General features: G+C 34.5%; 1 protein-coding gene across 1 annotated transcript; it reads right to left on the minus strand.

Annotated features, from left to right (window-relative positions):
- Positions 1 to 3,309: 3,309 nt before the first annotated feature.
- Positions 3,310 to 28,999, minus strand: Wdr75 (WD repeat domain 75). Its single transcript, XM_027925024.2, has 21 exons — positions 28,841 to 28,999; positions 26,835 to 26,964; positions 24,575 to 24,640; positions 23,617 to 23,707; positions 20,768 to 20,892; positions 19,309 to 19,379; positions 17,980 to 18,099; positions 17,455 to 17,543; positions 15,063 to 15,221; positions 14,139 to 14,198; positions 13,933 to 14,048; positions 12,378 to 12,553; positions 11,129 to 11,286; positions 10,480 to 10,660; positions 9,581 to 9,675; positions 8,702 to 8,797; positions 7,902 to 8,071; positions 7,332 to 7,391; positions 4,420 to 4,566; positions 3,966 to 4,057; positions 3,310 to 3,541 (listed from the first exon to the last, which is right to left on the minus strand). The coding sequence occupies exons 1-21, from the start codon at positions 28,924 to 28,926 to the stop codon at positions 3,337 to 3,339; spliced, it is 2,493 nt and encodes an 830-aa protein (XP_027780825.2). The 5' UTR covers positions 28,927 to 28,999; the 3' UTR covers positions 3,310 to 3,336.
- Positions 29,000 to 72,089: the final 43,090 nt, after the last annotated feature.

Genomic DNA, 72,089 nt, shown 5'->3' on the forward strand with positions numbered 1-72,089 from the left:
AGTGGACACAATAGTGTGACGGGTTCATGCCTAGATAGAAAAATGAGATGAACAATGAGGAAGGATAGAAGTAGTCCTTATGAATTCATCTACTACAATGGAACCAGTTTCCTATGGTAAAAAAACTGAGAGAAACAGATCTGCTGAGCATAAATCCAGGTTTTAAGGAATGAGCAGCCATTTCTTCCTTACTGTATAGTTTTCTTTGGGAAAAAAAAATGGATACCGTTTTTAAATATTGGAGGAGGAATTAAGATAATCCCAACAAGGATGTCATGTTTTAATGGAAGAAAAGATAATTAAATTTATACTTATAAAATGATTTTTCAGGTTATACAGTAATTACTATTTAAGAAAGACATGTCCCAAGTTTAGTTGAAGTAATTTGATTTTTAAGTATAAAATAAAAAATTTATTTATTTTATATATATACATTTTATGTATAATATATATTATTGGCATATTTTATATTTCTAACTTTATAAAAGTTATTTATACATAACTGCAAAAATAAGTATTTCTTGGAGATATCATGTCCGTGTCTGAATATGGCAAAATAATAATCCACCACACTGGGAGGGGAAAAAGAACTGACAAGACCAAAACAATCTTTGTTGTAGTTAAAAGTTCCAAGCTAATATGATCAAGTCTCTAGATTCGTGCTATCCAAAATTGTAGCCACTCGCCACATGTGGCTATTGAGCATGGGAAGTGTGACTACTGGAAGTGGAGATGTGCTGTAAGTGTAAAACACACACAAGTTTTGAAGACATCATGTGGAAAAAAGTGTGAAATATCACAAGAAATATTTTAAAAATTGATTATATGTTGAAATAATGTTTTATATCCAGGGTTTAAAAAAGTATATCATTAGCATTACTTTCCTCTGATTATTTTAAAATTTTATTGTAACTATTAGAAGGGAAATTGCATGGTAAAGGAAGGAGACCCTCATTGTTATACAAAATTACATATAAAAGGAAGTGAGGGGAAAGGGGGAAAAACAAGAGAGAGAAATGAATTACATTAGATGGGGTGGAGAGAGAAGATGGGAGGAGAGGGGAGGGGAGGAGAGGGGGGATAGTAGAGGATAGGAAGGGCAGCAGAATACAACAGACACTAGTATGGCAATATGTAAAAAAGTGGATGTGGAACCGATGTGAATCTGCAATATGTATACGGGGTAAAAATGGGAGTTCATAATCTGCTTGAATCAAATGCATGAAATATGGTATGTCAAAAAAAGGAAAAATTAGTTATACATAGGACTTGCATTATTTGGTATTAGATAGCAGAAATACAATCCAGTATTTTAGATACAACCAAAAATATGAAGAGGACAGAGGATAATATTAAAAGTCATTAAAACAATCTGCAAAATCAGTGAGAAACTTTCATGGCAAATGAGATTTCTTCAACACAATGAGCACAGATAGTGGGGGTGGGGAAGAGAGACAAAGAAGATATAGATTGAGACTTATGAGACCTCTGCTGCTGGGATGGCAGAATGAGATCCATGGACCTCTTTTTCAGAACCATAATTGGTAAAAACTATTTCAAAAACTCAACCATTTAAAGTCTCTAGAAATTGTCCTAAGGGCAAATAAACAATCAAATAAACAAACATTCCTTGAAGAAAATCTAATGTCTTGGTGGAATAGCAAATCTGTCACTCAAGCCATAAGCTGCTTCCTTCTCCCCAATCCAACATGGCATGACAGAAACTTCTCATTCTTTTCCTCTCAGCTCCCAGCCTTTCTTTTTGCCACCAGGTCCATGTTGCAAAGGTTAACCTAGAGCCTCTACCTGAGAACCCCTGGGGCCTCATTGCCTTGCCCAGTCTCCTCATAAGGCTTAAATTCTATGTCAGACGACACATGGATCAAAGGCTTCTGCCTCAGTTTAGTTTGGGAAGTAGGAGTGTCCTTCAGAGATGTGGGCTTTTGTGCCCAGTGGCTAAGATCTTACCCAGGGCAAAAAACAGTCCATAAGAGAAAATTGACATTATTTGAAATGTAGTGGAGAAGTTCAAGTCTAAGGGTGTTTTTGATAACAATGAAGATTTTTATGGTAAGCAATTAAAAGCCTGGCAGCTCCATGAGAACAAGCTCAACCACAAACTCAATAGTTTACCAGGAAGAACCAGGGGAAAATAAACAGCTAGAGTCCTACTGGGATTAGGATAAACCTCAAAGACTAGCCTCAAAAACTAACCCTGCATTTTCAGGGCAATATAAATACCCTGCATAATATTATAATGATAGACAAATGCCATTTGTCCAAAGCCATAGAATATAAAATACAAAGAATGAATTCATAAGTTATGGACTTTGAGAGATAAAGTAAGGGGAAAAGAATATCTATGAATGAAGTACTCATATTTCTATGACACTAATGGATGTTAATTCACAAGCCAGTCAAAAAAAAAAAAGACTATATCGCATGATTCCACTTGTATATAACATGTTCAGAATAGGTAAATTCATAAAGATAGAAAAATTGTCATATAGGGAGTAGAGTAAGGAAGCTTGAGGAAAAAGGGAGTTTTGGGATGATGAAACTGTTCTAAAATTTTAATGGTGGTGCACAATTTTGTGAATTTACTTAAAACCACCAAATTGTCCACTTTAAATACATGAATGATGTGGTTTGTGATACATCTCAATGTAGCTGTTATTTTTAGAAAAGGAAATATGGACCTTACTTGAATAATGATTAAAACATACTTAATCCATTTAGGCTGCTATAACAAAATACCATAGACTGGGTGGCTTATAAACAAATTTATTTCATAGTTCTGGGGGCTAGAAAGAATGATAAAAGGGCGTCAGATTTGCTGTCTGGTGAGGGCCTGCTTTCCTGTTGTTAGATGGTTTTCTTGTTGTATCCCCACATAGTACAAGGTGCAAGAGAGCATTCTAGATTATTTTATAAGAACCCTAACCCTATCCATGAAGCTCCATCCTCATGAACTAATTAACCCCCAAAGGCCAACACCAGCAGAGTGTAGATTCCATTCTAACATGAATTTTGGAGGGTCACAAACATTTCGTCTATAGCATATGCCAAAATGCCGTTTGCAGCAATTTTGTAAATATTCATTGAGATGTACTTTTATAATTTGAATACCTTACTGTTTTTATGTTTACTTTTTAAATATGTTATGAATATGATGTGATGGAATATACCTAGCAACTTTAAAGCATGATGCAAATTAAAGGTTCATATTACCAGTTTTTTTTAAAAATGCAAAGCCTGTAAATATTTAATATTTTATTTTAAGAAGAGAGACAACATTAAAAAATACAAAACACTCCCCACCCCCCACCCCCAGGCCTAAAGAGCAGCTATCCAGCTGTAGTCCACTTTCCTTAATTTCCTCAGTTCTTTCTCTTCAGATTTTGACAACTGATGTATAATGTCTTCTTCCAAACCTGGGTCATTTGTAACCTGGGCCTTTTCTGTAAAATCATTTTCTTCATCTGAATCATCACTTTCTTTTTCTTCTTCCATATCTACATCATCAGGAATTTCTTCAGCACTTGTGTAGTAACAGAATAAGATGTAAACACCATTAAAAACTTCTAAGTAATAACACCTTGTTTATTTAAGACACCTACATAGAAATATAATCATACAGACACAGGGAATGAAAAATCATGCTACTGAGTGCACTTTAAAAATTATGGGTTATTGGAAAAAGAATAGGTGAACTTATAAAATGTATGATTTAAAATTACATATTGAATCCTTAGGTACTTAAATAAAATAGAACATCTTTTTTTGAATTATTTTCAATTTATTTTACTTGACTTAATAATCCTATGTTCTTATCTACATTTTTAAAGTTAAAATAAAAAGAAAATACAGTGGAAGAATATTATAATAAGGAATAATAATAAGGAATAATATTCTGTTTCCCAAAACAGAATAGAGAATAACAAACGTTTTAAGAATGACTTTACCTTTTGGTCTCTTTAGATAATAATAATGAATTTATAAACATGGAACACAGGAAAGAAGCAGATGGCAGTACATGAGCTGGAGTGTGAAGAAGCTGGAATAAAAAAACAGAAAAACAGGGTTTCATTTAAGAATATCATCCTTTGGCACAGTTTGCTCCTTTACAGTCCTTAGTACCCTTTGTTGTAAATGCCAAGAGTCAAAAACAAAATGTCTCTTCCCACAAAAAAGCCAAACCAAAGAAGAAAGCATTTTCACTTTCCAATATTTAAAGCAAACCTCATCTCCTTCACCCCAGGTGCAGGCCAAAATAATCCCAACTCCTAGGGTTACGTTATTTAGTGTATTAACTGTATAGCATAAAGGTGATTATTCAAAAGTGATTTGTAAATGCCAATTTAAGGTGCTTTAATACATTTTATCGATTTCACATGGTTTGCTCAACTAATTTCTTACCTCATTAACTGCAGGTATGTTCTCGGTTAAGGGAAGTTGTACCAATTCATTCTCCAGTGTTTCATTTAATTTTTCATCCTGTTGTTGCCTGTGCTTTCCCAATATGAAATAAAATGGGGTTGTAGGAAGACTTTCTTCTGTTAATAGCTGTAAGGATATAAGAAAAAGGGAAGTTACCTGCATAAAAAGGGGGAATTCCGTTGACTGTAGAATCACAAAATGTCTGGGATGGAAGGAACTTTAGAAATTATTTAGTATGTCTCATAGGTAAAGCAACAGGCCTAGTACCCCACTAGGAAAAGCTAACAATGGATACATAGATGTATGAACCAAATAGGCATTTATCACTGTTTCTCTGCCTAATCCTACAAAAAGGACAATATAAGAGTTTCAAAGGGTAGAAACTCAAAGACAGAGAATGGGGGAAGAGTCCTGGATAGTAACATGTTGGAAGGATGAAGCAGGTTGAAGGACAATAAATTAATAGAGCTGAGAAAGCAGAATTTTAAGCTGGCTATGGGAAAAGTGAAGAAACATCCCAATTCACAGTACAGAGTCAAAGAATTGGTACAACAGAATCTATAAGTAGTAATGAAAGTAGGGCTAAATAAACAAGAGGGGTTGGTGAAAAGTTTATGCAGAAGTCCTTAGATTCCCATCTCCTTCAAAGCCCCAGCAGAAGCCAAAAAAAAAAAAAAAGAAAATAAAAATTATGTCCTTAGACTTCGGGGGGGGGGGGGGGCGAAGGGGGGGGGGCAGGCGCAGGTGGTATCCTTGTCATAGCTGGAGGCAGTTTTCCTCCATACAGGGGAGTTCTCAGAACACTAGCAAACAGGTTTAAATTCTTTAGACAAGATCATAAGAAGAATTTTTATTTGTATAATTTGACTAGTGTAAGAGAAGAAAACTAAAAAATAATGACTCAGATTTTCTCAACAAGACAGTTCCACACTGGCAGAGAATTTTCAAACAGATGTTTGTGCCCACATTTAAAAATAAGAGCAGACAGTAAAAAATGAACAGACTGAAGAAAACCTGTAAAATAAAAGATAGCTATCCAAATAATTGAATAAAAAATCTGATGAAACAGACCATGCAAGAAGGATAAAAAGATTTGATGATAAAAGATGAAGAAATTGCCCAGAAAATGGAAACAAAGCAGGCAAAAATAAAATAAAATAATAGCACTATTCTAGAAGACTCAGCACTAAATAATAGAAGTCCCATAAAAAGAACAGAAAAATGAGTGGTGGTAAGTGGGGAATAATTAATTCCTACTTAGGTTTATATTCAAAACCCTAAGCAGTTCTACATTTCATTCAGAGGTAAAGCAAAGTCTTTTCAATAAGATCTACAATGAATCGAAATGCATTCTGCTGTTATATATACCTAATTAGAACAAATATACAAATTAAAAAAAAAATCTACCTTGATTTTCCTATTTATTTTTTTTAATATTTATTTTTTAGGTGTAGATGGACACAACACAATACCTTTATTTTTAATGTGGCGCTGAGGATCGAACCCGGGCCCCACCTGTGCTAGGCGAGCGCTCTACCGCTGAGCCACAATCCCAGCCCCATTGATTTCCCTATTTATTGCAAACTACCCCTCACTTACCCTCTTACATATTCTTCATTCTACTACAATTCTTATTATCTTCTAAAGTATTATATATTTTAGTTACTTAATGCTTGTTGTTTAGTTCTTTATGTTCCTGTAGACTATAGACAAGTCTCTAAACTTGGGGGTGTTTATGTTCACTAATGTACCCCAGGGGTCTAGAATAGTTTCTGGCATATGGGAGATGATCAACAAAGTTCTTAAATAAATTCAGTGAAATTTCTATGAAAACAAACAAGCCAAGGATAAAGGATCAAAGAATAATAATGGTATTAGACTTGTAGTAACACCAGAAGCTATAAAATAATGAAATAATGCCTTCAAAGTGCTGAAAGAGATTTTTAACATCTCTCTACTCAACCAACCAACCAAATAGGAAATAATAAAGCAGAAAGAGAGTGACCAAAGAAAGAGGAAAACTGTGGGAGCTGATAAAGTAGAGCTAAAATGAATCCCTAGAATGATGCTCAATGTGTATACTAAGGCGACTACTGGGTAGCAGATCTATACAGCAATCAGTCCAGACTGAAGAAAGTCAGAAGAATTTTGCAGATACTTCTTTATGATTTCAAAGAACATCTAGTGGGTCTGAAAATATTAAAAGAAGACATAAATAACTTGGAGAGAGTCTGGGGTTGAATTACATAAAAATTAGGGGGCAGGTAAGGGAAATGTGTTTTGTGTATATTCAGGGAATGATGCGAAAAAGCTTAAGATTTCAGGTTCAGTAGCTTTAATAGATCAGAGTTTATAACACTAAATCTGCAAAATCCAGAATTAGCGACATAAACATGCTTTTTAGAGATATAAAGTTAAATGAAAATTTCATCTAAAAGAGTTGGAGGTGATTATCTTAGTGGAAAAAGGCAGTGGTATAGAGAAGTTTTTTTGTAAGAAGTTTGTAGTATTATAGTTGTCCCTCAGTATCCATGCGGAATTTGTTCCAGAACCCTCTGAATCCAAGAATGCTCAAGTCCCCCATATAATATGGCATAGTATTTAAATATAACCTATATACATTTTCCCATATATTTTGGCATTTTTTTCATGAATATTTTTGATGCAGAATTGGTGGAATCCATAGATTCCCATGGATATAGAGGGCCAATCATATTTGACTTTTTAAATCACAATCCTATCTTACTGACATTTTAAATCAAACCAACATCAATTCACAAATGTATGTTTTAAAGTTTCATTTAAAACATTTTTTCTCAGACTGAGTTCTAAAAGATAACTAGCTTTGTAGGCAGGCAATGCAGTCCGCACCTTGAATGGCTAAAACATACCTGTTTGCTTGTTGGTGTGAGTTTTTCTTCTGGAGACTTTGTACTGAATGTCAATAAGCTCTGCAAAGAGAGATCAATGAATGATACAAAATTAATTTGTAGAATGCAAATCTAAATAAGGTGATACTAAGTGTTAAAAAATGAAGCTAGTCTTTCAAGATTATATATCTACCCACAGAGAAGATTTAAATTTATTTAATAACCTTGTGAAAGTTATAAGATTGTGTTCTTGTAGGACAGATTTAAGAACTGGCAACAAATAAAAATGAACCATGCTAATAAAAACAATTGAAAGTATTTTTGTTGTCTTCTGCTGGTTTTCTTTTGTGTGTGTGTGTGTGTGTCACAGAGTTAATGGAGAAAATATTTAAGGAGCCTCAAAGTTCAGGGGTATGTGGGTAAAGTGGTACTAAACATTAACAGGTTATTTCTTTTGGGGAAATAATCCTTTAATGAAACGATTCCATCTAGAAATAAACTCACATCAACAGTCACGGGCTGACAATTACTCTCTAAAATGATAGGTACAAAGTGGTCACCTTTTTTGGGGTGGGGAGGGTGGTCATTTACCTGTGACTTTGTTAGAAAGTAAAACTGGGATCTGTTCAGCCACTGGTGAGCTTCTGAGCTGAACAACTCAGGGACATCTCTTGGAACAAACACTCCCCACTGGACTTCCTCTCTGGAGATATTTTTTTGAATATACAATGGCCTTGGCTCATTAGGTTTAAATACAAACACTAGAGGAAAAATAAAAAAAAATAGACAATGACATTTTGCATGCAAAAGATAGCTCTAACTTCAGACCCCACTAATTCTGGGACTCACCCCACTGAGTAAATGGTCCAGCTCATGATTGTCTTAGATTTTGATTCAATAAATATCTACTAAATGCCTACTATGTACCAAGTAGGTTGGTAATGAGGACTATGAACCAGAAAAAGAGAAAAAAGGTACCCCTGTTCCAGAAAACTGGGACTACTGCAGAGGATAGATACAAAAATTTTATTGAACTATTTTGTCTGAAGTACAAAAAAGGCATATGTAGAAATGGTTTCAAAAACATAGAGGACAGTTAAAACTTGTTAGGGGAGTTGGAAATGCACCAAAGGAGTGAGGCCTCTGTTGGATTTTTGAAAACTGAGTGCGAATTGGCTGTGGAAAAACAAGGGATATAATGGAGCTCTCCTACAACTAACTCTGAATTTATATTTGGTGTTGGAAGAAAGGAGGGGTTGGGTCTCAGGCAAAATGGCTTCAAATGAATGTCTGATTTGAAGGCAAGTTTATTTCAAATTATATTCAAGACACTAAAAAGAAAATTTAGGTACTGCATTTCCTGTAATTATCAAAGCATAGTTTGTACTTACAGTCTGAACCCTCTGAAGATTGAGAGACTGCAGCAAAATTCTCTGAATAAGGATCAGGTTCCATAACTCTAATATTTAATTTTGCACTCCATTCCACTGAGGGGGGAAAAAAGTGATTCACTTCTAAGAACAGATTTACCAAATTTATTTGAAGCACGTATTCTTAATCTCTATCAGGACAATCAATTCTACCAGGGAGAAGTATTTTATGCTTCTGTCAATGGAGACACATTGAAATTATCTGGGAAGGGGTGCACTGAAGTGAGGAACAGGAAGCAGAAAAATGAAACAGAACTTCAGCATTTCTTCCATATACTATGTGTTATAAAATAAAGTTATTCTTTCATTGATTCTTATGTCTAGTGCTTTTGCTGCTGCTAAATGTGGGTAAAATGTTACCCAGAGTTACCACAGAGACTATCACACACATTGATTATGAAGCAACTACCATATCTTCCATATTCTCAAACAAGTAAATACCAGTAAATTCACATTTCATAGTTGTTAGGATTTTGCCAGACTACATTAAAATTTTATCCTGTCAGGGATACTACAAATTAATATGCATTCAAATTAGTAGAAATATTCCTGAAAACATTAAGGGGATAAAGAATGTAGAAGACAACAAAAGTCTCATACCTTGAAGACAGTAGAAAAAAGTGAAGATAATGGAAGCTAATTTACTGATAATTAGGTGGTTTGTAAGTAATCTATTACAAGCCTACCACTCCAAATTTGGTACTATATGTCATGCAAAAAATTCTATAATGTCTAGGTAGAAATAGAAAGAGATGATTCCTCATTTTTAAAATGTCAAAGTTTAACGACAACTTTCTCTACATGTTTTTCCAAGTCACTTTAGAGTAAAAAATATCTTACATGTACAACTGAGCAGATTCCAACAGTAAAGAATGCCATCTTCAGTCCCACCAAGAAGATACTTTGAACACGTCAATTTTCCAAAGCAAAGGTGCCTAAGTTAAAACCATAAGGAAGTTAACATTTAGTTACAAAAGACTGTAGGATTTCAAGCACTGTATTAGTTTAATGCAATGTAGATGTTTAAGAAGATGCCTATACTATAGTAATACTGAAGAAAAAGAGGCTAGGGAGTATAAAAGGTTTGCTTTAGGATAAGAGGTTTGATGATCAATTCTCTAAAATGCGCATAGCACAACAACCAATCCAACAAAGAAAATGTATATAAAATACACAAAGTCACTTAACAGAAACTCTATTTTATGCTCTTTACCAAGAGGGAAACTTGTAATTTGAATTCTGAAGAAAAGTTTTACAAAGTAAATTCAGAATCAGACATGTTGGGAATTAGAAACAATTTTATTAGCTATTTGCAATTCTGCCCTCAGGTTGAAGGAGGACAGAATTGAATGACACTGTTATTTTCTTCTATTCTTTTCAGAAAACAATGAGTATACAACATTTTTATGGGAATACACAGAAGTGAGCATGGTTTAAATCCACTGAGGCTTTAAATGTAGCTTCTATTATTACACAGCACATCGATGGAAATGTTTGGTACAAAGAAAACAATCTGCATGCCAGGAATTAAATATTAATCCTGATTTCAGAATTATTGGCATTTAGCTCATACTCATAGTCAGAATTTTTAACTTTCCAACATTTTAGTTAGCTGTTTGCCCCTCTAAACTACAGGCCACCTATACAGAAAGTCTAAAGTTTAAAGTTACTAAGGTTTAAAGATTTGCTTAAATAAATTTTTTAAAAAAGTACTTCATACTTCCCAGTGATTTACCTACCTTATCTTCCCAGCTCGTTGGCAAAACGTACATTTAAGTTCCCATGTTTCTGAGTCCCATATGGTAACTATTTCCTCAAAACTAACTGCTAGTAAAGAGCCATCTTCGGAAAAACAACAGTTGGTTGCTTGATACTTGTGATAGCTACCAACAAAGTCACAGGTCCAGCCAACAGCTTTCTCTTTGGAAAACAGAAACCATAATGTTCAACAATGGCATCAGTGCTATATAGGGACATTAAAGGACATTAAGGATTAAGAAACAAAGACAAAACAAACAAGTCTGTTCCTCACAACTTCTTTCAGTTATAATTGCTGCAAAATATTGATTAATTTGAAATCTATGCCCCGTTCTAGAGACTTTGAACTCCCTCTAGTGGAGCAGAGAAAGGACTAATAGCAAAAGCCCTTTGTACTATAACTCTCACAACTAAACAGCACACTATTAATTAAAAACAACACTTAAAAAGTATAGATTTTTAGAAAAACTTATGTAAAAATCTCTTTAAATCTACTAAAAATTAAGCAATCTTACATAATTTTTATTTGAAAAAATAGAAAAACATTCTTCTGAAATGGATATGTTATGAGGCAAAAGTACCAATTCTTAAAATTGTATACTCTTTGAATACACTCTTTAGTTGACTTACTGTATATATCAGAATCATCTGTTAATATCCACACTTTGAAGTAACCATCTTTGCTAGCTGTAACCAAGGTGGGGATTTCAGATTTTTCTGCATTACAGAAGCAGAGAGCTGTGATGTGGTCATCATGTGGCATGCTAATCTTTGTGTTAAGAACAAACCTGAAGGAAAAAAACCCACAAATTTATTCTCTCATCAGAACAATACGATATACTGTCGTGAGTCTGAGAATGCCTTACATATTGTACATTTTACAATAGCATCTTTAAAAATGTAATTGGTAGATTACCACGTTGAATTAGAATTGAGTGCTCTTATTCAGGACATAGAGATCAAACAAACACCAGTGTCCTTGTGTGACTTTTGATTGTAAAATAAGGGGTTCCTCAATCATAGTCCAAAGTCTACTGCACGAACCGTAGAAAAACTGCATAAAAACTAGATGTCTATTTACTTTTAAAAAAAGGTTAAAAAAATGTGTGAAAGACCCCACTTGTAACAAGAAAACATTCAAACTGCCTTCGTCATTATTTACTATTTTTAGTCACCCAAACTACCTCTTGAAGTTTCCTCCAGCTTAAGAGGGCAATAACTTAAATGAAATATATGATAGGATTGTGTGTTCTAAAAAACATCAAGGAGACATACTGTCATGACTTTTAAAAAAAGCACAGTTACAAGAGGAATGACTAGAAACAATCACTTAGTTTTGGACCTATTTCTTCACCTGTAAATGTGGACAACAGGCCCATCTATAATGTTCTTTTAAAAATTAACAAGACAACAGGTATAAAAACAATAAACCCAATTTTTGGCAAACAGCAAGGAGCTGATAATTGGTTGTTAAAGCCAGTGGGCTTCTTATCTAACCACAGCACACATGATACCCTACAGCTCCACCTACACTCTCTTTTCCCATGGAAGGTGGCATGATGTTAAGGAAGAGCAAGCGAACTTTTGGATTTTAATTCTGGATTTGTCTAGAACTTGGTATTATGTCCTCAGGGCTGTCATTTTTTTCATGTTTCTTCATTTATGCAATGAGATGACATTATGACTAGGCAGACATCAATGCTTTCTCAGAACAGAAAGTTTAATTAAGGGATTATTAGAAGAATAACATCTCCCTGGAATCTCTAAATGTAAATCTTATCAAAATGAAACATCTTGAGGTCTGATAATTACAACCACAAAGTAAGAACTCAAAAATTTTATATTCTGAATGAACAGGAAGCTCTATAGGCAATATTACCCTTGTGTTTTTTTATTATACATCCACAGTTTCATTTGCAATTCAAGCTCAGTTTCCTTTTCTTGCCGTTGTTCCACTGTTGCAAGCCAGTTACCATGGCAGCCAAATGCAGCCTTTGTTAGTTCAATTTGGATCAGACCATCATCATTGATATATTCTTGCTGTATAATATCTAACTGAAGGGTTAAAAAGAATCCAAAATGTTTATTAATACATAAATGTTAAAGAATGCAAGGCATAATTAACTACATCTAAGATAAATTCCACAATCTAACGTTAATAGATTTTTAGATAATGGAAATAATGAACCAAATGTTACCATGGACAGTAAAATTGCCATTAAAAAGGGGAACATACTGTACAGTACCAATTTGGTAGTGATTTTCTTCAATGACCTTAATAAATTGGTGATGACTAAAACCCATTATATGATTCAACAGAACCTTTAACCTATAGTAGTGCTTTTGTCTAAGAACACATAGCTTTACATAAAATTCTAGGCTAAATTTTATATCATTAGAAATATAAGAACAGAAATAACATAATCTTTACGAAAGATAAATAATAACAGCTTAAGTAGGCCAGCATTTATTTACAATTTAAAAAAAATCCTATTTCCTTGCCTATATACTAAGTAAATAAAGTGGCTACTATAGGTTGAATATTCTTTATCTAAATTGCTTGGGACCAGTAGTGTTTTGAACCTCAGATTTATTTTAGACTTTGGAATCTCTGAATATGCATAATGATATATCTTGGGGATGGGACCCAAGTCTAAACATGAAATTTATTTATATTTCATATATATCTTATTATATACACATTCTGAAGGTACTTTTATACAATATTTTTAGTCACATGCATTGTGATGCAACCTATCACAGAGGTCAGATATGGAATTTTCCAATTGTGGTGTCATGTCAGTATTCAAAAAGCTTCAGATTTTGGAGCAGGGTGGATTTCAGCTTAAGAAGGTTCAACCTGTATTAAGTGTACTAAGTGTCCACTATTTCCAGGCATTGTATTAGATGTGAGGTTATTAACAGGCTTGGGGTTAAAGGACCTGGAGAGAAAGAAACAAAGTGACAGAAATCTATAAGTAGCATTGTAGAGGACAATGAAATGATGGGATTATGTTGATTGGGATTATAAAAAGTGTTCCTCTTTGGTCTACACTGAAAATTATCTTCAATATGTGAATGACATTGTTTCTCCATAAAGCAGATACAGATTTGTACTGTCAATCCACATGTTCTCATTTCCTTATCTTTGTGACTCAAAGGCACAGGTGTGTGGGTCAGCTAACTGCAGTGCATTCTGAAACAACATAAAATAGAAAAAGAGAGCGTGTGTAAGAGTGCCAACTGGCTTCCATGTAACCTGCAAATGTGGCCTTATTAAACCCTGTTTTAAACAACTGAACTAAGTAACCACAGACAATACTATGGTTAAGTAAACGTAGGCACAGGAGCATGAAGCTACAAATAAATGACTTGATCCTGGTGGTAAAGAACTTTCATTAGTTTTACTACCAGTTAATAGATCAAAATCTTACATTGTATAATTGCTTATCACTCTGGAGAGAATAAAACTGCAGGTGACCAGGTTTTCCATTCAAAACTAAAGCTTTAGTTCTTGGGTCAATCATCAAACCAGTAAAGATACTCCTATCTGTAAAAGAAGTGACAAACAATAGTTTAAGTCAGAGAAACATGCATTCTTAAATATATGCAATTCCAAATCCATGGGATGCTGCAGTACCTTTTACCAGGCCTTGAATTACTGCAGATGCATCAAGGTTTCGGTGAATGACTATTATCTCTGTAGATAAAAGAAAAAAATCATTTAAACATAAATAGGTTGGGAACTTTGAAGTAAGAAGTCATGTGAATTTATAACATTTTGTAATATTCCAGAATACAAAATAGCTCAATGAGTTCAATTAACTCAACGTTAGTAGAAAATCAGAAAAATATTTTGTAATTTAGCTAAAAAATCTGGGGTGGGGATGGGGGCTTTTGTTGGAGTATAAGTTTTAAAAACTGCACCTATCAACATATAAAGTATTAATTCAGAAACTATACTTATCAAAAGTATATATAAAACATAGTTAGGGTATATTTGAAGTAAATCATTCCACTAATGGATTGCTCAGAATTACATAATATTTCAAAGGGAAAGGAAGCAATGGGCTATCAATCTTACAAAGAGGCCCTGATCTAGGCTGAGTAGTAACAAGATGAACAAAGATTTGGAAGAATACTGAGATTGTCTCTTTCTACTAAAATCCACAGGACAACAATACTAACTAATGGCTGTACAAAAGAGAACTGCACAATATTCCTTTGAAAATGTCATTGTATGTATGAAAGCACCAATGCCCATTTGCAACCCTTCCTTTACTTCCCCATATCATTCAACTTTAAGATTTTGAAAACATAAGTGGCATAGCAATAACCAAATATGCTTAATCCTCCATTTCATAAAAATGATTCTGAATATGTTAGCTTCTGGTGGCACCTGGGGATAGAGAGGGGTGGGGAAAAGAGGAATGAAAGAAAAAAACGCTCATTAACTATCACATTACTCTAATTAATTTAAGGTCTCTATTTTCCCTTCCTACAGAAGCTAGCTGATTTATGGCATTATAGAAATTGTATTTCCTCACAATAAATTTAAACTTACTGTTATCAGAGTGAGAAGTACAGAACAAATCTCCTGCAGGTGAGACAGAGATATGTTCTATAGTAGATCCTAGACGAGGGAGAAACTCTTTGTTCTTCTCTGCCGCATCGCGCCATTCAACAAGCACACATTCACGTCCACCGCTCAGCAGGCTGGTGCCTTTGCATTCATCCAAAGAAATTAAAACAACAGTATTTTTGGGGGAAAAACAGAAAAATATAATTAATATTTTAGTTTTCCTATCTAGTAGAGAAATAAAACTCTTTAGAAATACAAGTATCATCATTTTCTAATGATTTATTTAATTTTTATCATTTTAAAGTCTCATTTTAAATTGATTCAATACTTGTACAAATCATGGACTATAATGCGATCAATATGTGTGTACATAGTATAATAATGATCAAATCAGCATATCAACTCAAATCTTCAATCTTTTCTTTTAGTGAAACATTAAAAATCTTTGAAACACACAGTATGTTATTACTATCTGTATGTACCCTATTGTGCAAAGGAGGAAATAATCACAGCATAGAAACTTCCCTCAAAGAAACTATCTGCAAACTCAACATGGGGGTTGGTTAATATCTAGAATATATAAGAAATTCAAACAATTCAACAGCAAACAAATAATATGATTGAAAATGGGCAAAAGACCTGAATAAACATTTCTGAAAAAAATATATAAATGGCCAACAGGTATGTGAAAAAACACTCAACATCACTATTCATCAGGAAAATGCAAATCAAAACCACAATGAGATAGTACTTCACTATAGTTAGAATGGCTATTATCAACAAGACAAAAGAAAACAAATACTGGTGAGGTTGTAGAGAAAAGGGAACTTTTATACACCATTGATTGGTGGGAATATAAACTTTTAAATATAGACATTATGGAAAAAGAGTATGGAGTTCCTCAAAAAATCAAAAAATAGAATTGTCATATGACTCACCAATACTACCTCTGGGTACATACCCTAATGAAATATAATCAGTATATTGAAAAGGCTATAATTGACTGGGTTTGATAACAAATAAAAAATTTAGGTTCAATGAGGAATTTGAATAAGCTGTGTTCATGCTAAAAATGCCACTAAAAGGACTGTCTTTTCATTACTTAAATGTTAATGACTTCCAAGAGAAATTATCATGGTAGGATATCAGTTACATGAAGTTACTAATATATGCATATAATTGGTTCTTACCCTGAATTCAGGCAGAGGCTACAAGAAAGAAAAAAACTGAAGAGGAAGGGCAAAAGAAATAAACCTGAGTTAGGAGGGAATAAAGACAATGCTTGGGACATGTGCATATATGCACACTTGTGCATCATATACTCATTAGTACTTTGTGGAGGTGTGTGGAAAGGAGTACATTTTTTATCTGTAGGGTTAATTCTTCTTCATTCTCTTCTAATCTCAATTTTCCTCAGTACTCCTGCTGTGCTACTGTGTTAGGTGGGATGTGGCCTACACACACTTTGGTCATTGTTTCCCAAATCCAAAGTTTTAAGGAGGCTTAAATTGCCTCTGATTTTCAGTGAGTAAAAACCAAGTAAACCTCTAAGGATCCTGAGCACAAGGTACCATCTAATACTTGTCCTGTCAATCTCTAGGGAGACCCACAGAAAGAAAAATAACATTCGTGCCTTCTTGTTTTTCAAGTACACTATACTTTCTAGCATCCTGTCATACATAGTAAACTGACATAACTTTCACCACACAGGTATGAGAGTGTTAAAGCAACCAAATGCAAAATGTACTTTTTCATATTTCTGTTGAAGACAGAATTTCAAGGAGGTATTTTCACTCACTATAGTCATACCCTCATACTACTTAATGGAACAAAGATCTGAATTAATTTAAAATAGTAAAGTCTGAATGATGCAATATGTTAGTTAAAAACATGAGTTTTTCAATCAGACCCAGGTCAAATCCTACTTCCCATGTGACCTTGGGAAGTTACCAACTCCAAACCCCATTTCCTTCATCTATAAAAGGAGAATTAATGATATATATTTTATAGGATCAAAAACTAAATTACATAATGGATGCAAACGCTAGCATCATTTTTTTTGTGCCTGATAAACTGTAGCTAAGTTATGGATAGCAAGCACTTAGCTATGTAGACATACAATAAAGAAAAAAAAAAGTAACATAACTTAAAAAATAGATTCTTTATGTCAATAATAGACTATACCACAAAGGTATACTTTGGAACTCTGAAGGGCTTTGAAACAAAGCCCCAAACAAAGGGATCATAGACAATTGTTTATAATTCATTTGGCCTGTGCAATTTTAAAACTCTTTGGACTATAAAGGCAGTAAAGTAAAACACTACACAAACACATACTTTAAAGGCTCATTTTAATTATTAAATTGGCACTTACCTGTCACTGAAAAAGCCAAATCCATAACCATATCATGGTGCCAATGTAAGCAAGTGTACGTGTATTTCTTGTCATCATCAAAGTTTCTCCTATTGGAGAAAACAAGATTCTTAATTTAATCAAAGTTATAAATAATGGCATGCCAAATGTAATCAATCATAATATCAAGCTTTCCGGTCTAAATGTGTAAAAAGTTCATTTTTATTTCAAACTAGAGTCATTTCTAAAAGCAATGTTATCTATGGGTACCCTACTAGATATTAGGTATTGTCACTCTTTCTTTTAGGTAAAAGCTGACAGAAAAGTTCTCTTCAATAAGATGATTGTAGGCAATAGAATTTTTCATTCTCTTCACAAGCCCAAAGTTAGAAATCATAAAGTAATTAGGTATCAGCAAGCCTCCCTATAACACGCAGTAGTTTTTCAGTATGGTCCTTTTTTCTGGACCCTGTGACAGCCCTGTTCTGCAGGATTAATATAAAACAGTATAAAAGTGACCATCATGCTTTTTATGTGTTCACTGACCAAAGGCGAATTTTGCCATCCATGTGACCAGATGCGATGCAGTCCTCCTTTGGGTGGCAGGCTACACATGTAAAGTTGTTCTTAGAATGTTTTTTATTTCTTGATGATGACAGAGTAAACCTAGTGGGGGGAAAAAATCTTCCCATCATTATTAAAGTCTCTGGAAAGTAGTGATGTAGATAAGTAAAAGTCAGTTCTAACCTAAATTGTGAAGTTCTAAGAATTCAATCAATGTGGGATTTTAAAACAAAATTTTTTATTTACTTGTTCTAATCATTATATATAACAGAATGCTCTTCAATTCATTGTATACAATTCAGCCAATTTTTCACTTCGATGGTTGTACATGAAGTAGGGTCACACCATTCGTGTGATCATACATGTACCTAGGGTAATGATGTCCGTCTCATTCTAAATGTGAGATATAAAGAACTTTTGATCAAGAATAAAGCATTGTTTTGTAAACACCTATTAACACATGATATAAACTCCATGTTGACTACTATCCTATCAATAACTTGCCTATGGAAGCTACTGACATTTAAGTAAGAAAAGCCAATCAGTGTCTTTTTTGGCCAAGGCACAGCTTATTCAAATTTCTCAAGGAACCTAAGTTTTAGTGCACAGTATGGTCTGAGACAATTGGCCAATGTGTCAAAGGGATAAATTCAAAAGAATAAATCTACTTGTCATACGTAGGCCATTTCCCTCTCTTAAGCCAGATATTTGCCTATCTTCTGGCTCTGAGGAGATCAGGATCCTTATTATTTTGCAATGAATTAACAAATGTTAATCTTAGCAGAGTAAATGGGAAGATAGGACAGAGCCAAAGAGAGACTGACTACTCAGTGCTTAGCACCAGTCTCCCTAAACATATTATCTTACCCATTTATCCCTACGACTTCATTAGGTATACAATATCTCTTTTAAATACTTATTGATCTAATGTACATAGGAGTTTAAATGGACTAAATTTGACACATTTATAAACCTAGGTATCTTAAAAATTATATTCATACCTACAGCCATAAAACAGCAATGAGAATCACCTGGTGGAGTTATTTCAATCTACATCCAATTTTGAAAGCAAATAATCAGACCAGAATTTAGCTGTAGTGCATTGGGAATTTGGGCTGGCAAAAGCTCCCTAGGTTTTTATAATTAACATACCCCAACACTACCCATGATGAGTTAAAAAACTCCTATACCTTGTGGTCTCACAGTCTTGAAATGTAGAACTAGAAGCCGCTTTGGATCACAGCTAATAAAACTCATATCATAACAAACTTTTCATTAAATAAGACAATACTAACAAAAAGAAATTCTTACCTTGATGTTGTTTTCTTTTTGAAAAAATAAACAGATAAATAAAAGTCTCGTACAGCAGCGACATATTCTCCCTGTAGATTCAAAGATAACATTCAGAAAATAGTCAACATTCTTTTAAGAGTATATTAACACAAAATGATACATTATACTTTCGCTATAGAAAAGAAAATTTTAGTTTTGAAACAAGAAGAACTTAAGTATACAATCCTAAAAGTAGAATCTCTAATTTAAAAGCATAATGCTTTAAGGTCCCCCCCCCCCCCAGTAAGGCATAATGCATCACGTATAGCAATATGCAATGTTTAACATATCGGTATATCCATATAACCATCATCATAATCAAGATCTTTAGCATTTCCGTCACCTCAGGAATGTTCCCTCCATCTTCTTCAGTCATTCCTAATGTCCCCACCCCACCAGCAACAACTAATTTCTATCACCATTGCATATTTCTGTTTTTGTTTGAACTCTTTTGCTGGACCTATCTTATCTTTTTCAGGTTCATCCACATACTATGTATCACTATTTTATTTTTATTGGTAAATAACATTCCATTAATCATAATTTGTTTGCTAGTTGATGCATATTTGGATTATTTACATTTTGGAGCTATTATGAATAATAATAATAATTTCTCTACACATCATTTTATGGTCATGTTTTCATTTTTTTACCTAAGAGGGGAATGACTGGATAGAGGTAGTTAGTTTTGCTCCATCTTTCTAACATTAGCAGTTCTAGTGGATATAAAGTGGTATGTTGCTATGGTTTAATTTAACAAAATGACTAATAATACTGAAGAATGATGACTTAATACTGTAAAAAACAATTTTCTCTATTCTGGAAAATTTATCCAGAAGAATAACAAAATAATGCTACAAAACTTAAGGCTAAAGAAACATGCCACTACAGTGATGTCTATGGTCTCTTGATGATATATGATATCAAAATAATGAAGTAATTACTAACAGGGCTTTGCTAATTAAATGAACTAACTACATACCTTAAATATTATCACTAGGGAGATTATAGATTTTCTTTCCTCACTATATTTTTATGTAGTACCCAAGTTTTCTATAGTGGGAACATTAACTATAAATAGAGAGGTCATATTTTTTTAAAGGCACACAATTTAAAATAAAATAATTTGAGCGGCTTACTGAAGAGTAATACTCTATCCTATAGTGGGACAGGGAAAAAATACAGGACAAACAGCAAACATTGTTATTTTTGGGGAAAACGAGAGACTTTAGAAGGGCCATAGGAGAGAATACACAAAATGAGGAATGTCCTAAAAAACTATACCAAAAATACACATTAAAGCAATGAAACAGATTTCTAAGTTAATACCAAAATAAAAGCATTTGAGGCAATATAATAGCATCATAATATAAAATATGAAGACTGCAGGAAAAAGAAATTTTATGTATAAATCAAAAAAACAGCAAAACCAACTTACCTCATTTCCAAAGGCAATGCACTTCGGTGACTGGTTTATGTAATCCAAAACAAAAGACAGCTCCTTGGCTTCTATTTCCTGGCTTGATGATTTTGGCAGTTTCACTGAAACCAGCTGAAATACATCTAGCCAAAGGAAGCTATATTATTATAAAGCACCTCCAAAGAGAGTGAACATGATCATTCATTCATATGAAACTATAACTCAGCACTCTAGAATGTAAAGATTATAATCATGAGCTATCTTGAACAAAATGTACCTTGAAGTTGGACTTTTTGTTTAAACATACAAGTTTTAAAATCAAGTCTAATTCCACAAGTTATATACATATATGGCCCATACATGTAGAAATTAAAAGCAATTATGTCTTATATTGGTGCATTCTACATTTCAAAGTACTGAGCTGAGGTTTAAAATGGAGATGAAATATGAATACTGTACTGATGAAGTGAGCAGCCAAAGGCAATGAGCCATCTGTGAGAACTTTCAGAAATGCTCTGGGTTTATCACAACACTCATAGGATAAATCTCCTTTCCTGTAATATTGACATACTCTTCAGGGGTCTTCAAGGCAGTATATAATCTATTCTCCCTTGGTTCATCCCAATTTAGCCTTTCTGCTATTCTGCAAACACATTATTAATGTTCTAGAATATGATTCTCCAAAATAGCTACACACCGCTTACTCTTCTTCCTCTGGGGACCTTCCCTGAACACTTATTTAAATGTGTTTTCCTCCAACATTGACTTTTCCCCATACATGCTTATTTTTCTCTGGAACATCTAATTGTACCATATAATTGATATAGCCAGCTTACTGCTGGAACTCACTGTCTGCTTTGTTCAGTGCAAGCAGAATGGTAGATGCTCAATTAGCTGCTGAAAGACTATATTATATCCAAGTCAAGAAATTAAACCATAAAAAATAAAATACAAATAAAAGATTAATTTGTTTTTAAACCAGAGACAGATACTGCCATATAACTTTTTTCTATCAGAGACTCTGGTTTAGGGCTATGGAACTCAGATGACATTTATGTATCTATGTTTATTTGATAGATTTATGTAATATATATCCAGATTTTCACATTACCCGTAATGTGCAAATACTGAAGAGTAACACTCTATCCTATTATAAATGGAATTCAGATTAGATTACGGGATTTGACATTGCCACAAACTCCCAAAGGCTAATGACCAAGATCAGTAGCTTTTTATTTGTCTTGTACATGAGGTCCAACTGAGGAATTTTTAAGCAAATAATTAGGTCCCATTGCAGAGAATCTTAATATTTAGTTCCTTGGGAGCTTTTGATGTGCAGTCAAAGTTAAGAATCATTGGTCTTACAGGTATAACTTGGATAACAAGTTTACTATAGCTACTGGCAACTACTTTTCAATAGAGGAATATCCAGGTGAGTATACAAGGTGATTATGAAATCTTGGTGATGAGTAGAATAACATCTACTCAAAGATACTAAAAATGCAGATTCCTAGACTATACCCCAGATCTAGTGCATCAACTACCAGTGAGAAAGATCAGGAATCTGAATGTGGACTGATGTTACAAATCCATATATATATATCACAAAAGTGGAATCTTTGAAACAGTCATCTGGGAAGGTGACATAATCTTTTAAGAATGTTGCTATTTTCAGAACATTTTTTGAATGTCCACTAGAAGTAGTTTATCAGTCCCATGAAAACATTAAACTTACTGCTTCTTATTCTTTCATGCCACATTCTTTTTTTTTTTTTTTTTTGGGTACCAGGGATTGAACTCAGGGGCACTCAACCACTAAGCCAATCCCCAGCCCTATTTTGTATTTTATTTAGAAACAGGGACTCACTGAATTGCTAAGTGCCTTGCTTTTGCTGAGGTGCCTGGCTTTGAACTTACGATCCTCCTGCATCAGCCCCTCAAGCCTCTGGGATTATAGTCGTGCATCACTGCGCCCAGCTTCGTGCCACATTCTCGATAAACTCATTATCAGATTTGGCACTAAGGAATTTTTAACTAGAAAAACAGATTCAGCTTTTGTAGTTTTGACTATTTGGGTTTCTTAAAAGCCTGTGATATATGAGAATTTATGAATGTTTCAGAAAAAACAAAAACAAAAAAACCCAAACAAAAGCATGGCAGAAAGGATTCACTTAGCTAATAAATCTTGAACAAGTCTAGCCTAATAGTCATCTTAAAAGCTGCTTTGTACCTCTGAATATGACTTTTTTTGGAGGCCACCACAGGACGTATTCTTGAATTCTGAGATAAGAAACTTTCCTTGGATGTATCATTCATGTCAATGTTCTATTGATTCAAATTCTATGATGAAGGACAATTATTTGCAACCACTGACAATATTTCAGGAATTCCTAAAATACTTGATATATGGAAGTTTCAATGGAATAATGCTCCATTGATAGTAAAAAACACAATAATAATTCAGTCACACCACTGGCTCTTATTATCAGCCTATTTTTTATACTATTTCCTACAATGATTCAAGACCAACAAGTAGGCACTCATAACAGATAAAAGAATAGTGATGGTTAAGCATGATGGGTTTAAGTTCTAAGAAGACAAAGTCTAGCCTGCCTTTCAAAATAGTTTAAAAAATTGAATTTTTGAAGTATATTATTACAACCAGGTATAAAATAATCATTTCCTCATTGAATATTTCAGGACTGGTAGCCTCCTCAAATGAATGCAATGACGACAAAAGTAATTTAAATTTCATCTCCAAAAGATGGTCAGCTTCAGATTAAAACCAAAATGTTAAATTTTGAAGAACTATAACATGTAAAGAGCCACTCACTGTCCTATTTTTAAAAAAGTTCATTACACTATACCTGGTTTTTCTTTATTTGTTATAACAAAGACAGAATCTTCAGCATGGGCAAGAGTAAAGAGGGCATGAAGTTTATGTCCAACAATGAAAGTCTGAAAGATAAAAAGCATCGAATTGTTTACTGTCTATTTCCTCCAGCAGAATTTCAAGTTCCACAGAGCAGGGATTTTTACCTATTTTGCTTGCTGCTTTATTCTTCCTAACACAAGAATACCTGATCTATAGAGAATAATCAACACATATTTGTTGAATAATTTTTTAAGTTTTGTACATACAAATCTACTTGAGTCTTAAGTGGTCATATAGTATTCTATTATGTGCTTTAAATAACGTCAAGATTATATTTAATTTTTTCCACCATAAACAATATTATAAGTATTGTGTATAAAAAACATTACTTTGATGATAAATTCGTATTGGGAGGTCGCTGAAAAAAATGTATTTTCAGGTTTACTCTCATTGATCATGCTAAAAAAAAATAACCGTTTCTCTACATTTCACCTATCAATAGAATTTTTTCCATGTATAATTTGTCTAAAGTGATAGGAAAAAAATACTATATGTTTGTTTTAATTTACAGTTCCAATTATTAATGAGGTTAAGCATCTCTTTATGTTTATTAACTATTTGTAATTCTTTTTGTGATTTTATATATTGGTCTCCTATGCCCATTTTTTTTTTCTATTGGGTTATTAGTTTTTCCTTATTGGCCTGGGAACATTTGTGTATATGTGTGTGATTTTTTTAAGAAATGCTTTCTCCCAGTGTTTTTGTCTTTTTATCTTAGAAATTTATAAGATTTTTATATAGTCAAGATTATATATTTTAAATGGTATGTAAATTTCAAGACTTGTTCAGAAAGTTTCTCTAAAGATTAGACCTTCTAGAAAAAAACAATATGTCTGTTTATATTGTCATACCTTTTTTACATAAGGAAAACTGAAGCTCAATCTACTTACCTTTATCAAAATGCCATCTAGATAGTCCCACAGTTTAATTGTACCATCAAAGGAACAAGAATATAGCTAAAAGGTAAAAACAGTACAAAACAGATTAAAATGGAATCCCATTAAGATATCAAATTAATAATTAAAAGCTGATACAGAAAGCATTTTCTGTTCATTAATTCACTGTTAACCTTAAAGATGGTAAAGTTTATACAGGTTGAATATCCCTAATTTAAAACCTGAAATCCAAAACTTGTGAGCACTAACATGATGCTTAAAAAGTTTCAGACTGGAGCATTTTGGATTTTGGGTATTGGGAGTTTTACAACCAGTGAAATTTATGCAAATATTCCCAAATCCAAAAAATTCCAAATTCTAAAATACTTCTGGTCCCAAGCATTTCAGGTAAAGGATTCTCAACTTATATTGCTTCTGCAAAATAGACAATCTTGTCACAAACCTCGGGAGAAAGCAAATCTATCATTTTCAAGTTTTAACTAAAACTGAGGGGAAAAAACCTGTTTTAAAGAGGGACATGGTAAGATACTGAATTATGAAAAGTACAAGAGTTTTTTTCTATTTTTCCCAGAGCTCAGTCCCTTTTTATCAGCTGCACTGCTTTCAGCTTACATGAGCATTCAAGGAGTGCTTCTCAAATGAGTGGATAATGTCCTGTTTAAAAAAAGATAACATTTCCATTAAGGACCAATATTCTCATTATTTAATGAGAATTAAACTGAAATTATTATGCACTTGAATGCTGTAGCATTGTTAACATGTTATGAAATGTATGGACACTCAATTTCTGTACTTACCTTGTGGTAAAACTCATAACCAATGATTTAGGACCATACTTCAGTGGCACCAGAAGGTCTCAGTAATACATGGGTTTATTTTTATCTTAGTGAACTCAGTTTTACTAAGGTTATGTCAGATTTTTTTTTATTGCTATGCAAATATACCTGGTTTATAAATAATCTTAAATTTTCTTATGAAAAGTGGCAATTTTAGGATTTCTGCAAATAGGGACATAAATTCAGAGAAGAGAAAAAAATGCTAGGGTAAGACAATATTATCTATTTAAGTAAAATAATCATATTAAGTAGAAAATGTATATCACAGTTATTATCTATCAGAATCATAAATATAGATTAGTGAAATAAACAAGTCAAACATACATTGTCAAAATAAATACGGTGACTCCTAAGCTTATACAATCTCTGTCCTTTAACTTCAACCAACCCTACTGATAAAACTGCCCTCCTCTAATTTTATTAACCCTCAGTCACCTGAAACAGAACTTTTATCTAATGTGTATGTGTTTTTTGTTTGCCTATAAAGCTTAGTAATGCATACTTCACACATTTCAATTTTAACCAGAGAATATCTTTTGCCATTAAAAACTTCAAGTGAGGGCTGGGGTTGTGGCTCAGTGGTAGAGTGCTCACCTAGCATGTGCAAGGCGCTGAGTTCAATCCTCAGCACCACATAAAAATGAATAAAATAAAGGCATGTGTCCAACAACATCAACAATATTAAAACAAAAACAAAAACACTTCAAGTGACACACATGGAAATAAATTTTTGTCAAACCTTCAGAGAACAGTATAAAAAGTGTATCTGGACCCTGCAAAAAAGTTGTACTTAACTTTCATTTTTAAAAGTAGCTCATTTAGTTTTGGAAAGAAAAGACCAGTGTTACCTTACATCCTACTTCTTTTGTGATAATGAAGTGAATGGCAATGCAAATTCATTTTAAAATCAAGCAATAACTTCCAACTTGGCTGTGATTAATCCAGAAAAAAAGGTATGTGACTAATCCAGAAAAACGGTACCTGTTAATAACTATAGCAAGAGTAAAATATTGTTGAGATAAGTTATCAGTAGCTTTGCTAAAATTTAAAAACAGAAAATACCTTTGGATATTCACATTGCTAATGTTATAAGAGGACCCATGAAGGTCCACAATCAAGAAATCCATTTACCTGTGTATAAATTCTAGAATTTTAGAAACGTATACAGCTAAGAACATTCATCTCAAGTTAACATCTATTTAAGCATCCTGTGGATCAAATGTTCACAGAATGTACTATGGGTAATGTAGTTTTAGCTAAGATCTTACTTTCATAACTAAGAAAAACAGAAGGATACCCTAAAACAGAAAATCAACAGATATTTCCTTGTTCATAACCTGGAAAGTTTCCCAGTCAAATTTAACTCAAAAATTTCTGTCAACAGACCAATGTTAAGATATTCAATTACAAAATGGCACCTGCAGAGGATTGTTGGGGTTAAGCTGGATTCCAGTCACTAGATTTCTGTGCCCGTGGAGTATGTGCACACACTCTTCTGTAGCAGTGCTATAGACTTTAACAAAATCCCCAGAGACACAGAAGATATACCTGGAAAAAAGAAAAAGAAAAAGAAGTTATACTATCTCCTCTATAGGAAGTACAGTCTTCTATGGTCCATTACAAAAATAATAACATGCAACAGAGGTTTTTTCAAAGTTGTTTAAGAATTGTGTATTCAAACTTGTGTGCTACTTAAGTCTATGGGGACATCTAAGATTGAGTCATTCATTGACTCAAATAGATTAATGAAGCTAATGTCACTTTCTCTTTTTTTTTTTGCCTGTTCACAGATGGAGGCTATATACAAGCATTCTGCAAAAACAACTTAACTAAGTTGCCTGTTCATGAAATGAATTCAGACACTGTTATTCAGTGTATATCAGCTATCACTCTTTATGATTCTGCTAACAGCAGTGTGTTCCTATGTTCTTAAATTCTTCAAATGCTGAGTCAAAACTCTCCTGTAATTGGTGAGGTCCAGGCCTTTCTTGTATAGCAAAGTCATTTTATGTCAGTTTTTCTTTCTGGATTTGTGGCTTTCATAGCAGAGGCAATTAAATTACTGAAAGGATAAGCTGGGGTAAGTTTTGACTATTTTTATAATAGATATTACCATAGAATAAAGCACAGAAATATTTATTGAATAAAACGAATAAGATGTAGAAGGAAGAAACTGGATATATGCATATGGTTCTGAGGAGGCAGAACCTGTGACAACTTCTTGAAGCTTCAATTTCTTCCTCTGACTGGTAAGAGAAATGTCAACAAAGCCCCTGGTTCTTGTAAAGACAAAGGGTTTGATATGTGTGTCTAAGCTACTTTTTTGGCGCATGCATTCAACAACTATTTGCCTTATACCTACAAGGAGAATATTGCAGGGGTAGGGGGAATACAGACTTGTATTCACAAGATACTATCTCAAGGCTCCAAGGCAGAAAAGATTTTTACTAAGTATCCACCTCCATCCTTACCTGATTTGAAAACCTATTCTTAATACAATATGTCACTTACAGATGACATAATGTAGCAACAATGACAACTGACACGCACTGAGCCATTAAATGCCAGGCAATTTTGTAGAGGTTTCAAATGTATCAAAGCAAAATTCTTTTCAAGAATCCCATCAGAGGCAGATTACTAAAAATTACCCCTAGTTTACAGATGAGAAAAGAGAAGCAGAGTAAGAAACTTGAAAAAGTCTCACAATATAAGAATTGAGTATCAAACCTAGAGTTTGGTTTCCAGCTACAATAAACTTCCAAGGGAATCAGTGTTTTTTACTCCTAAAAAGACTGGCACATATCTTTTGTAGGGGTGTGTTGTGTGGAGGGCGAGGAGAAAGCAGAATCTTTTTTAAAATGTAGTTTTTAGTTGTGTATGGACACAATACCTTTTTTTTTTTTTTTAATTTTTATGTGGTGCCGGGGATCGAACCCAGTGGCTAATGCATGCTCTAGACAAGCAAGCACTCCACCACTGAGCCACAACCCCGGCCCCAAGAAAGCAGAATCTTAGCAATTCCCAAACACTATTCCGTACCAAAGAGTGAGGATACTCTTTGGGTTACTGCAAGGGCTGTTGTATACACTGCAATATCTAGACCATTTTCCAGCCGCCCCATCTACCAGCTGATACTAGACACGTGGACCCGCCTCTGGGCCCATCAATCCAACTGCAAGTAAAGGGTCCAGGGAGGGGAAGCGCACCCCCGCCTGCAGCGCCACAAGGCACTCACAGAATCTCAAGGTCCCTCTCCTTACAGGCGCTGGCAACCTCTCGTGTGCTCTAGGGTCGCTGGCAAATGCGCCCCTGCGCAGAGCCCAGGTCCGCCAGCTGGGGAGTGCGGCCGCGCCTGACAGTTCTTTCTCCAAACCCCAGAGGGCTCACGGCCCTCAGTCCTGCCAACGACGCGCAGTCCCCATACTTAGAATCCGCAGAGAACACCGCTCTTCTAAAGTTCAGCTCACTACCGCCACAGTGAACCACGCGGATGCTCTCCTCCTCCACCATCTTCGCAGCAGCCGCAGGAACTGCGAACAGCTAGCCCCACCCCGAACTTCCTTCACAGAGCTGGACCCGGCGGGTGTTTCCCAGCCCACAGCACACACTCCCGGGCTTCTCTAGGCCCAAGACTCTGTGGTAGCATCCAGCGTCTGTGCAGCCATCTTTTGTTTGGGCAACGTCAAACAGAGACACTTGCTCAAAAAAGTAAAAGCAAAACACGGAGACAGTGACTTTACGTGAGCCATCGCTACACAGTTACTTAGTACATAGAGACTTCAATCCGACTCTCATAAATTCTCTCAGAAGCGGAAGGTGGCCCACTACATATCACGTGAGCTTCACTCCTCCCACAGAACTCCTTTCCGGTAACTGTGGTTCCGGCGCTGCTAGATGACGCAAGAACCCCGCGCCACCAGGTTCTTTGGTCGCTCAGCGGGGGTCTTGGGTGGAGATGTTTCTCTCTACTTCCTTAGATTTTTGCTCCTGTTAGTAATCTTTACTTTGTCCCGTTTCTGTGAATATCCGGTAACTTTCCGGCAGAATCTTCACAGCTCACAGGGCCTTGCTTTTTTTTTCGGAAATTTGGTTCCTAGCCCCGAATTACAGTGTATTCTACCCATGTTCAAAGTAGCTGCTCTGGTCTGTAGGGCATTGCTCCCCAACCCTGGCAATTCCTGGCCCTTGCTCTTTGATTTGCTAGGCTTGCTCTGTGAGTTGCCCTGGTTTTAACTTCCTCCATTAGTGGACTATTCATGTGACTTAGGAAGCCCTAACTCTGAGAATACCAGACCTCTTTGTGAGGTTTTGTGTGTTGTTTTCGTGGTCTCTGTATATTAGGGATTGCCTATCTTTATTTAGTCGTTCATCTTAATATTTACATCTGTGCTAGTTCTAGCCACTCCAAAGAAAAAAGAGCCAATGCTGGCTTGACTTAGAAGAGTTGTACGGTTCACTCCTTGTGGTCACCAGTATACACCTAAGTTTATTCATCGTGGAAAAAAAATAACATTCACAACGGTAAAGATAACCGCCGGTTACCAATGAGGAGTTCTGCTCCTTCAAATGTTGAAGTCTGAACATTAGAGAAGCACTCTGAGGCAAGCATATAAAGCAGGGTTTATTTAAAAAGGCATAACAGACCTCCTGGGAGCGGGGAGGGAGCCATAGCTGGTGTCCAGGTATCCCAAAAAGCGAGGTATTCTGCCCTTTTAATATGTTCTAGGCTTCCTTTGTTCTCCTACCCTCTTCCACCTTTCTCCTTCCTGATTAGTGACTTGGCCCAGGAATGCTCTGTGGGCTGGCCAAAGGTGGGAAACTGGTGGGCTGAAGCAGGAATGACAGGATGGTGCAGCCAAGGACACATTAACAACCTTCTACCTCCCTATAGGAAGGGGCAATTCCTGGGACAGGTTATCTGTAACATTTCAATCCCTCAGGGGAGCGTCTCCAACTTGCCAAACTCACTCAAAATTGGCTTGACTCGATTTACCTATCTATACTGACTGCTGAATTCTGGCTTCATCTTCAGACATGACCATTGCAAAAAAACAGGGATAAATTTACTTTTTTGCTAAGGAGGCCAATGTGTGGGGAATGTTCAAAGCATTATTTTGGAAGCCAGACCTAGTTGGGAGCTGCAGAGGTCCCCTGCCTCCCATAATTGTGATGTGCTTTGGTATAATTGGAGGGCCACAAAGTGTCAGTTTTGAGTCCATAGTCTTAAATATTGTTTTTGCCCAGTGCTTTTAACTTTCTTGGATAGTTTGAAATTTGAAGTAGGCTTATTACTGCGTGAAGGAATAAAATAAAGAGACTCAGTCAAATCAGTATGGGCTTCAGTTGTTTTAGGGCATGGTAAACTTTGCTTAAAGAATCAGAATCCAGTCATGGTGGCCAATCCCTGCAATTCTGGAGGCTGGGGCAGGAGGATCAAAAGTTCAAGGCCAGCCTGTCCTATTTAAGGAGACCCTATCTCAAAAAATAAAATAATAAAGCGTTGGAGTTATGGCTTAGTGGTAGAGTGCTCTCCTAGCACAGTGAGGCACTGGGTTCCATCCTCAGCACCACATAAAGATAAATAAATAAAGAATAAAGGCATTGTGTCCATCTACAACTAAAAAAATATGTATTAAAATAATAAACTTTTTAAAAAAGGGGGACAAGAATGTAACTCAGTGGTAGACCATACCTGGGTTCAATCTCCATTCTCCCTGTACCCCAAATCAGAAATTCTGATATGAATAAATTCTAGCTAGATGGATCAACCTCTGGGAGGATTATTTTCACACAGGAATCTAATCTATTGAAATGTCCAGAAAGGTAAATCATTTGTGTTTTGAGTTCTTTTTGCATGATCTTTGAGAAACCAAATCCGCCTACAGCTGCTTAACTTATAGTATCTTATTTTTTTCACATTTAGTTTTTAGTTGCAGTTGGACACAATACCTTTATTTCACTTATTTATTTTTACGTGGTGCTGAGGCTCCAACCCAGGGTCTCACAAGTGCGAGGCGAGCACTCTACTGCTGAGCCACAACCCCAGCCCATTATTTTTTATCAGGTATTTTTATCAGATAACAAGCAGACAGGGCTAGTGCCATGGTTCTCTAATGTCACCAGGGACTTACGCTCTCTCTACTTGGTTCTTTCCATTTTCTCACAGTTTACTTTTCTTTAATATTTATTTTTTAGTTATAGGTGGACACAGTATCTTTATTTTCTACATATGTGGTGCTGAGGACCGAACCCAGTGCCTCACACATGTTAGGCGAGCACTTTACCTCAGAGCCACAATCCCAGCACCTCCCAGTTTACTTTTTATTGATTGAAAATGGCCTTGGCAAAGGATGAATAGTTTGAATTGATTGTGGTGAGTGGATGCTAAGGCTATATACTGACAGAGCCCAACACTTAAGTTTGTGTCAATCTGGAAGAGCTGCGGTTCCTCATAGCACAGTTGGAAAGCTGGTCCAAAAGTCCAAATGTACATTTGATGGGTTAGACAGACCCTATTGTGAATGGCCACCTGTTTATAATTAGGTGAAGAGAACAGTTATTGCAAAGGTAAAACCAACTCCAAAAGGCCAACCTATGGGAACATCCAAGGAACTGTGGCCCTCATAGTACCATCCAGGAATTAAGACAAATGTCTTTCCTCTATTTAAGATACATTTCCTGTAAAACTTAGACAAGGATGGTTCCTACTGTCATTTTGATATACAATATGTATAATATATCATTTGATGTTATCGAACATATCATGTATTGTAATATCAATAGCATTTATTATGTATTTTTTGTCTTTGTTTCTAGACCTTATGGCTGCTATTTTTTTTTTAAATTTTTGTTTTAGGTGAAGGAACAGAGAACCCCAAAATTCACCTGTATTTTAAAAAATTTGTCAGCAGTGCAAATGAAATACAATTAACAAGAAACTGATGCTGTACAGTGTATATCTGCCTCACACAATACTTTAATGTTATTATAATTAAATATCTTAGAATTTTAAAATAAATATTTCTGCTACTTTTGGAAAAAAAATATTAACAGCCTTTCACATATAGCATCAGTAGAACACTATACTGTGCTGAAATTCAGTCAATGTTACGTATTAAATTTTTAATAAATATAATTAATGCATCTCTGTACAGTGTATGTCATATCTGGCTGGTTTTCCTGTTAGTGGTATCTCCTGATTCATACAATATGACTATCCTATAAGATGTAGTTGTTATTAAGTTACCCTTTCTTCCATTTATGACTTGTGAGGGACTACAGTGATGTTCAGACACAAAACTTGGAAGACAAATTGATAACTTGTGTGAAATATAGAATATTTTATTAATATTATTAGATATTAAATCAATATTAATATTTATATTAAAATATAGAAATTAATATTTCAGTAATAACAAAATTTCACAAGAATCTGTATATTTGGTCACAGGATGAATGATAGTACCTTAATATTATATATTTTTTCAACTAATATCTTTTGAGTGCCTTTCACTGTTCTTGGTGCTGAGGAGTCAATATTGAACTAGACAAAGTCCCAGTTTTTGCAGCAACTGTATTGTAGGTCTGTGAGTAAGAGAAGATAAATATGAATATGAAAATTGATGACACACTTAAGGAGAAATGAAACACTATATAGGAAGGGACATTTGAACCTCCCTGAGAAAACCTAAGTAACAATGCTGGGGTTGATAACTTATTTTTATAAAAGGCCAGATAGTAAATATTTAAGATTTTGGTTCGTATATATTCTCTTTTGTATGTTCTTTGTTAGTTTTACAATGCTTTAAGTTGATAAAGATCATTTTTACCTTAAGGCCATATAAGAATAGTTTGTTAGGTGGGATTTGGCCCAAGGATTGTACTTATGTTGGCAAGTATCACTGCAAAGGAGAATTTTCATTGTTGTGCTGGAATTTTTTTTCTTGGAATATCAAAATGACATCTCAAAATTTAAAAATTCGAATTAAACTCTTAGACCCTCTGTGTTAGTTTTGAATCACTAGAATGAAATACATGGCATATGCTACTTGTGAAGTAAAGTAAGATTTGTTTTGGCTCATGATTCTGGAGGTTCAAGTCCAAGATTAGGCATCCCCATTTGTTTGAGTTTCTTGTGATGGCAGCACATCATGGTGGCAGTGTGAGGTGAAGCCAATTGCTTACCTCTTAAACTGAAGCAGTGGTAGGAAGACTGCGATCCCACAATTTCTTCCAAGAGGGCATGTCCCCACTGACTAGGTCCCAACTCTCAAAGGTTCATAGCACTCCCAACAGCACTGCCACGGTGTCAACTCTTTAAATATGTATCTTTGGGAGACACTACCCACATTCAAACCGTAGCACATGCATATCTCAGTCTGAAGACCAGGCAATGAAGAAAGTCTTCATAAAGCATTCCCCTCGCCATCCAATCACATCTTCATGACAACTATGCAAACTAATAACTATTAAGTAGGCTTACAAACCCTATCTGGAAAAAACAAACTTATGCAAAATACTATACATTTAAGTACTTAATAAGGTACTTTTACCGGTTGTATCCCTGAAGGATATTTTAGCTATTCATATCAACCTTCAATGAATTGTCTTTACAAATAAGTAGTTAATTGTGATAACATAGGAACTACTCATAGGATGTTGGAAAATAATGAAACCTATTTCTATCACTAGAGAGTCTCATGTAATTGATTTGCAATGCCACTTGGGCATCAGCTTTTTTGCTTTTTAAAAATTGTAGTTAAAAAACCCATAAAATTTACTATTAGTGATATTTAGTACATTCACAATTTTGGTTAGCCACAGTTCCTCTGTAGTTCTAGAATATTTTCATCACCCTAAAAGAAAATTCTGTACCCATCAATCAGCTGCTTCCTATTTTCCCCTTTTGCAAATCTATAGAAATACTGATTTTTGTATATTCATCTCATGTCTTGCAACTTTTATGAATTCATTTATTAACGATAATGTGTGTGTGTATATTCTATAGGATTTTTTAATGTACAAGATAACATCATCTGTGAATAGAGTTGGTTTCACTACTTTTCCTTTTGTATGCCTTTTATTTATTTTTTGGCCTAATATCTCTGGCTAGATCTTCTAGTACATTACTGAATATCAGTGAAGAAAATGAGCATCTTTTTCTTGTTCCTGATCTTAGGTGAAATTTTTCAATCTGTCACCATTGAGTTTTATGTTAGTTGTGGGTATTTCATGAAAAAAAAAAATATATATATATATATATATTTGGTGGGGTGCTACCGGGGATTGAACTCAGGGGTACTCAACCACTGAGCCACATCCCCAGCCCTATTTTGTATTTTATTTAGAGACAGGGTCTTACTGAGTTGCTTAGTGCGTTGCTGTTGCTGAGGCTGGCTTTGAAATCACTATCCTCTTGCCTCAGCCTCCCAAGCTGCTAGGATTTCATAAATCTTATTTATCATGTTGAAGAAGATCCTGTTTATTTCTAGTTTATTGAGTGCTTTATTCATGAAATGATGTTGGATTTTGTTAGGACTTTTCTGTTTCAAGTAAGATGATTATGTGAGGTTGTTCATCATTCTGTTAGTATGTTATTAATTTTCATATATTGAAACACCCTTGCATTTCTGGAATAAATTATACTTAGTTGTGTTCCATAATTTTCATGTGCTCCTGGATTTTGTTTGTTAGTGTTTTTTAAAGGGTTTGTTTTGTTTTGTTTTTCTTTTTGACACGGGATCTTGCTGTATTGCCCAATCTGGCCTTGGACTCCTAGGCCTGCCCCATCCTCTAGCCTCAGCTTCTCATGTAGCTGGACTACAGATGCAAGCCAACTGTCAAAGATTTTTGTACCTATATTTATAAGGAATATTGGTCTATAGTTTTCTTGTAGTGCCTTTGTATGGCTTTGGTATCAGCATAATTCTGGTTTCATAGAATAAATTAGGAATTTTCTCCTCCTATTATTTTTTGTGGGGGAAGAGGTTGAGAAGGATTGATGTTAATTCTTTAAAATATTTGGCATACTTCACCAGTAAGCCATGTATTTTTAGATTTTTTATTATTGCTAACTTTGTGATTCTTGATTCAATCTATTTACCTGTTACAGCTTTGTTAGAATACTTTATTTATTCTTTAGACAGTTTTGGTAATTTGTATGTTTCTAAGGACCTGTCCATTTAATTTAGGTTATCTAGTTTGTGTGCTTACAATTGTTCACTATATTCTGTAGTAATTTTAATTAATTTAATTCAATATATGAAAATTAATAACATACTAATAGAATGATGGACAACCCCACATAGTCATCTTAATTGACACAAAAAGTTGTAACAATAAGGCCAGCAATAATGTCCCATTCTCATTTCTGATTTTAGTTATATGTCTTCTTGGGGCTAGAATAGCGAATGATGTAAGGAGGGCTACCACATGGAAGAGAACTGAGGAACCCAGCTGATACCTAACACCAAGGTCTCAGACATGAAGGAAGTCATCTTGGATCTTTCAGCTTCAGGCAAACCTAGCTAATACCACACTGAGCATCTCCATTGAGCTCTGCACATATTATAGAGCCTTAAAATTACAAATAAGGTACTGGTTATTACTTTATACCACTTAATTTTGTGTCAATTTATTATCAGTATAAGATAACTGAATCAGGAATTTAAATAAATATTTTAAAAGAAGGTATCATAATTGGAGAATATACCTCTTTCAGTGCTATGTAATGATATAACTATAGGTTTACAGATGACAGGTTGAAAATCTATGAAATGTAATTTCATATTTAATTTTTTAAAAAAATTGGGACAGGACCTTGATAAGTTGTCCAGGCTAGCCTTGAACTTGCAATCCACCTGCCTCAGCCTCCTGAATTGCTGGAATTACAGGCGTATACCACCAAACCCAGTGAAATATGTTATTTCAATCACCTTAGATACAGGTCATTAAACTAAGGAACAGAAAGGAAGTTAGAACATACAGACTTGTGAATAAAAGAGGAAATTTTATGTTAAGGTCTCTAATGTAAAAAGTGTATGACATGCAAGGACATGTGGATAATGTAAGCTGAGAGTTGTACACTTGAAGAAAGAATCAAAAAGAAATGCTGGAAAACTACATCTGTAACATAAATGAATAATTCCTTTGATGGGCTCATCAGTAGACTGGATACTTCCAAGGAAAATGTATGTTATCTTGAATAGTCAATAGAAGCTTCAAGCATTGAAATGCCTAAAGGAAATAGTACAAAAAGAGGGAAAATTAATAACTATGAGGCAATTTTAAAAGGTTTAAAATGTCTAGTGGGAATACCAGCAGGAGAAGGAAGGAAAGGAACAGAAGAAGTAATTGTAATAATGACTGAGAATTTTTCAAAGTTAATGATGAATAATCACTGATCATAGAAGTTCAGAGAACACCAGGAGGAATAAATACCAAAAATTATATCAAGTGGTATCATAAGCAAACTTTAGAAAAATCAAAAGCAAAGAAAAAAATCTCAAAAGAAGCAAGAGGAAAGAAACCACTTTACCTGTATGTAGAACAATGATAAGTACATTGAACTTCTCTTCAGAAACCATGTAAGCAAGAAAGAGTGGAATGAATATTTACAATATTGAAAGAAAAAACAACAACTAAGATTTTGTATCCAGTAAAATTATCTTTCTAAAATGAGGAAGAAATAAAGAATTTTTTAAACAAACAAAAATGGTGGGAATTTGATCCAATAGACCCAACTTGCAGTATCAGTTAAAAAAGTAAGTTTAAATGAGAAAAAAAGAAGATAATTTAGAAACTAAGAGCTACATAAAAAGGAAGAGTGTTAGAGAAGGATAAGTGAAATATATTTTATTTTTGTCATTTTTAATTGGGCTAACATAACAGTTCTTTCTAAGTAATAATATATTGCAATAATCATTGAGTTTTGGATAATTCCAGCTTATGGATAAATGAAATAAATAACAGAAATGTTATAAAGCATGGGAGGGAAAAATTGAGGATACTTTGTTATGAAGCACTTGGACTATCTATGAAGTATTATTATTTGAAAGTGGATGTGGATTAATGTGTGTGTGTATATATATATATATAGTACACATATATGTAGTATATGTATATATGCATATATATATATATAATATGTATATATGTAATATATATGCACTATATATATTGCAAACTCAGGGGCAACCATGGGGAAAGATAGAAAAAAAACCCCAATATTCTAAAAAAGAAGAGAAAACAGAATCATCAGATGCTCAATTTAAAATAAGAAAACAAAAAACAAGTGAAATCCAATAAATAAAAAAAGAAAGAAAGAACAAAGGTGAGGAATAAAAATAATAACAGATATGTTAGATATTAATCCAACTATATAAATAATAACTAAACTTCAGTGGTCTCAGTGCATCAGTTGAAAAACAATGTTAATAATGGATCAAGAAACAAGACCTAAGTATATATTGCCTATAAGAAACCCACTACAAATATGAAGACAGATAGATTAAAAGTAAAGAGAGAAAGGGAGAAATATATATTATATTATTCCTAATCAAAAGAAAGCTTGAGTTACTCTATTAATTTCAGACAAAGCAAACTTCAAGAAAAATTATAAAGAATAATAGGGAGACCAGTTCTCCAGGAAGACTTAAGAATCTTTAATGTGTATGTGTCTAACAGTTTATCATAAAAACACAAAAGGCAAACCCTGATAGAAATGCAAGGGAAAATAGATGCATTCACCATTGTAGCTGGAGACTTCAGAATAGTCACAGTCTGTCCTGTTTCAAACAGGGGAAATGGACTCACCTCTTAGTGGGAGGAGTGGTAACATTACCTCATAGAAAAGCCTGTAGGTTAGGAGACTTTCATGTCTATCATTGGAAAAATACAATCTTCCAGAGTCCATAGCCTCACAGAGGAAATCTGATCTTTTTTAGAGGTTTCCCTCCTTATTATGCATCCTCCCAACCCATCCCCCAGTTTGTGCATTCTTGGTGAGGTCTCTTTTTCCCAGGCATACATAGGAGTAGGAGTTGAGACTTTCTATAATCAAAGCCTCTGCCTATAGTTGAACTGCTCTTCTGCTCTTGTCACTGCTGTCCCATTGATGTTTCTTTGTTATATCCTTTAGGGAACAGTTTTCTCTGATTCCTTCAGTAATCTCTAAGTAGCATTATACGAGACTGTGGTAGCAATGCAGTTTTTTTTTTTTTTTTCTAATTGTACTGCACAAGCACTTTTTGGAGGACAAGGAGGAATAGCCTGAAATGGAATTTCTATTGGAAACCACTGTTCTGATTCTCGGGTGTTTCAGTCAGCTTTTTCATTGCTGTGACTAAAAGGTCTGACCAGAACAACTTTAGGGGAGGAGAAGTTTGTTTGAGGGCTCACAGTTTCAGAGGTCCTAGTCCATAGAATGCTGGTTCCATTCCTTGGGGCTTGAGGTGAAGCAGAATATCAGGGCAGAAGAGTGTGGCAGAGGGAAACAGCTCACATTATGATCAGAAGGCAGAGAGGTCTCCACTTGGGATGATCTCTCTCTCTTTCTCTCTCTCTCTCTCTCTCTCTCTCTCTCTCTCCATCCCAAAGCCATGCCCCCAATTCCCACCTCTTCCAGCCACACCTTACCACTTCAGTTATGGATTAGTTAATCCCTACCAGGGGATTAATCATTGATTGGGTTAAGACTCTCACAACACTTTTTTTTTTTCTCCTCAGAACCTTCTTACATTGTTTCACACATGAGCTTTTGGGGGATACCTCACATCTAAATCATAATATCAGGTCCTAAAATCCTTGTCAGTCCTGGTAAACTTTTCTCTTAGGGTGCAGCTGAATCTCTATTCAGCTGGCTTCCTTTGTTTCATATTCCTTCTTTGGGCAATAATCTTTCCTGGGCAGCTAAGATATTCCTTAAATGTTCTTGGACAGGAGAATTGGGAGATGGGTCCAGCACAGGTGATAGAGTTTGCCCAACTCCAGTCTTGCTGTGGTTCATGTTTTCCTTTTTGAGAGAAACTTCAAATCAAGTCTGTCAGTGCCAGAAAGCACCTTAAAGAACTCATCATGGGGAATGTGGGTAAAGAATTAAGAAAGTCCTTTCCCTTTCTATCATAAGTATATGACTTTTAGTTAACTCTCTAACTCTGTTCCACTAGAAACCAGATAAAGATAGAATATCCATTATGTTACCTATGATAAATGACCCCTGAATGATAAATTACATCTGGACAGGAAGGCACTGTAAAGGTCCCACAAATATCTGATGCAGAGGCTATAATTTTGATTTTTCTAAGGGTGTTAATTCCTGAATAACTTAGTATACCATGTATGTGAACCCTGGAAGCAATGCCTTTGGAGTTGTTGCAAGAGATAATATCTTTTGTGGGACATGGGGCTCTTAAGCAGGGCAGCCCCTGCACCTTCCAGATGAGATGTGGATGAGGTAAACATGAAGGTGAATTGAAGTTACAATTTTTAAATCTCAAATCCCCAGGCATCATCTTATAAGCAGTTCTCTTTGGAAACCAGTCAGAGAAATTCTCCCAAGGTGCAGTTAACTATAGAGGGTCTCTGAACCAAGGAGCCAATCAGATCCTCCCACCTAAGAATTTGAGATATAGAAACTGAAACTGAGGACACAAGGATTTAGATACTGAAGTTACAAGTTTTTAAGTGAGGTCATGTGTCACCAAAGAGGCAAGATAGGATATTCCAATTTAGCAGGTCAGTGGTGGGGCATGTATTATATTATGGTTGTCCCCTGGTATCTGTGGGGGATGATTCCAGAATTTCTTAGAGATAAAAAGCTCCTGGATGCTCAAGGAGCATCCTGGATGTCCCTTATAAAACATGGCATTGGGGAAACTGAGGCAGGATTGCTTGAGCTATGCCTATGAATTTTTCTTATTCAGAAAATGAAGAATCAAGAAAGATTTAAATATTTAATATTGCTGTGTCTTTGGACTAAGTGGTGGCTAACTAGCAGCAGAAGATTCTAGTAAAAAAATTTTTAGGAATCTTTAAGATCCCAGGAAGCAGTAAGGAAATTGGAGAAGAATAAAGGGAAATTGTTGCTATTCTGAATATTAAGGTAAAGAACTATTTTCGTAGTGATTAGCAACATCTGTGCATATTATATTACAATTAGGAAAATGCTTTCAATTACAGTATGAATTTTATTGCATCTTTTTGGGAGTTACTGTTTTCCCTCTTGAGGGCACATTATACAAATTTCTGTCATGATTTCACACATGAAGATTGAGAAGCTACTATTTGAACCTTGTTCTGTAGATGCTTTATACCTCTTTGTGATCTGTGACTCCATTTTAAAAAACAGAAGAATATAGCATCCAATCAAATATGACCCACATTAAAGCTTCCTTTTTAAAATAATTTTCATCAAATATTTTGTGTGATTGGAACCAATCCTAGGATATTTACTTTTGCTGGGGCATCTGAGTCTCACTCACCTTGAATCTGTTTTGGATCTTCAGTCCTTTGCCTAATCCTGCACTTCCCTGATAGAAATTACATTATAGCCTGCTGTGTAAGGCCCCATGAGTTTGAATTCCTTTTCCTGATCCTTTGTTGAAGTTCTTCACTGCCATGCACATACCATCTTCTCAAAACAGATCTCTGAAATACCAGGAAGAAACTCTCACATCTTCCTGGGCCCAGTCATTATCGTTTTAAATATTTATTTATTTATTTTTCTCCTGGAGACTAGCAGTGATTCACTGATTGACTTTGGTTTCAGGGATCTGGAACCCTAAGTTGCTTACTTAGGGAGAGGGTTAAGCTACTGGATTATTGTAAAATAAATTATTTTCATAAAAATTCATAGATATCCAGGTGGCAGAGGGATTATGTCTACCGTGGAAAAAAATGCATAAGTTGAATCAATGAGTCCCATATCTAGGGTCATTCCCGTGATGACCTGGAAGTAAAGGTGCCGCAGTCTGGCTGGGCACAAATCACGAGCCACTGAAACAGGAACAAACTTTATTTCTGAACTCCACCAGCACACTCCACATACGCTCCCTGGGAACTCTCCCGAATGCCCCGGGGCTCCTCCAGCATTCAGCAACCAGAAATATCCCTCCTCTGGCACTTCCCCAACCAATTGGAACTCTCCGGGAATCCCCCCCCCCCCAGCTCAACTGGAACTCAACGGGAACTCCGAGAGAACTTGCTGGCGTCACCTCTCAACCACTACTTCTGGCAAAATTGCCATGCGTCATCCGGACTGTGCTGTGGCCCTCAACATAAAGGCCCATCATAAATTGTCTTGACTTAATATTTTCTTTCCTCCATAAAAATCCACTCTAGATTTTCCCTGAACATTGCACAATTCTAGATTTATACTTTTTAACATTATGGCCACCTGAAATGCTCTCTCGCCTTCATTCTGTATGTCTAACCCCTTTCTAACAACTATTAAACTTATGTTTTCTTCCATGCCCATTCTCATGCACCCTCCTATTTTCCACACAGGGCAATTAAAATTTTCTTTGACATTCATTGTCATCCAATTATACAATAACTCTTGAACTGTGCATATGGATGTTCGACTTGCCTGTGTTTTAATCTTAAAAGATGTGTGGTCTTTGGAGCAAGACATATACTCTTCTAAATACCATAATACAACGCTTGCATTATTGGCTCTTATTTAGTGTGAATTTGTTACTGATTCATTGTCATGTAAACTATCTGTGAACAGATCTTATGTTCATTGAGTCTTTCATAGTACTTTAAAGCAAAGGTTTGAGCTCATGATTATGACTTCAGAAACTTATTTAAAAACTTGAACTTTAACTGCAAAAATACAGATTTACCACATGGTGGCAGCAAAGGTACATTGTTAGTTTTGCAGGTCCACGTTATCTTTCAGCCTACCAGAAATTCTTACTATCCTTTTAGCAAATGTAAAATTATTGTAAATGACTAATTAATTAATGAAGAAGTTTAGTGGAATGTTATACAATGAACATGTATTAGTATAAAGAAGTTCAAAAAGATCTTTGGAGTTTAATCTTTATGTACAAAAACATCTCTTGGATCTTAAATTTTAGAACTCCTCCCAACTGTTTTTACAACCAAATTCCTCTTCTTCATTGTCTTCTCCCTCTCTACTATAAGTTTAATGAACATTAGGATGATGTTCTGTGACATTTGGTCTTTGAGAATGGGGCCACAGGATATTATGCTGTGTAGAATGTGAACCTATACAAATTCCAGCTGTTGATGGTACACGTAGTTCTTTTGCAGACAGTCTGCTTCTTAGGCATGATGCCTAAGTTTAATTTCCATGTGTAAAGTCATACTTAAAGTATGTAAACTGAAACAGATGTTAGGACTCTGAGAATTCATTTGGTTCATGAAGGAACTGTTCCCTGGCCTCTTCGACTCCCACTTTATTTTGAAAGTCCTTTTGAATAGATAAAGGCCTCTGGAGAAACATCTCATGTCTTTGACCCCATTAGTGTGGAGCAATTCATTCCTGGGAAACAGTTGCCCCAAGTAAATGTTAGATTCTGTTTGAAATTCTTTCTTTAATAATGGTATGATTTTCTTCTATAAACTTTTTAATAAACTTTAAGCTTTGTTTATTCTTTAATTAGAAAGCTGTTCACCCTAATAATTTAAGTTTTCTTAAAACCAAACAAGATCTTACTGATACCATTTAAGTAGGAACTCTGAAATTATTTCTCCAAAGATTAGCAGTAATAACCAGATGTTTGTGCAATACCAATACAACTTTTCACTGCTACAGTTCCAGATATTGTATTTATAAATGAAATATTTTGAAAGTCTTCCAATATCTGAATTGTTGATGATAGTTAATAGATTTCCAAATGTGATTATTTGTGCTTTTAGTAATTTTCCAAAGGGAAAATAAATGGAGTTATTAGAACATCTAATTGCTCTTTTCTCTCTCTGTTCTCCTTCCTCTTTCTCTCCTTGCCTTTCTCTTTTCAAGACTATGCTAATATCTAAAAGATGATTGAAACATCTCAGTATTAAGAAACATCGAGTGTAACTTAGGTATGAAACATGTGAACATCAAATCATAATTTTTTATTATATTGGCCAAGAAAAAAACTCTGACAGCAAAGAAGAGCCAATCCATAATTCTAAGATTCTAGGAAGACTTAACAGAGGAGATGATGTTGGAATTGGGCATGGAAATATAGAAGGAAATTTCTATACCTGGGAAGCATATTTTCCAGGTAGCAGTATTGCAGGAGCATTAGTATGATGGGTTTGTGGAACATGAAGAACTCTGGTATGGTTTTTCATGTTGGAAAAATTAAGTGACCAGGATGAAAAGGAAGGATGAGGCCAGAGTTACTCATGCTGAAAGGTTTGGGAATATGAATGTAATATTCTCTTTAATTAAAAGTTAATAATTATAACTACAAAGTACTTTGAGTTATATTATTCTAGGATGATAACATATGATCCTTTTTTACATAGTAAAAATTTAAATATACTCTTTTTTTCTTATTAATTAATTAATTTTAATTAGGTGTATATTACAACAGAATGCATTTTGATTGATTGTACACAATTGCAGCACAACTTTTCATTTCTCTGCTTGTACACTATGTAGCATCACACCATGTGTCCCTATGATAGTGATGTCCATCTCATGTGAGTTACTTTCTAATTTCAGACATCCAATCCAAAATACCAATTGATTACAAATTTCGGTAATTTCAAACATATTTTTTACTTCATTATATAAACATTTGTAAAAGTCTCCATGGGTTTTCTTTATCTTTTATCATTCAAGTCCATAGATAATTAGTTTCTAGATTAAGAAACAAAATTTAAGTGAAAAAATGCTGTGGATATATGGTTATAGTGCAGTATTAGAGATTAATGGATAATTTGGTCTTTCTTGATGCTCAATTTGATGACTAACTGGTAGCTCTAGTATACTTTAAATATAAACTAGAAAGAATTTAATTATCTATACAGTATTTTCCTGACAAAGTAAAACCAATTCAAAATTTTCTAAAAATAAATTCTTTGTTATTTTTGTCTGGCTTTTAGACTTATGGAAATGTTTCACTTGCTCTTTGTTTTTAGACTTATAAGATTATTTCTCTATTTTATAAAATAAGTTATATTTTCTTGTTTCTGGTTTTGCATTTGCTTTATTGTCTAATCACATATATTTTGGTCTTGACACTAAAATTTTGACTATATGGAAAAAAATGGTAAGTTATTTTATGGAACATATGTGGATGTCTTTAAAAATGTTGGAAGTTTGTCTACAAGGATTTTATAAATTTTATTTTTTAACAGTACAACATACTTTTAAGTTAATAAAGAAGCTTTCATATTGCTTGCTTCCATTTATTGCCTGACATTGAACTCTCTTTTTATTTTTTCTGCCTGAACTATAATTATAAAGCAAACAGATCCTAAGTGCTCTACTTTCCATTTTAAAGTTTCCATCAAACTGTGGTTTGGGAGTGGATAGAGAACTTTTATGAAATTCTTTAAGTTTTCTAGTCTGCTTGAGTGATTTCACAAATAAACAGTAAAGGTTCAGTAAATTTCATTTATGAAAGTCACTTGGAAAAATAATTGGTTAATTCAGGTGTTTTGTCACAAATAAGTTCAGTCTTATGAAGGGATGTTATAAAGCTTATATTTTTTATTTTTCCATTAAAATATTATATTTTTAGAATTAAGTGAAGGGTGTTAAAAGAATTAAGTGGTAGTTTTAATCTGAATTTTTATAATTATTGAAAGTTTCCCACTTTACCTCCCAATCAGAAGTAGAAACTTCTCATTTGTAAGACTTCTCAGAGTAAGTATTAATGAGAAATAGTGATAATTTCCTTGCTTCTTAATCTTTTACAGAATACTGTAGAACAGTTCTAGTTGAACAATTAGACTTTCTGCTTGATGAGGGCATGTGTCTTGGCATTAACAGTGGATTTATAAAAATCAATAAAATATGGGGCTTGGGTTGTGGCTCAGAGGTAGGACACTCGCCTAGCATGTGCGAAACCCTGGGTTTGATCCTCAGCACCACATAAAAATAAATAAAATAAAGCTATTGTATCCACCTACAACTAAAAAATAAATATTTTAAAAAACCAATAAAATATAAGGGTATTCTTCTCATTCTGTGAGCAGAATCTGTCCTGTCATTCTGCAGGTATAATTTTTTGTTAAAAGCATACCAGTGATATTCAGAAAAAGAGGAAAATATATCTATATAAGATTAAGTGCCACAAAGGGAAAGTTTTATAAATAAAACTTCAAATAAGGGAGTGGATTGGTGCTGATTTTGAGATAACTGAGTGTTGTCATAAAAACTAACCTTGTAAAATACTCAGATTGTGGCAACCCTCACTTATTCTTCTGTTTTTTCTAGGTGGGGTTTCTGCAACCAAAGTCAAGAGGACCAGTTAAATAAGTAATCTAATTCACTATATCATCAAAACACTTGATAGATTCACACTATACTGATAACTAGGACAGTGATGTTAATTGGTTGTGCTGAGAATGATGTGAAGTGCCTTTTGTTATCACATGCCATTGTGGTTCTGTTACACAGGAGATGAGTGCAGTCAGTAGTAGAGATGGTGATTGTGCCCTGAGTGGCTTCTTTCCAGTGTTTAGAAAGATCATGCAAAGTAAGAGTGATGATAAAAAGAGTAGTACATAGGAATCATGTTATTTTAATTTTGTTACGTTCCAATTTAAAATATGACTATTAAAGGCCATCATGGTCACTCAAGTTTTATTCTCTGGGTTGCTTTTCTATGATTCATTTTGTGTAGTATTTAGAGTAGTATTAAGAATTGATGGTCACAGATTTTTTTTTTTTAAGAGTCTGATCTGAATGTAGCATGTCAACTCTGTTTTAATACTTTGTACTTTTCTTCTCAAAATTATACCATTTTAGAGGCAAAAAGCAAAAGAGAACATATGATTAAGCCTGATAGTTTATATACCATGATGAGTATATTAATGTTTGTGGGTTTGAGCTAATTTATTTTAGCTTCAGCTTCTATTAGATCCTTTGATTTTAGGTAACATTTTTATTCAGCTTTGTGTTCACTTAAAAAGAATAATGGAACTCAGACTTGAAGTGGGTCTCTTGTGCTAAATAATACAGCACAATTTCATGACTACCTCAGATTAGAGCAGACTGTATCTTGATCTATAAATCAATATGCATCTGGAAGAAGGGCAGCAGTAAACAGAACCAGTCAATCTATGTCTGGTTTGAACAGACTTAACTAATGCCCTTTTTTCACCATCAAAAATATTGTATCCTTAGTAAAAGATCTTTCATCTGCCATAACAAAATCTAGAGTTTAAGTTGCAATTACTGGAAAAGCAACTTTAATATTTTTTCCTCCAGAAAATGAAAAGCAGAGAAACTCCTGTTTCCTGACAACATGTCAACTGTTACAAATGGCTTTAAGTAAAGAAAATGGAGTCTGCGTTTTTAGTAAAACCATACTAGTAGAGACATGATGTCTTGCTGCAGTATTCCTGGAGGCTATTTTATTTGTTGCTTTAGAAAGAAATTCTGTTTCCATTAAAATTATGTCTCTGGGTAGGTGATTCATAAACAGAGGATTGGAAATGGAATCAGTCTCTTGAGCCTATTTACATTCTTAATCATATGCAGCTGTTCAGTTGATTGGGGATTTTGGATTTTTCAAAGGCAAAAAGAGTATTATCTTTTGTGATTAAAACCTTAGATCATGGTTACCTTAAAACATCACCAAGTAACATAATTTAGAAAACTAAGTTTTGAAGAAGGTGGATGTTCTTTTAGTGCACAGGGAATCTCTTTTTAGATATTCTGAACTCAGCATTTAGCACATTTTTAAAAACCTTGCCTTTGATGCAAAACAGCTGTAGCTGTTTTGAGTGATATAAACATTCCCCTCCACATCCCCCATAGTCTTATGCTTTCCAGGCTTAAGGCAAAGGATTTAAAACTTTGCAATTTTTTTCTTATCATGCATCTCCCATAACCATTACCTTTTAAACTAAATAGCACTTTTAAAGAAAACTTACAAGATGAAGCTGCAACTCTTACTTGAAGCAAATAGCCTAAAAATGGTTGAAAACATTAACCATTAAAAAAATAGTATAAGTGTAAAATATAGTAGACTAGCCATTAACAAATCTTCAAGTGTGTTTTCTGCTTAGGATGTGCTTGGCCAGTGCAAATAATACAAATTAATACATGTTTGATAGATATTTGAGTTGAAACAGGCAAGCCAATTACATTTATTTTCTCATTTACTTAATGGGAAGATCCTTCCAGTTTCCTAACACTTATAAATTGCAGCTCCCTTTTTCTGGATGCTTTTGTGATGATTGTCTATGAGCTCTTTATCTCAATAATGTTCAGAGGAGATCATTTTGCATCATCATTGGTAAATTTCCCACATCATAGACATTGTATTCACAGATTAATAGCTATTTCTTGGCATTTTGTATCTGAATAACATCATTTTCATGTGGCTTTTAATACAAAAGTAAATGAGTGCAAGCCCATTTCGAATAATTTTTGCAGTTGTGTGGCAAGAGGTCAGAGGTGGGTCAATCATGTTGAGTTACAGAACTTTTTTCCCTATAGAAATTTTCCTGAAGGAGCTCAAACAGTACATTTTCTGGTGGAGTTGAGCAGAACTTGATTTTAGACTGAGGGAAACAAGGATAAAAATATAATCTGTGGCAGAAAAAATACACTTAACCTAATTTAAAAAAATTTAGCAATATATGCATTTGATGGTCTTGGATATTTCTGAATGTGTCAACTTTTAGTAGCAAGCATCTGAGATATTATTTCAGAGTTGGAGTGATAAAAGAAATTATATGTTTTTCTTTTATTACTCTATAAAGTACTTATAAATACTCTAGGAAGATGTAAGCTATTTCTATTTATTGCTTTGAACAAAGATTAAGGATTTCAAATGATGCAACGGATTAATTAATTAGCCTAAAAAATAATTCTTAATGGATCACGAATGCTGACTAAGTTTTGAAATGACTTTTAAAAATTGTCAGAAGAAACCTGGAACAATAGAAACTTCAGACTAAAATGTGCTATAATTTCATATTGGGTTCATGCTTGTAGATACCCATCTGGTCTTACAGGCATTTTCCAAGGAGAGTATGAAATAAATTGCATGCAAGTGTCTGTCTTTTTGGTTTAGCACAATATTATGTTACATGCATCTGCTCTGTATTTTTAACCTAGTTCTCTTTGCTCTGTATTTCCTGCATACTTCCCCAGTGGCCAATACATAGAATGGTCTGTAGAATGCAATAATCTTAAGCAAGTTCTGTGACACTAAACGCTGTTAAAAAGTAATTTAATTGTACATAGATTTCCTATGGCATTTTAAGTGTTTAAATAAATAAAAATGTTTCTTTTTATTTATTTTCATTCAATTAATCTTAATGATTTACATTATTTTGAAAATAATGCCTAATACTTATTAAAATTATCTATTTTCCAAGAAATTACTTTTGCTGGAGTATCTTATTTATTTCTTACAGCTCACCTGTAAGTACTCACATATATTATCATTTCTTAGATTAGGAAATTGAGGCACATAGATATTAAATATTTCATCCCAAATAATGTAGCTAGCAAATGGCAGAACCAACATTTATATTCAGATTTTCTGTTTCCAAACATACCTTAAAGGAGACTAAATGAACACTTTGCAGTATATTAATACAAAGGAATACTACTTGGTAGTAAAAAAGAAGAACTGCTCATACATGCAACAACATGGGTTGAGGTAAACAGAATATCAGATGCTCTCCATGAGGTTTATTCCTTGATGTATATGCTTTGAATAATTCCTTACATTGTGATTGCTGCAAATCATTATGGCAAGACAGCACTTGTTTTAGGGTCCTTTAGAGAAATAAAAGCAAACCTCTCAATTATAAGAGATTGATAGACAGGAGATTTATTATAGGCATTGGCTTATGTGATTATGGAAGGCTGAGACATCCCAATATGTGCCATCTGAAAGCTGGAGAAGCAAGAAAGCTGGTGGTGTAATTCAATTTGAGTCTGAAGGCCTGAGAACCAGGGGAACTAAATAGGTGCAACTACTAATCCAAGGCTAAAGGCCTTTCTGGGACTGGGGTGAGGTTGGGTGTAAGTCCTTGATGCTGAAGGCCCTGAAAAACAGGAGCTCTGATGTAGGAGGGCAGGAGACTATGAATGTCCCAATATTTTGTATAAACTGAGGAAGAAAAGATTTTACAAATCTATTGTGTTCCTTGTTTGCTGACTTAACCTGCCTTAGTTTGGACTGCTAATAAAGTCTATTCCAGAGGCTGGGAATCTGAGATCAGTGTGCCAGCATGGTCAGGTTCTGGTGAAGGCACTCTTCCTGGTTTGAAAACAGTAGACATGATCTCACTTGGTGGAAAGCAAAGACAGAAAGCAAGTTCTTGCATTCTTAGCTATTATAAGGTGACTAATCCCATCAGGAAGGCCCTGCCTTCATGACCTACTTTTCTTCCAAATGCCTCCAACTCTAAATGCCATCATATTAGGGATTAATATTTTTAGCATACATTTTGGAGTGAGTCAATCATGCAATCATCAGTCCATATAGCATATCCTTCTAGGAGTATTCACATTTTAAGGGAGAAACTTTGTATGCAGAACCCAAAGAAGCATCTCCCCCCAGTCACCCTGATATTTCTCAATTCGTATGAAGTTAACTCTTATAGCACATTACCTACCTTAAGTGGGTTAAAATCAACATTATCCAGGCACTTAATTTCTCTATTGGAGAGACAGACCCTAGAGAAGAAAACGTAATGATTATTAGCAAGGATTCCAGCAATCATATGGGATTTTTTTTGCTATGGGGATTTGAAATCAATCAGGAGAAATGTGCAAGGTGAGGCCTCACTTAGTTTCTGATTAACAAAGCTAAACTAAGGGAAATGGTCTATGAAGGAAGGGGAACATTGCAATTGTGGCTGAGAAAGGGTGCAAATTAAGGGAAGGCAGGTAGCTGAGAGTATGTGTTTTGGCAAAGGTCTTGCATGCAGTGGCAATCAGACATTAGTATGTCTTGCCACTTTAACTCAAGGTACGGAAGAGATTTTGGCATAAAATGGAGTGCTTACAAGTTCCTTTCTTTTGCTGTTCTAGGAATAGCTGACCAAAGAGGAGGGAAATGAATAGAAGAATAAGAACTAGTTATTGAAACATCCAGTTATCACTTATGACTAATACTTCTTTGTAAATTAAAAAAGAGCTTATGAGCTGGGTGCCATGGCACATGCCTGTAATCCCAGTGACTTGGGAAGCTGAGGCAGAAGGATGGCAAATTTGAGGCCAGCCTCAGCAATTCAACAAGGTCCTGAGCAATTTAGTGAGGCTCTGTATGAAAAATACAAAATAAAAAGGGCAAATTTAAGTCTCCCTGTTATAAAAAACATTCTTCACCAACCTGTTCCATTGACCATCAGACAATTTACAGATACTAATTTGGCAACGACTCATATTTTCTTTGAGTCAAAATGGGAATTTCAGAAATTAAATTTAAGTAGAGATTTAGACTGTAGAAAGGTTTCTTTCATTCTAGTCACTATTTAAGCTGGTGAAAATGTTTAGAAGTGTATTAACAAAAATGTGTAAAATATGAAATATTCCACCTACTACAAAATGAAGTATCATCTAATCCCATTTAATTATTAATTTTCTTTCACTTTACAGTTGATTTTTTAAAAAGCACTGGACTAAAGAATAAAATAGATGTTGACGGACCCAAAAGTAGATCATACTACCTTTGGACATATGAAATGAAGTCATAGCTGGAACCAATTACTTTCTGTGTTTTCTGTACAAAGAATTTTAATATTTCAAGAAAGTTCTGAAACAATGAGAGGTTGTGGGTTCCAAGGACACATATTTTAAGTGGCATTGCTAGTTAGGAGCAAATTGGCAAAAGGTTTATTTCAATCTACTGTTCTTTCTTTAAAGTTGTCATTTGTGATCTGAGTTATATGCAGAAAACAGGAAGTATAAGACATAACTGTAAGGGCAACCTTCATGTAACTACTATTACACCTTTTTTCTTATATGGTTAAAGGTGACATCTCTTAAATTAGTTTCCTCAGCATAGACTCTTAAACTGCCGAGGTGATAGGATAGTTCATCCTTACACTAAATCAAAAGTACTGATGCTTAACAAGTCCTCCAGGCAGAGTTAGAAAATGGATGGTCTTTCAAATGATTGTACCTTGGGCCAGGTATTGCATGTGATTTACTGTGGCCTATCTCTCTTATTACCTCTGTAATAGATTCTTACCCTGTTTCTACTTTTTCTACTTTTTTTTTTTTTTTACCTCCTGCTCAGGTTCAGTCCCCAGTCTTAATCGCTCCAAGCTGCTTATAGCCTCAGAATAGTGGGATGGAGGACAGTTACTTAAACTGGTGATAAAGTAGATTTGTTTCTTCAGGCCAGGGGATGTGGAAGAACATTTGTCCTATAACGTTGAAGGAAGAAAAAAGGGACATCTTTGCTTCCAGAGGTAAGGGCATGTAAACTCTGATTAAGTGTTAAGGAAAAGGGGTAATCATTTGATATGAGCATGAAAGATGGTGACGATAAATAGCCATAGGGGGACATAACTACTCCTGGAGAGGATAAGATCAAAGTGAGTATGACATTTTTGAGGAAAAAATTCCTAAATGCTAAATAGATATTTCCAGTTCTGATTTAATGCAAGATCTATTAATGAATTTGTCAAGACACCTATTCTTAGGACAATTGAAACACATAAGTGAAACACAATATAAGGAAAACATATCCATTCAAATGGAGAGAACTTATGACCAATTATCTAAAACATCCACAACAAAAAAGAAAATTTTAGTATGTATGAGTAAATGTGATATGTCTTTAAAGCAAGCTTTATTATTCCTCTTTTTATATTCCTGAAGTAGAGAAGAAGACAGTTTATGAATGTTTCTAAAAAAGGCCTTATAGAACCATCTTTTCAGAATGAATAACTGTTCCTTATACTAGTGGGAGAAATCTGGTGGATACTCTTCTGAGGACAGTATTGGAGAATACTATACATATTTAATATATCAGATAACTAGTTTCTATTACTAAAAGAGAACCTTGAGTAAATTATACCTTGCCCATCACTTCTTCTGGGACATTATATTAATATTTTGTTCCCATATTACTTTTTCACTCTAGTTCTGCACTTTGAGATCCCAAACAACCAACTTTTGTTTAAGAAGCAAGCAAATGAATTTTTTCTGCTTAATGGGAGCAGTGTGTCAGTATCCACAAGTATCCACAAGTGTGTCAGTATCCACAAGTGTGTCAGTATCCACAGAAACTTAGCCACAAGCCAGAGATATTCTGCATGATTCTCACTGCCTTGCCTAAAAGTCTGTGCAGATCAAATGTTAAACTCAGTTCCCCATATAGCATAACTATCAGGTATTATGCATGGAATATAGGGGGTAGGAGGTATCTTACCATTCTGGATCTTAAAATGGGTCTCATAACATTTGGTCTCAGAATATTTGCTACTTTCAAAGTAGTGCCATTGCTTTGTTCACATTTCTTTTTTCTTTTTTTGAGGAAATTTTAATGGTTTTACATACACGGATGATACTTGCAAACAAAGTCAATGTTGTGATGATATACTTTCCTGAAGTCAAATTTGAAAAAAAAACATTAAAACAAATTAGAAATATCTAAGAGTCTTTACACAATTTATACCTCCAGTATTAGAATTGATGCAAAGAAGAAATGCTCTATACACATTTCAAAAGGGACACAACCATATCAATGTTTATAGCAGCACAATTCACAATAGCTAAACTGTGGAGCCAACCTAGATGCCCTTCAGTGGATGAATGGATGAAAACATGTGACATATATACACAATGGAATTTTACTCAGCAATGAAAGAGAATAAAATCATGGCATTTGTAGTTAAATGGATGGCTTTGGAGAAGATAATGCTAAGTGAAGTTAGCCAATTCCCCACCCCCCCCAAAATGCCGAATATTTTCTCTGATATAAGGAGGCTGACTCATAGTGGGGTAGGGAGGGGGAGCATGGGAAGAATAGATGAATTCTAGATAGGGAAGAGAGGTGGGAGGGAAAGAGAGGGGGCAGGGGATTAGCAAGGATGGTGGAATGTGATTGACATTATTATCCAAAGTACATGTATGAAGACACGAATTGTGTGTCAACATACTTTAAATACAGAGATATGAAAAATTGTGGTATATATGTGTAATAAGAATTTTAATGCATTCTGCTATCATTTTTTAAATCAATAAAAAAATCTGAAACTTGAAAATCAACATTATCCTAATGACTTAACTTTTCATCCAACTTCAGTAAACTCACTCTAAATAAACCTAATAATCAAAAGGAAAATCTGATTACTTTAAGAAATTATCTTCTGTTGTGATAGTTAGCATCTCATCCCAAAGTGACATTTTCTGAGCCTGAAAAAAAACAAGTTCAGTTTAATTCCAAAAATAAATTAGAGAGGCCTTCATTAGTGATTAAATACTGATCAATTTGCTAAATAAATCACAGAAATACTTTTTTAAGTACTTACTACCAAGCCTTACCTTTGATATTTTATTTTCTTGTACTCAGTGAGAAATGAAGACTGCAGTTGGGAACTGGTAACTAATATCATTAAACAACCTTGGGAAAAAGGTGAGCATGGACCATACCTCATGTTCATTTCTGTTTTCTTTGAAGACAGGGAAGTTACCGTGTTTGAATATCTTCTTATCGAACTTTTTTGCTTGGCTTTCTCTGTCTGCCTCCTTTAGCTCATAACCTTATTTTGCTCCTTGCTCCATCCCAGTCCTAGTGATCATGTCCAGCTAGGCTGTGGTGGCAGCTGCCATATTTGATGTAATTCACATAAAGACTAACTTGCCTTCTGTGCCATTCTTTTGGTGCCTTTCTCTCTATTAGGAAGTATGGGAAGTCAAGTTTGCTTTTACTTTTCAGTCCTGAATTTTTTTTCTGATGTTTAGTACCATCAATAATTTTGTCAGATATATTAGGCTTTTGTCTTTGCAAACATTTTTGGTGACTTTCAAGTCATAGCACTTAGGTTGTTCTGTGGAACTATGCATATCTTGGCCTGAAGGATCAAACTAGCTGGGTATAACTGCTTTAGTTTGTGCTGGTGAGCTCCTGGGCCCTGGGGTTGCTAAGGTGGGGAGTCTTAAACACAGAGCAATCCTCTGGGGACCCACTTTGAAACATTCTGCTCTATTAGATCATGCATTAGGCTAGACTTGCCAGATTTGGACAGGTTGTGGAGTGTCAAGAAACCTACAAGAATTGTGTCTTTTCCAGGAATGGGTCATCTTGTTCATTGGGTGGAAAGACCAATGTGATTCTACAAGTATTGTGTATTCACAATTCAAAATGTTTCATAATGTTTCTAGGATTTATGGGGTTCAGTGAGAAACAAAACTGTGTTGATGGAATCTAGCTTCTTGATGCAAAAATATGTTCCTTCCAGTCTTTGGATATGTTAATATTACTATATACTCATTATTGCTGGCAAGTCAAAAGCAGTTATCTTTCTCACTGGGGCAACCTTTAGCTTAGGTTGAAGTAGTCTTTGTTTTAAATAATGATCCAATTAATGATGGAAGTATGTTATATGATGAGGTGGAAAATTAGGGCCTCTAGCTTATGACATTTTCTTCTCCTGACAACAGGACTAAACAGTGTCCTATTGATTGAATTGATGGATTCAGTTCTTCTGAAAACAGTAGATAAATTTTTACAAATTATAAAATGTTATAAAATATTTGGGTCATATTTTTCTACTAAGAACTTTGTAAATATTGTTCTATTACTTTCTGGCACTACTGGTTGCTGGTGAGATTCTTAGACTACTTTAGTTAGCTTCTTTCCCTCTGTAGTGACTCATTTTGGTTTCTCAGAAGGGTGGCTTCTTTAGTTTACCACTCTTAAAAAATTCTTATATATAATACCTTCAAAAAATTTCTGTATTTAATACATAAAAATTATTGGATAGCAGAGCACACAGATTAATTGTGTAAGATCTATTTTAATCATTCATTTGTGCTTTTATTCATTTTAAAAATTAACTCTAGGTTTTAAATGGAATACAATATCATACTTTTAACTTAAAAATGAAGGCCAAAATGTTTTATTTGCCCACCAGCAAAATTCCCTCCAATAATAACTACTTATGTGAGTTATGTTTGAAACTTCTGAGATTGTTTCTTTAACCTTTGACTTCCTTTATGAGGATTCTAAAATCCATAAACAACCAGTGCATATTGGACAAATCTGGTTAACTAAATGGCTCCCTAACTATTATAGAAACAAATGGAGATTCCATTAAGGCAAAAACCTTCACACAATGCTATTAGTTTAATTTTAACAAAAACCCCTTATCTTCTTTAACTTCTTTATGGAGGACTTATGGAATGGGTCTCTTAGAATGTAGGTTTCTCAGCTTCTGCTAGTATTAGTGGGCAAAGCAAGGAGAGGAGAAATTTTGCCAATAAGGTGATTATAAAGACCATGACCTTGCCATATATGGATGAGTTTGTTGGGATGAACCCAACTATTAGGTATAACAAAGAACTCTAATTTAAAAAAAGATAAAAAATAAGGAGCATTAGTATAATAAGAAAAAGAAGAAGAAGAAATACCATGATCCTAAAGTCATACAACTCAGCTTAAATGTTAGCTTTGCCATTTACGATGAAAATCTGAAAAGTTATGTAACATCTTTTATCCTTGTTTTCTTCATATTTATAACACAATAATGATGAATATATTGTAAGAATGAGGTGGAATAATGTATGTAAAGCATCAAGAACAAAGAAAGGATGCAATATCAGTTACCATTTCTTGAGCAAAGTGAATACCAAATATGTCTGTGAAGAAAATTTGGTTTTAATTTTGTCCCTCTAGTACTCTACTTTTCTGTGGCTTTTAATAATGAGATGTCAATTTTACGACCTGGTAGTTTATCTACCAGAACCTAAGGACCCATTTTCATTCAGCCATTAAAAAAAAAAGGCCTTCAGAAAGCAAAAGTGATATTGCCTCAGCAGTTAAGTGTACTGTTAGCCTAGGAACAGTTACTAAAGGAAGAACTTTTTTTCCTGTGGGTTTTCAGAGTCATTCAGATGAAAAATCTTAAGAATTTCATGTGTACTGAAGCCTTGAATAGTTTACTTCTCATTTTTATCAAAAGTGTTAAATCTGAAAAGTATTAAGTTAGAAATTCTTTGGGTTATGTCTGAAAATCATTTAATATTTTAGATTATTTAAAGACTGTTTAATCCATCTATTCTCTAGTCCTTGGGACCTATAGGTGGGTTTCAACAGGTCAGTACACTCCCTGAAATCATATACAAAGCCAGTGTTCTACATATTTTGTGCTGAGAAGTCTATAGTATTTAAAGATTCTTAAAAGGTTTCACAGCTCAAATTGAATTTAAATTCCAAGCTACTCTCATAATTATCTTTGAAAAAAGTTAGACCAAGAGAAGATTATTTCATTAGACTATATTATTTTAGCCTGATGTATAATAATATTCACTGAATAATGCTTTAATAATATGCCTATATGATTTAATAAAACAAATAATAGCCATATTTTTCCCTAGAAAATACTATAAACATAATTGTTGATAGCAAAGTTAAATAATTACTTGTGTCTCACATTTCACATATACAAGTTTCAATGAAAACTTCCTTTTAGAATCCAGTGTCAAAAAAAATCTTAGGTTTGTCTTAGTATCTGCAATTCCAGCTTCTTTTTCTCTAATTAAAAAAAAATTTAAATTTATTTGTATGTGGTGCTGGGAACCGAACACAATGCCTAATGCATGCAAGGCAAGCACACTACCACTGAGCCACAACCCCAGTCCTTTCTTTTTATTTTTAAATAATGAGAATTTGATTACTCATTCTATTTTTCATTTTTTCCTTGTCTTTCAGGCAACTGAAGCTCAGAATTCAATGGAATTCATTGAAAGCATCTAAGTTGCTCTTATAAATGACATATTTACTTTATCTATTCCATAGAAACCATTTTCTCTTTCTAATTATATTTTATTATATATGTTCATATTATCTTTAAATAAACAGTGGAATATTATAGATGTGCATGAAAATAAATCATTTTATAACTGTGTAGGATTAAATGAAAGAAAGATTTTCTTAATTACAGTGAGTAAGGCAAATACATTCTTCATGGAAGAGAAAAAAATGAAAAGAAAGAATAAAAACTTATTTCATGATCTTTATAACAGATCATTGCCCTCCAAACTTGTCAGGCAACTCTTAAAATGGATTTTCTCAGCAGTTGGGTGCTCCTTGTGCCCTTAAAAAGTGGGTCAGCTGTGACTCATAAGTATACTTCAGGCCTTGCAGAACAATCTAGCTCATTTACTCAATACCAATTATTGAATAATTGAGTGGTTAAGTGCCCCTGGGTTCAAATTAAGGAATAGAAATCAGGCAGTTCATCTGTCTATTCTGGAAGTCAAAGTCTTATTCTTTTAAGTCAAAGTCTCTCACTTTTGTATTCACTCTCTCCTATATGAATGGAGAAGGAAGTGAGTGGATGCATTAGGGTTGGGAAATATAAAAGCTTCAGGGTTGTCATTTCTGAGTTGGGCATGCAAGGATGGTATAATTAAGATTTTGATAATGGAATAGATGGATTAGTGTGCATCTAAGAAAGGATCTTGGTTATAATCTGGAATCATTTTAAGTTGGTGAATGATTTATTCAAACATTCACTTATTTATTCAAGGTATATTTATTGAGTTTCTACTCTCTGTAGGTGTTAAGAAATTGGGGACACAAACAAGAAAACATCATTGCTTCCTGTTTCTGAGGATCACATCTGTAGTTTATGGGAGATGAATAATTATATCATTACCCACCAAGAGCAACATAGGATTGTACAAAGTGCTGCAAGAACATGGGGACAAAGATGATTGGTATTTCCCAAGTTCAGAGGTCTTTAGAGGAGCTGATTTTGTCCTGGGTCTTTACAAATACACAGAATCATAAAGCAGAGAAAGGAAGGATGTTTCAGCCAAGGGGAATGACTTTCAAATCTCTGGGGATGTCAAAAGCCATACCACACTTGGGTACTATTTATTAGGGCTGCAATTTAGCCTGCGTTTTTGTGGGTGCATGCTAGAAGGTAGTGGGGGATACAACTAAAAAGCTAGGAACAGATTGCAAAGGGCCTTGATCATTTTAAGGTGTTTGGATTTTTTTGTGTTGGATATGATGAGCCCGAGTCACTCATGCACTTAATTTGAACCCAGGGGCACTTAACCACTGAGCTACATCCCTTATTTATTTATTTAAATTTTGAGACATGGTCTCACTAAGCACTTAATTTGAACCCAGGGGGACTTAACCACTGAGCTACATCCCTAGACCCACTTTTTTTTTTTTTTAATTTTGAAACATGATCTAACTAAGTTGCTGAAGGAAGGTTGGCCTCAAATTTATTATCCTCCTGCTTCAGCCTCCTGGATGCTGAGATTACAGGGGTTCACCACATTGCTCAGCTGGTCAGGGTCATATTAACTACCTTTTATAATTCTAAAACAAAATAATAATAACTGCTATCTATTTAAAAATTCAGCATATTTTTGTATGTACTCTATAGTTACTGGCATTGGTACCTAACTCAAATTGTAAAGTGCCTTATAGGTGACTGCTTATTACTTCTAAAAAACAATTCAGGTGACTATAAGTGCTTTGCCTATGTTAGGGATTACCAAGGGAAAAGTTTATTGCTTATTCCAATATTTCATCCATTTAAATGAGGACTATTAACCACAGGGCTTCACAACTGCATAGATAATATAAATTCTAAATTGCACAAATCTTTCTATATCAGAGAATACAAATGTGTCTATATACCTGTGCCAGCATTTTTAAAGTAGTAACTGTTGCCTGGAGCATTATTTGCAAAGATCCTATGGCTACATCTGGATTCAGAGGGAAAGAGTACTACAATTGATTAGCAATACCTTCCAAGGGAAGGTACAGCCACATTTTTGCTGTCCTTGGTTATATCCTTTGTGAGATAAGTCAAGGTTTACTGTTTATGTCACAAATATATTCTACCTTGCTTTTTAAAATATTTATTTTTTATTGTAGTTGGAAACAATACCTTTATTTTATTTTATTTATTTATTTTATGTAGTGCTGAGGATTGAACCCAGGGCTTTGCACATGCTAGGTGAGTGCTCTACCACTGAGCCACAACTCCAGCCCTCTTGCTTTTTAAAATCATATGAAGAATATGGTTGAAAGTTAGTTAACTGAGTTCCAGGGTTAACCATGGAAGAAATAGTGTACTTAGTGACAGAATAATTAAATAAGTTCTTTATTACTACAAGTTAAAAAGGTATATGAAGATAAAGAAGAGAAACAGAATTTCTAAGATGCAAGATCTTAGAAGGTGATCAAATGCCAATACTAATGAATAGTGCAAAATGCAAAGATTATAAGTATAAAAATTTAATGCAAAAGTATTCAATAAAGGAGAGTTGAAGAATAAAATAAGGTATAATATTTTTCCTGAAGCTGGAAAAGCTAGATTCATGAAGCAACCATGCATGCCAGAAAAACAGAAAAGAGCAAAAAGATCTCATTCTCCCTGTGGAGGACAAGAAGACAGAGCCAAGTTGAAGTTTGGGCTGAGTTCAAAGCTTCCTCAGAAGGTTGAAGACTTCTTTCCACTGTTCTGACCTCTGCAGATCTTGAGACTTTGTTAATATACTATTAAAAAGTCATACAGAATAACTTTTTCCTTTTTACTCACTTTCCCCCTCAATTCCAGATGGCTAAGTGATTATTTTCATATATCACAATTTTTATTTAGTTGTGTGGCCTATTAACCACTTTGGGCATATCTTAAAGCAAGATCTTGGGCCAATTAGCCATGCAATCCCTTCCAGACCTGTGAATGTACTATAAAAATAGATAATACTGTACTTGGAAAATTCTCCTCTTATCCAAAAAGCCTTAATAATTTGAGAAAGTAAATTCTTTCTGTAAGAATTTAAACATCAGTAAACAGTGTACAACTTAGAAACAAAACAGGGAATCATATTAGTTGACAGAAGAAGCCATTGTTCTCACTTTGAAGATGAAGAGAGAGAATCATAAATCAATACATTATTTATAACCTGCACACCTTGTTCAACAAATCAAAGATTGGACCTTGAAGCTATCTAGCAAAATATAGTTATGAAACCAAACTATTTGATAAATACAATTGTTATAGATCTAAAAATAGTTTATTCAATAATTTGCTTTTATGTTCATGTACATTTTTTTTCCTATTTTTTTATTAGAGCTTTATAGTTATACATAGTAGTTGGGTTCATCCGAACAAACTCATATAATGTGTAGTATCTTAATAATTGATTTTATACCTTACTTTACCTTTGTAGAATCATTCTTAAGTAAATACAAGCCTTCAGAATGCCTCTTTTCCACTTTTCTTGGTTTGAGCTTTATATTTCCTCTAAATAACGTGTTTTGAATATATGAATGCACAGGTATAAATTTTAAAATATATTTGGATATCTATGTATTGGCATATGGCTTAAAAATACTTATGTTTTGTTCAGATTTACATTATGAGAGAATATTTGATAATTAAATCTCCTAAGAGGCCATACTTCCTGTTAACCTAATTGAAGATTAAAGTACTTCGTTCTCTTTTGTTTAGAGACCCAGAGTGTGAAAGGAAAATTTGTAAACTATTATACACTGATGATTTATATTTGTTTATATTTATTTATTAATTCACAACTTCTCTAGTTCATATCACCTTTAGCCTGAATGCATAAAATTTTGGAGGATATATCTTATAGTAAGACATGACTGCACATTAATCTTAGATTTTTAAATGCAGATACACTTAAGAGTCATGACACAAAAATTCTTTTTAGAAGTTCTTTGAAGTTTCCAACTGTACTTTCATTTTGTACCCTTTGTCAAATATTGAAGAGATATGGATCTCTGAAAAATTTTTGAAGAAATTCATCCATGAACAACACACATCTTGTAAATGTGTTCCACTTACCCAGTGAAATTGGTTCTCTACCAGTCACTGCTTTAAATATGATAAATTCATTAAAAATTACTTTGAGGGGCTGGGGTTGTGGCTCAGCGATAGAGCACTTGCTTGGCACGTGCAAGGCCCTGGGTTCTATCCTCAGTACCACATAAAAATAAGTAAATAAAATAAAGGTATTATGTCCAACTACAACTAAAAAATAAATATTTAAAAAAATTATTTTGATGTAATGATCAATTTGTTTCTAAGTTTGATTTTTAAAACTAACCAAAAAGGGGCAAAATTGAATAAAAGTGACATCAGCAAGCATAGAATCAGAATACTTCCCCTCTTAAAAAGACCTTTGAGATTTCTCTTAGAAAAGAAAAAAGATGTGGAAAATGGTAATTTAATTAATTCAGTCTTTGAAGAAATCTGTGTCCTACTCTATGCTCTGCCTCTCATGTACCGTGTATCACTTAATTTCTCATAATTTCTTTGGAGTACTCTTTTTCAAGTTATGACTGTCCTTCGACTTGATACCCTCTTTTTATGCCTACTTTCCCTGGTGGGGTTCATGGAGACTGCCTCCTATTTCTCGAGAGGATATTTGCTAAAACAAAAATGAAATCAGTTGCCAGGATAAATTCTACCTAGTTGTGTGTTTTTACAGCAAAAGTCAACAGCACATTGTCTCATTGCTTTAAAAAAAAAGTTCAAAATTGGCATCAGGAAGTGATGCTGTGACCTCAGTTACATGGGGATTGAAGGCATTTCCTGGGTTGCAGATGTTTTGCTTACAGGACTGAAGAATTATAGAACTGATTCATTTTCTCCTTTTTTGCTTATTCCCTTTTTTCTTTTCTCTCTCTCTTCTTCCATCAGCTGCATTCCTTCTGTGCTCTCTAGGGATTTAAATTTTTCATATGGACCCTAGTTTCACAGATTGTGAGATCCAAAGTATATGTCCCTGCCACATTTCTCCCCAAACACTTGTCATCATTGTCATTCATATGAAATATTATTTAGAGTCTGATTATTTACAGATGTATAAAAAGCCTGGCACAAAGAAAGTAAAGGAATTTTACTAGCAGGAACTCATAAAATAGAAATATCAGTTTGAATGGAAGAATACATGCTTATTTTGAAAAGGAAAAACCAGAGACGCTTGCCTCTTTTGTGGGTCTTTCGCCTGCAGGGCTTAAATTGAAATTCTCCTTAGATATCTCTTTCCCCTTCGGATTGATGAATATTTGGACAGCAGAGAATACCTAACTACCTTTCTAACTCTTGAGCTTAACTCAGTTTGTGGTCTGTAAGATGATTAATAAATATTTGTTGAACTGAAAGGAATCTTTCGTAGTTATTAAGCAGTAACTGTAACAACACAGTAATGTTTGGGTCTGAAAAGGCTATTATAAAAATTATAAGAGTCATATATTCCCTGCTGAGATATTAATGTCTGCCTAACTTGAACAGAAAACGGGCATCCTTAGGGAGAAAATGAGGTAATACATAAATTAATTTTGCCATGAAATGATCCAGAACAATCTAGGGCATTCTGAAGTGAGTGCCAATTGAGGCAGATGAAAACTGCTTTTTAAAATATGTCAACTTTCCCAAAATATGAAGTCATTGCATTTTCTACTAATTGATTGGCTTGCAAAATTCACCTCCTGGAACAGTCCTAACTTCCAATGAGAGAGGTGTGAGTTTAAGAAATAAATCTTGTTTACGTAGATATAATAAAAGTCTACAAACAGAATGTGACATAATGACTTAGGTCAACAAGACTTGTCCTTTGAAATGTAATTTTTAGGTATACCTACTTATTAAAAAGTGCTTCATCAGAATAAAAAAGGGATCTGTTCCACTGTTTTACTTTATAATGACTTTTGGAAAAATCTATGCTTACTGTTTTAAGTGATCACTTGAGTAATACATGATCTCTGTGAAAATCTTAAATAATATGTAAAGTTTTAAAATTGAAAAATCCTTGTGCTAATCCATTTCTAGAAATATTACTATTTATAGATTTTAATATATAATTACAGAGGTTTTCTGTAAGCATAAGAATAAATCATAAAAAATGGACTTTTGTCCATTTTCAATGTTTTATAAGTATATATAGTATATGTATACTTGCAAATTAACTAGATATACATAATAATAAATAGATCCATAATTCGAACTATAATAATACATATTTTAGTTAATCCTGAAATAAATTCTAAATGCTTTACTAAATTGCAAGTAAATACTCTGAGCAGGCACAGTGGTCCATGCCTATAATCCCAGTGACCCAGGAAGCTGAGGCAGGAGGATTGAGATTGAGGCCAGCCTCAATTTAGCAAGACTCTCAGTAGTTTGGCAAGACTCTGTATTATAATAAAAATAAAAAAAACTGGGAATGTATCTCAATAGTAAAGTTCCCCAAATTTAATCCTCAGTGGGAGTGTGTGTGTGTGTGTGCACGTGCGCACACACACACACAGTACTTTGTGAGTAGATAAATAGAAAATTAGTATTATACTGATTATTTTATACTAATAGTCTCAGAAAATTTGAAGTTAAAGTAAGTCTCAATATATATACTGAGTAGTTGGTTGTGTTCTAGGTGTTTCCCCATTTTTCTTCTCATTAATTTAATTCTTATATCATCTCTGTGGAGTAGGATCTCCATTTTTACAGGTCAAAAACTGAGGCTCAGAGGTGAAGTAACTTATTCCATGACTCAATAAAACAAATAGCAGAGCCAGTGTTTGCTCTTAAAAGTACAGTGAACTTTATTCAGTCTGAAAGTTTGACTAATTTTTTAAAAATATAAGAAGTATGATTAATTTTTTAAAAATATAAGAAATATAGCTTGTTAGAATATTAAAATCAAGAGGACAGAAACTTTTTCTCTCCAGTCTCCTGACTCTCTTCTTTTAGGCACAAAGTAATGTTCACGTTGTTTTTTTTTTTTTCCTGTGCTGGGGTTTGAACCAAGAGCCTCCAGCATGTGAGGCAAGCACTCTGCCATCAAGTTATATCATGGTCCAACCCCCCCCCCTTTTTTTTTTTTAGGAAAGGCTTCACTAAGTTGCCCAGACTGGCCTTGAATTTACAATTTTCCTGCCTCAGCCCCCTGAATTGCTGGAATTCTAGGCTTGTGCCAATACACTCAGCATGTTAACGTTTTGATTTCAATGAATTAAATCTCTGCTCTTCTGTTATCCTTTCCTCAATATTGTAGCTGAACCATTTACCCTTTCCATTGGAGCCTACATTCTGGTGAATGCAGGTAATAAGTAACCTAATCAATTATATGATTTCAGACACTGAATAAATGCTATGAAGGAAATGAAGTATGACTCATGTACACAGAATTATGTGTGTGGTTGTATGTGTGGGCTCATTATAGGTATTATGTTGTCTGTTGTATGTATAAGTTTTATATGTGTTGAATGTTATTATGTGTATATGCTGTGTGCATTTTTTGAGTGTGACATGTGCAGTGGGTGCTATGTATGTGTTGAATATGAATGTGTGTGTATATTGGTGATTGTGTTTTATTTTAGGTAAGATGGGGCCAGAGAAGACATTTCTGAAAAATGCCTTGTTGAAATTGTAGGTCAAAAGTTAATGTTGTGTTTATGGTATAGTTCTAAGAATAAGGTATATGCAATTATGTTAGCACCAAACTGTAATGTGATGATGAGGAGAGAACAATACACATTTAACAACTTCTCCTTTCATAGATTATCACACTGAATCCTCACAGTTACTCTATGAAGTGAATATTTTAACTGGGATTCAAAAGGCATCTTCTAACCTCAGACCTTGGTGCTCTTTAAGCTTAAAAAAAATGGAGAAAGGAAAGATGTAAAGCAGTGTTAGAAGTAGATAGTGGAGCTGGGTGTGGTGGCACACACCTGTAATCCCAGTGGCTCAGGAGGCTGAGACAGGAGGATTGCAAGTTCAAAGCCAGGCTCAGTAAAAGTGAGGCGCTTAGCAACTCAGTGAGACCCTATCTCTAAATGAAATACAGAATAGGGCTGGGAATGTGGCTCAGTAGCGAGTATCCCTGAGTTCAATCCCTGGTACCCCCCAGGCCCCTCCAAAAAGGAAGTAAATAGTGGAGAATCATAATTTCTGATTGTGGAGAAAAGTAAAGGTGAAAGGGAAGCATGTGAGGTCCATTATTGTAGCATAACTGACTTACTGGGAATATTAATAAGCCAAAATAACGTAAAACAGAATAATGACTGGCACAGTGTGTGCTACCTGTGTTTTTTTTTTTATTGCTGGCCTGGGACATTCATAGGAGAAACTAATGCAGTATATTGACACATGAGGTCTATGACTTTTAAAGCTTGAAGAAGAATTGAGTGCATGCTATATAGTCCAGCTGTGTACCAAGATGCTTGTCCTAAGCATGCAAGCTGAGGACAATGGAGATATAACACAAATCCACCATACATTGCTGGATAATAGTTGAAACTTACCTTTTGCCCATGGAGCTACTAAAAATATATTTGTAATGTATTTTTTGAATAATTTAATTTCCTTAGAAATGACAAAGAGTTCATTTAGTCACATTACCGTGGAACAATGATTTTTAATTTTAGCTGTACAGATCTCCTCCTATTATAACAATTGAATTCATAGGTAGCATAAAATTGAACAATGTAAAAATTAGAACATACATATTTAAAAACTCTTAAAGATTGAATAACCACACTCAAAACAAATGTAACAAGTTCTATTAAAAGACAAAGATTACCAGATTTATGAATAAAATAAAGCAAAAATAAAATGAGCTTCTGTACTTGAAAATAAAATGAGCAAATTCCAATTAAAATAAAGTTGGCAATAGTTGTATTAATATCAGACAAAATGCACTTTGATATTGTTAGAGGGTTTAGATATTGATCAAAAGAACTTGACAGTTTTCGAATAACCAAATTAGCTTAGCCCAGTTCAACACATATGTTTTATAATATGATATTTGAGCATTAGCAGTCCATGTTCTAACTTAAGTCTTTAGTAAATCATAGTAACTTTCTTATTCTGGTTTGTTACAAATGTTAATGTATTTTGTTTTTCATATGAACCTATATTTTAAACTGGATTAAATATGTTATCTAGACAAAATAAATAGCATTATTATTTGGTTGTGAGCAACAATAGGGACACATTCTTATGGTACAAATGAAATCACTCCCATTTACTCTGTTTTAGTGGATAGATGACCTATATTCATTAGTGAGAAAGTAACTTTAGAATGATGGAATGCCTCAAGGAGCAGTCCTCTTTTTTCTTCATGATCACCTGAATAGGCCAAGTTAATTATGGTACATGGGTTAGTGGAGCTACTGTGTCCTCACAAAATGGATAGGGCACAGAATCAGCATCAGCATTGAGGAAGCAGAAAGCCTCCACAGTGGCCAAAGGATTAAGCACTTTTCTTTGGCATGAACTCATTTGTTCCTTCCAACATTTATGCTGTTGTATAAATATTTTTATTTTGTGTGAAGTCAAATCAGTATCACCAGGGCAATGAACTTTATTTGTTGGACATATTGTACTGATGATTTTATGTAGTAGACTGTTAAAAATTCTATTCTATTAGAGATGTTGACTTCAGTGTTAGGTAATGGACGAAGGAAAGTGAATTAGCAGGAATTTAGATGCTAAATTATTTTGATTTTGTTTACATGTTAATTTGTCTTTTTTTGTGGTTCATTTTAGCATAATTATAGTTTTCTCCCCCTCAGAAATCTGATTTTTCTTAACATATGTCACATGATTTATGTTGTACAATATGATATGTATTGACTCTCATGTCAGCCACTGGCCATTGGTAAAAGTGGACAGTTTTCATGAGGATATTATCCTGGCAAATGAGATATCTAAAGAATTCAGAGCGATTGAATAAGTCACTGTGTATTTAAGAAGTGTTTTTAGACTACAATTACAAATATAACAGCTTTAAATGCTCAAAATATGTTTATCTCTTTTGATCTTAAATAAGTTTGCTTATCAGTAAAAATTAAGAAGACAATCGAGCTACCTAATTTGTAGGGTTCTTGTGAAATTAAAGGAAATGCAAATATTTGTTATTTTTTAAATATAATTTGGAAGGGCATGATGGTGGGAGGTATTATAATAGGCATTTTGAGACAAAAGGTTGAAAATGTCATAAATGAAGGCCTTTGACTTAAAAGCTAAAATTCTTTAAAATCTTCAGATTGCTTAAAAGTGAGACCTATCCAGGTAAAGACTGTCATAAAAACAGGTGGCTGTTTATTTTCAGAAATTTGAAGGAGCTTGGTAAGTACTAAGGATTCTTTCTTCTGCCATGTAAAGATGACTTAAACACATCTAAAGGCTTGGTACTGCAAATGTAAGTTAGAGAGATGGGTAATACTACTAGAAGCCGTGATATCATTGAAACCAGAGAGTGGACTACAGATAAAATTTTTCAGTTACTATCTTTACTAAATAAAAAGCTCATGTTGGTTAAGAAGTTGTTTGGGTGATGCACTTGGTTTTCCCTGTCCATTTTGTTATAGTGTGGAAAGTAGCTTCTTAATATGAGGAGTATCTACAGTGCTCTAGTGTTACAGCATCGGTATATGAAGGTAACAGAAGTAAAGCAAGCTTGGGAGAAAGAATGTCCTGGATCAATGCTCCAATATAGAAGTTAAATTTAATATAACATGAAAGCAAATACATGGGATTTTTGTGTTGTCACAAATTATTAAAATACAGCTTTTATATATGCTGAAAAGAACTTGAGTAAAAGTTGTATGACAGATTATCCTGGTTTGTCTATGGATTTTGATTTTCAGTGCTTAGCATCCTTCTGGGAAAACTGGGACAGTTGGTCATCCTAAGAGGAAAATATCAGATAAATATCAGGGCTTTAAGTTGCACCAATTGACCTCAATATAAATTGAAGAAAAATAACAATGCCCTTAGGAATGTCTCTGAAATATAGTTTTACCAAGTGTTTTGTGAGGAGCAGGAGTTGGGGAGAATTTCTGTCTGCATTACTGAGCATATGGTTGTCATAGTAGTTTTTCCATTCACCTTGTAGCATTGAAGAGAAATAAGATGGTATCATGCACCAACATCCACACCCTTTAGGAGAGTTTCTGGTGGAATGATCCACGGTCTCGTTGCAGAGATGGGAGAAGGACCATGCAGAGGAAAACAACTCACCATACTAGAGTAAGTCTGTGACAGCAATATAATCAGAAAGGTAGGCTGACTCCTCGAGAGCAAGTGTAGCAGCATGAAGTTCCCATTCCTTGATTCCTCGAGTGTGGACAGCAACAGCAAAAGGAAGAGGCTTTTCTTCAGTTAGTATACCAAAGAGAAACTGTAAAGAGAAACAGCTGTTTGATTAGAAAAAGCAAATATCCAGGTTATCTTATAGGTCCAATATTTGTTGAACACAAGCACACACATATATACATACTTAAGAATCTTGCTAGGCGCTTGGGGAATGTGATTATAATTAAGATGAGCCATAAGAGCAACAGACTATGGTTCTTAGCTCTTCTGAGTTTTTGGGCTGGATAATTCTCTATTATGAGGGGATGTCCTGGGTTGGTGTTTATCTGCATCAGTGATCTCTAATTACCAGATGTAACAGCACCTCTCCCATGTTCTGACAGTCAAGAATGTCTGAAAACATTGCCAAATGTCCTTTGGAGGATAAATTGATTTTTGTTGAGAATAACTACTATACATACTGATAGTTCATATTGCCATGTAAAGATGACTTAAACACATGTGAAGCAGTGAATTTTATCTTAATTAATACTGCCATTAATGGATGCAGTTGGATCTTGTTAGAGAGAGATAAAATATTAACCATTCATCGCTATCATTTATTGAACACTTACTATGTATAAGGAAGTGCATACGATAATTAAGGCTTTACATTTATTATATAGATCCTTACAAGGGTTTTATGAGGTTGGGGCTTCACAAGGTTGAAAAATGAAAGGATTCTCAAGGCTGTCAGAGTGTACTCTTACAAGGCACCTGTTTTAGCCAGCTTTTTTTGTTGCTGGTGTCCAAAAGACCCTGACAAGAACAACATAGAGGAGGAACAGTTTATTTTAGCTCATGGTTTCAGAGGTTCAGTCGATGGTGTGCCAACTCCATAGCTCTGGATGAGGCAGAAAATCATGGCAGAAGGGCATGGCAGAGGAAAGCAGTTCAGACATAGCAACCAGGAAGCAGAGGGAAAGCTCTATTTACTAAGGACAAAACATAAACCCAAAGACACATTCCAATGACCTACTCCCTCCAGCCAGCTCTACCTACAGTTACCTACAATTACAACCTACTGAATTCACTGATTATTTTATGTCTCTGGTTATCTAATTATTCACCTCTGATAATTCTTGCATGGTCTCAGACATGAAATTTTGGGGGATACTTTATACAAAAACCATATCATTTTGTCCCTGGCCCCTAAAAGCTCACACCCATCTTATAAGGCAAAATACATTTAGTCCATTTTCAAAAGTCCCCATAGTCTTAACAGTTCCTACATTACCAAAAAGTTCAAGTCCAAAATCTCATCTGAAACTCAAGGCAAACTCATGGATGGTTTTTCCCTGTAAAGATCAAAAGCAAGATGTATCTATCTATCTATCTATCTATCTATCTATCTATAGAAAATAGATATAGATATATAGATAGATATATAGTATAATAATAATTATATATATAATGGCACAGAGTAAACATTTCCATTCCACAAGGAAGAAATAGGGGCACAGAAAGAAGGGATGGGATCAAAAAAATCAAAATTCTGCTGGAAAATTCTGTAGTTCCACATCCAGCAGCTGGGGCACATGACATTGTGATATTCTCTACAAAGGGCTTGTATAGTTCTGCCCTTAATGGCCTTGCTGGTGAAGTACACATGGCCTCTCTTGCTTGTTTCTGCTCAGTTCCTGCAGCTTCCTTAGCAGATATCCCACATTATTGGCATCTCTTATTCGTGGGGCTCTCCAGTAGCTTCAGCTTCCTTCTTACATCTTTATGCGTCACTCTATAAGGGACAGCCCACAGAGATTCTGGCCTCTCAGGCCTTTTAAATCTTGGTGGAAACCTTCATGATCCCCCAGTTACAGCATTCTGCATTCCTGCAGAACCAGCACTATATGGTTGGTGCCAAGGTCTGTCACCATCTCAATCAGTAACCAAGTTTCCTGGGACCATCGGTGCAGCAGCTTCTGAGTGTTTGGGAAACTGATCATAATTATAGTTATTTTACATTCCCCATCTGACAATTTCACAATTTCTGTCATCTCCAAGTAATTCTCATGCTTATTTTGTGCTAAGGTATCAAATACCTGGAGAATTTTTGTTTCCTATGTTGTCTCTGAGTTTCAACAAGAAGTTCTTCTAATACAGAGTCATAACCTTGCAGGTCTTTCAGCTCCAATCCTTTATTATACTGCAAACTTTTTGAGACTCTGGTAAGGAGTGGGGAAAAAGAAATGTTATATTATCTTATGATTTAAATCTTTTGATGGGCTTGTGTCCCCAGGCTGTGATCTCCCAAAGTGTTTCAAAGCTTTTTATTTATTTTTCCCCTCTGCTCACCTCCAGACACTTAGGTGAGAAGGTAAGATTAGATGGTAATGGAGTTAGAAAATTGCCCTTCAACCTGTAAGTCTCTGGAAAAGTCCCCCCCACACACACACACACTGGAGAGTAGGCCTTTGTTACAGTGAATACAACAGGCACATCTCAGAATGATTGCTTTCCCCTTCCTGCCAAACATGAGGTAATTTTTCTTGGCTTCACCATAAGACCTGATGGCATTCCTAGAGGTAAAACTCATGCAGGCATTAGAGCTCATAAAACTGCAGCCCGTAGGAATTTCTTAGTCTCAAGGTAGTACACACTCAGCCTCCAAAAATTTGTCAAAATTACCATGCAAGTGTACCTACCCATTTATGATTCTATTGTTTTCTGCTTCAGGTAAACTGATCTCAGTTGTGTTTCTTTTTAGTCCTGTCTCTCCAGACTTTGTGATGTTGGTTTGCATTGTGACCTCAGTTCTCTGCTGAGGCAAGAGAAATCATCAGTTTTCACTTAGTTGCATTTTTTCCCTTATTTTAAGAACAAGATGATGTTTTCAAACCTTTTACATGTCAGAGTTGAAACTGGAAGTTGCTACATACATTTTAATCACCTCTGCAAGTATCTAAATTTAAAAAATACATATATAGTCCATATGTAGGGAGGATAGAGAAGTATGTTAGTCTTTCTTTTACATAGTTAATCAAAATAATTTGGTACTGATAGTAGAAATGAGGAGGATATGGAGCATTACATACACATGTATCCATAATTAGTGGTACAGGTATAAATTTTTTCCTACAAATCCATAAATTTTGATAAATGCTGTTTCACAAAATTTTTAACAAAGGGAAAATGTGTGCTGACATTAATTGTGTTAGTTGCATTATCATGTATATTCCTGGTGGAGATTATTT

This window comes from Marmota flaviventris, chromosome 11, assembly GCF_047511675.1.
Source record: "Marmota flaviventris isolate mMarFla1 chromosome 11, mMarFla1.hap1, whole genome shotgun sequence".
Classification (NCBI taxonomy): domain Eukaryota; kingdom Metazoa; phylum Chordata; class Mammalia; order Rodentia; family Sciuridae; genus Marmota; species Marmota flaviventris.

Coding starts and splice junctions, on each gene's coding strand:
- Wdr75 (XM_027925024.2), bottom strand. CDS start 28,926: ATGGTGGAGGAGGAGAGCATCCGCGTGGTTCACTGTGGCGGTAGTGAG. Junction 20,893..23,616: donor AACAAATAAAGAAAAACCAG/GTATAGTGTAAT, acceptor TCCTTTGGCTAG/ATGTATTTCAGCTGGTTTCA. Junction 14,049..14,138: donor AATTCAAGGCCTGGTAAAAG/GTACTGCAGCAT, acceptor CTTCTTTTACAG/ATAGGAGTATCTTTACTGGT.